At 46.5% G+C, this 71,127-nt stretch overlaps 1 protein-coding gene across 5 annotated transcripts; it reads left to right on the top strand.

Annotated features, from left to right (window-relative positions):
* Positions 1 to 25,252: 25,252 nt before the first annotated feature.
* Positions 25,253 to 61,380, top strand: SMOX (spermine oxidase). Of its 5 annotated transcripts, none has more exons than XM_069548047.1 (8): positions 25,259 to 25,473; positions 48,303 to 48,536; positions 52,145 to 52,371; positions 56,533 to 56,706; positions 57,274 to 57,628; positions 58,302 to 58,462; positions 60,372 to 60,461; positions 60,905 to 61,380. In XM_069548047.1, the coding sequence occupies exons 2-8, from the start codon at positions 48,329 to 48,331 to the stop codon at positions 61,040 to 61,042; spliced, it is 1,353 nt and encodes a 450-aa protein (XP_069404148.1). In that variant the 5' UTR covers positions 25,259 to 25,473; positions 48,303 to 48,328; the 3' UTR covers positions 61,043 to 61,380. The 5 variants fall into 5 exon arrangements, 4 of the variants coding, with proteins under 4 accessions (XP_069404147.1, XP_069404148.1, XP_069404149.1 ...); XR_011248196.1 differs by having other exon boundaries at positions 25,276 to 25,473; positions 56,869 to 57,628; positions 60,208 to 60,461; XM_069548045.1 differs by having other exon boundaries at positions 25,276 to 25,473; positions 56,869 to 57,628.
* The last annotated feature ends 9,747 nt before the right edge of the window (positions 61,381 to 71,127 follow it).

The raw sequence follows: 71,127 nt of genomic DNA, 5'->3' as shown, positions 1-71,127 counted from the left end.
CCTAAAACTATTTTAGACCTATTAATTTTTTAAAAAGTGATGCAGAAGAGTTGAACTTTAGTTGTGAAGTTTTAGGAATAATTAATTTTACTTCACTTGAAATTTATTCAAGTGAATAAATTTCACTTGAATACACATTAAGAAAAAGATACACATTACACATTAAAGATCTGATGAAATATGGTTTGCTAAAACATATATGCCAAAGAATGCTCAAACTACCGCACAGTTGCACTCATCTCACATGCTAGTAAAGTAATGCTCAAAATTCTCCAAGCCAGGCTTCAGCAACACGTGAACTGTGAACTTCCAGATGTTCAAGCTGGTTTTAGAAAAGGCAGAGGAACCAGAGATCAAATTGCCAACATCTGCTGGATAATGGAAAAAGTAAGAGAGTTCCAGAAAAATATCTATTTCTGCTTTATTGACTATGCCAAAGCCTTTGACTGTGTGGATCACAATAAACTGTGGAAAATTCTGAGAGATGGGAATACCAGACCACCTGACCTGCCTCTTGAGAAATCTGTATGCAGGTCAGGTCAGGAAGCAACAGTTAGAACTGGATATGGAATAATGACTGGTTCCAAATAGGAAAAGGAGTATGTCAAGGCTGTATATTGTCACCCTGCTTATTTAACTTCTATGCAGAGTACATCTTGAGAAACGCTGGGCTGGAAGAAGCACAAGCTGGAATCAAGATTGTCGGGAGAAATATCAATAACCGCAGATATGCAGATGACACCACCCCTATGGCAGAAAGTGAAGAGGATCTAAAAAGCCTCTTGATGAAAGTGCAAGTGGAGAGTGAAAAAATTGGCTTAAAGCTCAACATTCAGAAAACAAAGATCATGGCATCCGGTCCCATCACTTCATGGGAAATAGATGGGGAAACAGTGGAAACAGTGTCAGACTTTATTTTTTTGGGCTCCAAAATCACCACATATGGTGACTGCAGCCATGAAATTAAAAGACACTTACTCCTTGGAAGAAAAGTTATGACCAACCTAGACAGCATATTCAAAAGCAGGGACATTACTTTGCCGACTAAGGTCCGTCTAGTCAAGGCTATGGTTTTTCCTGTGGTCATGTATGGATGTGAGAGTTGGACTGTGAAGAAGGCTGAGCATTGAAGAATTGATGCTTTTGAACTGTGGTGTTGGAGAAGACTCTTGAGAGTCCGTTGGACTGCAAGGAGATCCAACCAGTCCATTCTGAAGGAGATCAACCCTGGGATTTCTTTGGAGGGAATGATGCTGAAGCTGAAACTCCAGTACTTTGACCACCTCATGCGAAGAGTTGACTCATTGGAAAAGACTCTGATGCTGGGAGGGATTGAGGGCAGTAGGAGAAAGGGACGACCGAGGATGAGATGGCTGGATGGCATCACGGACTCGATGGACGTGAGTCTGAGTGAACTCCGGGAGATGGTGATGAACAGGGAGGCCTGGCGTGCTGCGATTCATGGGGGTCGCAGAGTCGGACACGACTGAGCAACTTAACTGAACTGAACTGACTGAGTGATTACCAAGGCTGAGGCCAGAGTAGGAAGATAGGGTTGGGGGAAGGGAAGTTTTTACTGAACAGTTTGGGATGATAAAAAGTTCTGGAAATACGTAGTGATGCGGCTGTACAACATAACATATGTATTAATACTTAATGCCACTGAATTGTACACTTGAAGTGGTAAATTTTATGTTATATGTATTTTCACACCCCAAAGCCTCCCCACTGACCACCCCCCACCCCACTCACACACACACTAGTTAGGCAGGGGAAATCAAGAAGTTTATTTTAGGCATTTTGAGTTTGAGATGCTCAAAGGTAGTTAGAGAAAATTCCAGGCACAGGGGAAGTGACCATGGGCTATAGATGCAGATTTAACAGTCAGCCTGTTATAGCCATGGGCTAGAGGGAGTGTAGGGAAGGGAAGATGGTCAATTCCAAGGCTAGAGCCCTTCATTATTCAGGAGGCACATCCAGTGAGGTAGGTGGAGAAGCAGAAGAGGGTGGGACCAAAGAAACCTAGAGTCAAAAATCTTATCAGCAGGACGCTGGGAATGAGGGAGTGGTTGGGGATTCAGCAGAGTGTGAAGGAAGGAAGGCAGACTAAAGTGGATTGAGAAATGTCTATTTAGTTCTTTGGCCCATTTTTTGATTGGGTCGTTTATTTTTCTGGAATTGAGCTGCATAAGTTGCTTGTATATTTTTGAGATTAGTTGTTTGTCAGTTGCTTCATTTGCTATTATTTTCTCCCATTCAGAAGGCTGTCTTTTCACCTTGCTTATAGTTTCCTTTGTTGTGCAGAAGCTTTTAATTTTAATTAGATCCCATTTGTTTATTTTTGCTTTTATTTCCAGAATTCTGGGAGGTGGATCATAGAGGATCCTGCTGTGATTTATGTCTGAGAGTGTTTTGCCTATGTTCTCCTCTAGGAGTTTTATAGTTTCTGATCTTACATTTAGATCTTTAATCCATTTTGAGTTTATTTTTGTGTGCGGTGTTAGAAAGTGATCTAGTTTCATTCTTTTACAAGTGGTTGACCAGTTTATACGGATGGCTAACAAACACATGAAAAGATGCTCAACATCACTCATTATTAGAGAAATGCAAATCAAAACCACAATGAGGTACCACTTCACACCAGTCAGAATGGCTGCGATCCAAAAATCTGCAAGCAATAAATGCTGGAGAGGGTGTGGAGAAAAGGGAACCCTCCTACACTGTTGGTGGGAATGCAAACTAGTACAGCCACTATGGAGAACGGTGTGGAGATTCCTTAAAAAATTGCAAATAGAACTACCTTATGACCCAGCAATCCCACTTCTGGGCATACACACCGAGGAAACCAGAATTGAAAGAGACACCTGTACCCCAATGTTCATTGCAGCACTGTTTATAATAGCCAGGACATGGAAACAACCTAGATGTCCATCAGCAGATGAATGGATAAGAAAGCTGTGGTACATATACACAATGGAGTATTACTCAGCCGTTAAAAAGAATTCATTTGAATCAGTTCTGATGAGATGGATGAAACTGGAGCCGATTATACAGAGTGAAGTAAGCCAGAAAGAAAAACACCAATACAGTATACTAACACATATATATGGAATTTAGGAAGATGGCAATGACGACCCTGTATGCAAGACAGGGAAAGAGACACAGATGTGTATAACGGACTTTTGGACTCAGAGGGAGAGGGAGAGGGTGGGATGATTTGGGAGAATGACATTCTAACATGTATACTATCATGTGAATTGAATCGCCAGTCTATGTCTGACGCAGGATGCAGCATGCTTGGGGCTGGTGCATGGGGATGACCCAGAAAGTTGTTATGGGAAGGGAGGTGGGAGGGGGGCTCATGTTTGGGAATGCATGTAAGAATTAAAGATTTTAAAATTAAAAAAAAAAAATAAATCAATATGTGGCCATCAAGAAAAAAAAAAAATAAAGTGGATTGAGAAGGGAGGAAGTAGTGACGGGAACTGTACATAATACTTTGAAGAAGGTATTTTAAAAAAATTATTTATATTTACTTATTTGGCTGACCCAGGTCTTAGTGGCAGCACATGGAATCTTTGATCTTTATTGCGTCTTGCAGGCTCTTTAGTGGCCTCATGGGAGATCTAGTTTCCTGACCAGGGATTGGATCTAGGCCTTCTGCACTGGGAGCTCAGAGTCTTAGCCCCTGGACCACCAGAGAAGTCCCTTGAAGAAGTTTTGCTTTCAATATTAGGTGAGGAATAGGGTAGTATCTAGAGGCAGTTATGGAGGTCTAGGGAAACTTCACCCTCTCTTTTTTTAAAAAGATGAGAAATGCTGGAGATGTTTGTTTGCTTGTGGTAATGATCCAGTATTCTCATAAGAGAGAAAGTAAGGGAAGAAATAGGGGAAGAGGGAGAATGAAAAGAGGAAGGACATGAGTGACATGAATGGTTTTTGATGGACACAGGTTCTCCTCTGTCTCTGAGCAGGGTGGGCAGAGAGAGTGGGGCCTGAGGAGGAGGGTCTGATGATTTAGTGCTGGGAAGAGGATGGCATCTGTTTCCTCAATAAAGAGTGAAACCGTGGAGAGGATGGTGTCTGTTTCCTCACTAGCTGGGCTGGACACATGAAGAGATTTGAAGACAAAGAAGACGTGAGCCAGTCACGGCAGACAGTGGGAGAGGCAACACCCACAGGAAGTGCAGTGTGCCCAGCAGGCAACACAGACAGCCCTGTAGCCCAGGATGTAAAGAGACCAGTGCTTAGGTGGAGTGACTCTCCCGGAAGCACTAGTTTTCCAAGTTTTCTGGGGTGTGTGCAGAGAGTGCTAGCAGGCGCAGCGAACTCAATCAATTATGCTTAAAGTGTACCTTATCTATCAGCAGAATGAGACTCACCTGGGAACTTGTTGAAAATACAAACAATTGGGTACTACCCCAAACCTATTGAATCAGGAACTCTGAGGTTCAGCCCAGCCACCTCTGTTTTTAACAGGCTTTCCAGTTTATTTGGAAAGTTTGAGAGGCTCTGAACTAGAGTTGGGGCTTCCCAGGTGGTACCAGTGGTAAGGAACCTGCCTGCCAATGCAGGAGACTTAAGAGATGTAAGTTCAATCCCTGGTTCAGAAGATTCCCTGGAGCAGGGCATGGCAATCTACTCCAGTATTCTTACCTGGAGAATCCCATGCACAGAGGACCCTGGCAGGCTACAGTCCATAGGGTCACAGAGTAGGACACGATTGAAGCAACTTAGCAGCAGCAGCAGCGAACTAGAGTTGAGGGTATGAGGGATGATCTGCAACTTACAGGTGAGAATTACCATTCTCTGGGGCAGAAGTTTCTAGTGGTGTGAGCTCTAGAGTGCATGTGTTTCTGCTCAGTCATGTCCAACTCTTTGGGACCCTATGTACTATAGCCCGCCAGGTTCCTCTGTCCATGGGATTCTCCAGGCAAGAATACTGGAGTGGGTTGCCATGCCTCTTCTAGGGGAACTTCCCATCCCAGGGGTAGAAACTGCATCTCCTCTTTTGCCTGCATTGAAGGCAGATTCTTTACCCACTGAGTCACCTGGGAAGCCCAAGCTCCAGGGTGTCTTCTCTCTTAACTAGTGGCAGATCTATAAGCAAACCTTGGAAATTACCAAGATCAGAATGCTATATAAAGTTAAGAGCTCTGATCTTTATGATAAAAGATTATTTCACAAGGCAAATATAGCCTTCAAATACACTTTTTATTTTTCTGAGTCTGAATTTGACTGAGTTTTTATATCTTGATCTTTTGCTCCTGCCATTGTATTTTGAAAGGACCCAGAACTCCTTTCTCTCCCCAGGTCATGTCTTCCAGGGTTGTCACAGGGATGTTCTTGAAGCCTGTGCCATCTTTCCTTATGACTCAAATCCAGCTTTCAAGTCTGTGGAGAAACAATGATGAACTGGCCATTTTCCTTTGTATGAGGACTTTTCCTTCTCCACTGAAATATAAAGACAAGGATGAGTCAGCCTCTGCCAACCTCCAGAATCTCCTAGTCTTCCCAGTGACTCAGTGGATGGTCTGTTTAGGGTAAGTGCTCCTCCCAGGAAGTTGGCAGCTCCAGCCTCCCTCCCCCTACCTGAGTCACCAGCCTTGAATGCTCCTATTAAGACACAGTTACCACTGAGACCCAGGGTTGATGCTGCTTAGTTGCTTCAGTCGTGTCTGACTCTGTGTGACCCCATGGACTGTAGCCCACTAGGCTCCTCTGTCTATGGGGATTCTCCAGGCAAGAATACTGGAATGGGTTGCCATACCCTCTTCCAGGGGATCTTCCCAATCCAGGGATCGAACCCAAGTCTCCCACATTGCAGGTGGATTCTTTTTTTAAAAAATTAATTAATTAATTTTAATTGGAGGATAATTACTTTATAATATTGTGGTGGTTTTTGCCATACATCAACATGAATAAGCCATGGGAGCCCATGTGTCCCCCCATTGTGAACTCCCCTCCCCTTCCCTCTGGGTTGTCCCAGAGCACTGACTTTGAATGTCCTGCTTCATGTAGGCAGATTCTTCACCATCTCACCAGAGGTGCTCCTATTAAGACACAATTACTGCTGAGACCCAGGGAGGCAAGCCAAGAAAGGTCAAGGATAAGTGGAAAAGGATAGATGAGAGATGAAAGGCTAAGATGTAGGAGGCTAAATTTGTTCTGCATTTTCTGGTGACCCTGGATGGACCAATGAAAGGTTCACTGTCCCTATACTGAATACCCTACAATATTAATAGACTCAGTAGAGGGCCCCAAATAAGAGAAGATGAATCTTCCAGGAGTTTATCTGGCTGGAGACAGACACACTTTGGACCTTTCTGTACAAATAAGGGGGAGCCCTGGAGATGGCTTATCCTTGAGGATTTCTAGGACAAGCTATAGCCTGATCAGGGCCTGCAGGAGGATAGGGGGGCCTGCATGGAAGGAGGGTCAGGAGGTATGATGTGGGGAGGCAGGCCCGAGGCAAGGGAGCTTGGCAAGTAGGGGCATCTCTGGGGGCACAGAGCAGCTGGTGAAAACACAGTAGCCCAAGACCTTTGTTTTGGTACTGCCTACAATGCTGGCCCTGGTTTTCTTTTCTCTGTCTCCTTCACTGCTTCCCTGTCCATTTTTGTTTTTCTTTATCCATTTCTTCCCTCTTTCCTACAATACAGAGTTGTGAAGTTTCCCCTCCCAATGGGTTGAGTTCTTCCTGGTTTAGATGGTGACTGGTATTTGCTTACCAAGGTAGCAATAAACCCATCCTGTTTACTTATTGACAAGTGGGTTGTGGTCAGCTAGGCTGTCTGCCAGCGAGGATGGTGTGGGTGGGGGCCAGGATGCTGACACACACAGGTAGACACACACTCAGCCATGACCAGGTCAGCCTGCTCCACCAGAGCTGCGAGGTCCTGGGCTGTCCCACTCTGATGTCTGGGATCTTGTGAGACAGTCAGCTGGTCTGAGCTTGGTGTGGACTCAGAGCTCAGAAAAGATATCCTGACTGAAGTTGAGTGCGTAGTGCACAGCTCCTAGGAGGGCAGTGAAGGTCTCAGAAGCCAGAAGGGCAGCATTCAAAGGGGATAATGTAGTAGGGATCTTGCTCAGAGATCCCACTTCTGCCTCAGTTCAGTTCAGTTGCTCAGTCGTGTCCGACTTTGCGACCCTATGAATCGCTGCACGCCAGGCCTCCCTGTCCATCACCATCTCCCGGAGTTCACTCAGACTCACGTCCATCAAGTCCTTGATGCCATCCAGCCATCTCATCCTCTGTCGTCCCCTTCACCTCCTGCCCCCAACCCCTCCCAGCATCAAAGTCTTTTCCAATGAGTCAACTCTTCACATGAGGTGGTCAGAGTACTGGAGCTTCAGCTTTAGCATCATTCCTTCCAAAGAAATCCCAGGGTTGATCTCCTTCAGAATGGACTGGTTGGATCTCCTTGCAGTCCAACGGACTCTCAAGAGTCTTCTCCAACACCACAGTTCAAAAGCAGCAATTCTTCGGCGCTCAGCCTTCTTCACAGTCCAACTCTCACATCCATACATGACCACAGGAAAAACCATAGCCTTGACTAGACGGACCTTAGTCAGCAAAGTAATGTCTCTGCTTTTGAATATACTATCTAGGTTGGTCATAACTTTTCTTCCAAGGATTAAGAATCTTTTAATTTCATGGCTGCAGTCACCGTCTGCAGTGATTTTGGAGCCCCCAAAAATAAAGTCTGACACTGTTCCCACTGTTTCCCCATCTATTTCCTATGAAGTGATGGGACCAGATGCCTGAGGAGGGCATTAAGACCAGAGGCAAAAGAAAAAAAAAAAGAGACCAGAGACAGCAAAGAGCTTGGAGAATGGATCACCCTAAACCGCGTCCTCTCTATGCTCTGCCTTTCTTGACTAGTTCATGTGATTTGAGATACACATTTTTGTTTTTCTTGGTTTCCCCAAATCCTATGCCATGGCTAATACACAGGGGTAGGCTGGGGATTGACAAGGTCTTCAGGTGTTGGTGGTATGAGTGGGGAAAGGGTGGGAGTAAGGCTAGACACATAGGGGATAAATGTTTTGTGAAGGCATGGAGGAATCCAGGCCAAAAAGATGGTGCTCTGTTTTCAAGATGCTTGCCTGGGAACTGACTTGTAAGCTGTGAATGTGAAAGCCCAAGGAGACAAACACTGTCAAACAAAAAAAGCCAAGGAACAAAAAAAACACACATGTAAACTGAGAGTCTAGGTGGATGCCCTATGATACTTTGAGGGTGTTGTCAGAATTCCTGAAGTCATCTGGAGCTTGCCAGGGTCCGTATCCAGGCCTGATTGCACACCAACTATGATGGTGAAGAACCAGACAGAGGGTTCAGGGGTCCAACTCCAACACTCACTACTGTGTGACTGGGGCCCATGCTTCTACTAAGAAATGACTCATTGTCTGAAACTGAGATTGAACTGGGAGTCTCACTTGATCTGGCAACACTTCCAAACCCTTCAAAAGCCAGCCTCTACCTCCAACCTGAGACAGACCCTGAATTATTTTGAAGTCTGGGATTTCATCAAAAAACTCACATAAATTTAAGTTAATCTCCATGTTTCTATCCTTGTTTTGATATAAAACATGTATTAAACTATTTGGGTTAGAAAGCAAATATATTCCACTTATTTACACCTGGTTGTGGACTAGTTAAGGCCTTGTTTTCTCCTGCACTGGCAGGCAGATTCTTTACAATTTGAGCCACCTAGGAAGCAAAGCCTTATCATCTCAATGACCAATTTTTCAGGTGGACAGAAGGAGGCCCTGGGCTGCAAGGGGGGCCCTGGAATTCTTTGCACCAGGCACCAGTGAACTAGGAAAGGAAGAGCAGGAGAGTGGGACTTTCACAAGGTCATATTAGTTCAGTTTTAAGGACTTCATTTTTGTCTTCCTATTTTACCTTTTTGATAAATGGTTGTCTCTTCTTTCACAAAATGGGAATTATTTTAGTTGAAAAATATTATATTCTCTTACTTGGTAAAATAAAGGATAGTCAGGCAAACTGAGAGCCAGAGCCTCCAGAAAACAGGGAGGAGACAAGAGGGCACAAACCCCCTGGAAACAGCAGAGGGTGCTCTCAAAGCAGTGGCTATACATTGGAATAGCCAGGATGCCCAAGTAGCATCCCAGACCTCCTGCATCAAAATCTTTAGGGGTGGGACCCAGGGGTGGTTAATGTTTTTAAAGCTTCTTAGGTTATTGTGAAGCCAAGATTGTGCAACCAAGGTTGATACCCTTGCTTTGGAGCTTTGCTACTCAAAGTCTGGCCTGAAGATCAGAGGCATCAGTTTCACCCGGTAAATGGTTAGAAATGCAGAATCTCAGGTGCTATCCCAGACCTGCTGAGTCAGAATATGCACTTAACAAAGTTCCTGGGTGCTTTGTATGCAGTCTGAGAGGACCTGCGTTAGTGGATCTGTCAGGAGCCTAGTCTTGATGGGGTGGTCTTGGCGGCAGCTGGCTTCCTTCAATGGGAACCTGAAAGCCATAGGTCCCTCCATCAGTCTGCTCAGAGTCTCCTGTTCTTGGGCATACGAAGTTGGAGACTTAAGTAATGGAACTTATGTTTGTCTGGGTCTGTTAGTGTCTTTTCATTAATGCATCACTATTACATCAGAATAACCATACAGTGACCAAGGATGTTGGCTGAAAATCAGGGAATCCTGTCCTGGAAGAGAAACCTAAGGATTCCAAGTCAGGGTGTGTGGAGAGGACAAGCAAAGTATACAGTTTGGTTTTAACTTCAGACGCAGTGTTCATTTACTCCATGCCTGGTGCTGAGCCAAGTAATCTCTTATTTTCTAACTCTTTCTTCAATCAGGTGGAATGGACATCACTTGGGCTTCCCAGGTGGCACAGTGGTAAAGAATCTGCCTGCCAGTTCAGGAGATACAGGTTTGATCCCTGGGTCGGGAAGATACCCTGGAGTAGGAAACCCACTACAGTATTTTTGCCGGGAAAATTCCATGGACAGAGGAGCCTGGTGGGCTATAATCCATGGGTTTGCAAAGAATAGGACACAACTGAGCACTTACAAAAGGCTAGGGGGAATGAGGATACGCTTTATTTGTCCTTCTGTATCAGCAGCTATTGCCACAATAGTGTTGTGTAACAACCATGAAACCTCAGTGGCATATAAAAACTAGTATTTATTTCTCATGTGTATGTGGGTTGACTGAGATTACTTTGTTGATCTCATGTATCTACAAGTTGTCTGGGTGCTGGGAGATCTAAACTTGCATCAGTCAGGCACTTCAAGACGATGGCCTTAGTGAGCTGGGCTTTAAGTGCTGAGTTGATCTCTGGTCTGCTTCTCTTGTCTTCACTCTGCAGTCCCAGGCTGAAGGGCAGTGATTATCCAGGCAGAATTTCTAGTGGAGATGGTGAAAGCATAAGAAAAGTAGAAACACGCAGAAACTCTTAAGACTGAAGCTCAAAACTGATACACTACCACTTCTACCTGATTTCAGTGACCAGAGAAAGTCATATAGTCAAGTCCAATATCAGTGGCTGGGAAAATATATTGTCCATGGCAATATTATGGGTACACAGTACTACATAGGAAAGTGAAGAATTATGGCCCATACATCAACTCACTGCATCCTCTAATCAGAAACTATACTTCCTTGGGAATATGTGATCCATCCCTTCTAGAATTTTATAAACTCTCCCATGGAAGAGATTACTGGCTGTTCACCAAAAGTCACTTTCCTGCCTTTCCTGGTCTTCTACCTAGAACACATTTCCCAGGCTTCTTTGTAGTTAGGTGACTATGTGACTCATTTTCATCGATGGTATATGAGTTGAAGTAGCGCCATTTGTCAAGCTAAGGCTTTCCTAAGCTGCAGGCTTTGTGCAGATAACTATAAGACTCTAATAGTCGCTGAAGGTACAAGATAGAATGGGCCTAGATCCCTGAATCACTGTGTGGATGAAGACCATTATGAGACGGGAACACTTCTTTGTCATGCGAGTAAGATATACATTTCTATTATGTTTGAACCACTGTATTCTTGGGTCTCTTTGTTATAGAAGGCAGTATTATTGTTACTAATATACTTATTTTTTATTAATATACTTCTTAAAGTCCTTTCTTCGAGGTCTCTGTTCTTTTTAAAAAACTTTGTATTTTGTATTAGGGTATAACTGATTAACAATGTTTTGATAGTTTCAGGTGAACAGCAAAATAACTTGGTCATATACATACATGTATCCATTCTCCCCCAAACTTCCCTCCCATCCAGGCTGCTGCATAACATTGAGCAAAGCTCCATATAGGTCCTTGTTAGTTATCCGTTTTAAATATAGCAGTATGTACATGTCCATCCCAAACTTCCTAACTATCCCTTCTCCCGCATTCTTCCCCCATCCCACCACCAGCGCCCAAAAGTTCATTTTCAGTCTGTGAGTCTCTTTCTGTTTTGTAAGGAAGTTCATTTGTATAATTTCTTTTTAGATTCCACTATAAGGGATGAGGGAGAAGGTGATGGCACCCCACTCCAGTACTCTTGCCTGGAAAATCCCATGGACAGAGGAGCCTGGTGGGCTGCGGTCCATGGGGTCGCAAAGAGTCAGACACGACTGAGCTACTTCCTTTTCACTTTTCACTTTCATGCACTGGAGAAGGAAATGGCAACCCACTCCAGTGTTCTTGCCTGGAGAATCCCAGGGACGGGGGAGCCTGGTGCGCTGTCGTCTATGGGGTCACACAGAGTCGGACACAACTGAAGTGACTTAGCAGCAACAGCAGCATAAGGGATGAGAAACGGAGTATTTCCTGGCATGTCAGCAGTCATCAGTTATTCCAGCCCTTCAATGTGAGTTCCTGAGGGCACTCAGGAAGGAGAAGAATACCTGTGATTTAGCAGCCATCAGGCTGCAGTCACTTCCTGCCATGAGCCCTTAAGAACTCAGGATGTGAAAAATACAGGATAATTGAGATATGTATGAAAGGAATGATTTCTGTGAGCCCAGACCCTTCCATCCTCCCATACATAGAAAATCACTAAATTCCTTAACTTGGGATGTCTGGTTTCCTTTCAGTGACAATAACATTTTGATGTTCAGGCTACCTGACCTTTGTTGCAAAACTTCTATATTACTTGGCTCCTCCCCTCACCTCCTTGGAGGATTTCTCTCAGGTTTACTTGAGATGCTGTCTCCTGGGCTTAAGTCCTAAAAATTCCAAATAAAACATAATTCTCAACTTTTAGGTTGTGACTATTTTTTAAGTCAACAGGGATGTCATACAATATTTCTCTTTCTCTGTCTGACTTGCTTTGCTCAGTGTGACTACCTCTAGGTCCACCTATATTGCTACAAATGGCATTATTTCATTCTTTTTAATGGCTTAGTGATATTCCATTGTATATAGGTACCATATCTTCTTTATCTATTCCTCTGTCAGTGGATATTTAAGTTGTTTCCGTGTCTTGGCTATTGTAAACAGTGCTACAATGAACATTGGGGTGCATGTATTCTTTTGGATCATGTTTTTCTCCAGATATATGAAGGACTCTGTTCTCATAAAACAGAGAGATCTGACTCGCTGTGATGGTGGGTGTGAAAGTGCTTAGTAAACTGTGTAGTTCTCCACACAAATGAAGTCTTACTATGATTAATGCTTTACTAATGTTTCAACTCAAAATGTAGTCTAAGTCAGCTGTATTGATGTGGTAGAGACTGATGCCATTAATTATGGTCATCTAGAAGGCTTCCCTGGAGGAGGCGATGGCACCCCACTACAGTACTCTTGCTTGGAAAATCCCATGGATGGAGGAGCCTGGTGGGCCGCAATCCATGGGGTCGCTAAGAGTCGGACACGACTTCACTTTCACTTTCACTTTTCACTTCATGCATTGGAAAAGGAAATGGCAACCCATTCCAGTGTTCTTGTCTGGAGAATCCCAGGGACGGGGGAGCCTGGTGGGCTGCCGTCTATGGGGTCGCAGAGTTGGACACGACTGAAGCGACTTAGCAGCAGTAGCAGAAGGCTTCCCTGGTGGCTCAGATGGTAAAGAATCTGCCTGCTCTGTGAGAGACTTGGGTTTGACCCCTGAGTTAGAAAAATTCTCTGGAGAAGGGAATGGCTATCCATTCCAGTATTCTTGCCTGGAGAATTCCATGGATAGAGGAGCCTGGAGAGCTACCATCCATAAGGCCGCAAAGAGTTGGACATGACGGAGTGAATAACACACACACACACACACAAATCCTGATAGTTTAGACATTAGTTTTTACATACTTTGTTCTTGTAAATTTTCACCCCCATCCTGAGAGACAGTCTTTTATAACTACTCCCGTTTAAAGAATGGCAAACGGGAATGTGGCAAAGCTGCTCAAAATCTCATAGAGGGTCAGGTGCCTGAACCTGACCTTTTCCTCTTGTAGTTCTGGGAGAAAACAATGAGGGAATGTCTTAGCTCCAGGTCACATTGCACCAATCAGACTCCAAAGTCTCCCTTCAGAGGAGAGAAAAACAGGTTATACCCAAGGCTGATGCGGTGGCTAGATTTGTAAGGAGCATTTGAAGTTCCAGGCATCAGTTAAAATGGCCTACCTGAAGAATCTGTTCTTGAAGATAAGAGAGAGGTATTTCTTGCACCTTCTGCTTTGTGGTAGATATCTGCAATGATGGTTACTAAGGACTCCTGTTCCTGTATTGCATATTTGTTACAAGCTGGTTTTAGAAAAGGCAGAGGAACCAGAGATCAAATTGCCAACATCCGCTGGATCATCGAAAAAGCAAGAGAGTTCCAGAAAAACATCTATTTCTGCTTTATTGACTATGCCAAAGCCTTTGACTGTGTGGATCACAATAAACTGTGGAAAATTCTGAGAGATGGGAATACCAGACCACCTGACCTGCCTCTTGAGAAATCTGTATGCAGGTCAGGTCAGGAAGCAACAGTTAGAACTGGATATGGAATAATGACTGGTTCCAAATAGGAAAAGGAGTATGTCAAGGCTGTATATTGTCACCCTGCTTATTTAACTTCTATGCAGAGTACATCTTGAGAAACGCTGGGCTGGAAGAAACACAAGCTGTAATCAAGATTTCCGGGAGAAATACCAATAACCTCAGATATGCAGATGACACCATCCTTATGGCAGAAAGTGAAGAGGAACTCAAAAGCCTCTTGATGAAAGTAAAAGAGGAGAGTGAAAAAGTTGGCTTAAAGCTGAACATTCAGAAAACGAAGATCATGGCATCTGGTCCCATCACTTCATGGGAAATAGATGGGGAAACAGTGGAAACAGTGTCAGACTTTATTCTGGGGGGCTCCAAAATCACTGCAGATGGTGATTGCAGCCATGAAATTAAAAGACGCTTACTCCATGGAAGGAAAGTTATGACCAACCTAGATAGCATATTCAAAAGCAGAGACATTACTTTGCCGACTAAGGTCCGTCTAGTCAAGGCTATGGTTTTTCCAGTAGTCATGTATGGATGTGAGAGTTGGACTGTGAAGAAGGCTGAGAGCTGAAGAATTGATGCTTTTGAACTGTGGTGTTGGAGAAGACTCCTGAGAGTCCCTTGGACTGCAAGGAGATCCAACCAGCCCATTCTGAAGGAGATCAGCCCTGGGATTTCTTTGGAAGGAATGATGCTAAAGCTGAAACTCCAGTACTTTGTCCACTTCATGTGAAGAGTTGACTCATTGGAAAAGACTCTGATGCTGGGAGGGATTGGGGGCAGGAGGTGAAGGGGACGACCGAGGATGAGATGGCTGGATGGTATCACTGACTCGATGGACGTGAGTCTGAGTGAACTCCGGGAGATGGTGATGGACATGGAGGCCTGGCGTGCTGCGATTCATGGGGTCGCAAAGAATCGGACATGACTGAGAGACTGAACTGAACTGAACTGAACTGATGGGTTGGATTATATCCCTCCTAATAGATAGCTTGGATATGTTGGAGTCCTAATCCACAGGACCTCAGAATGTGACCTTATTTGGAGGCAGTGTCTTTATAGAGGTAATCAAGTTAAAATGAAGTCATCAGGGAAGGCCCTAGTCAACTGGTGTCTTTATAAGGGGGAATTTGTGCACAGAGACAGGCATAGGCACACCGAGAGAATGCATGTGAAGATAAAGGGATGGAGGGTGTAATTGCCAGAAAATAGTCAGAAGCCAGGAGAGAGGAATGAAACATATTCTCTCTGTCTGATGAAAGGAGTCAACCCCTTGACACCTTGATCTCAGACTTTTAACCTCCAGAATTATGAAACTATATATTAATTAAGCCACCCAGTTTGTGTGACTTTGTTCCAGCAGCCCTAGCAAACTAATATAACATCGTAATCCTCCCGTCAAGAGGTAGAATAAACTTATTCTTCCCTTTAATCTGAGTTGGCTTTGTGACTTTCTGTAGCCAATACAATGTGACAGAAATAATGAATTGGCAGTTCTGGGCCTAGGTTTTGTGTTTTTTATCTGCTTTTTCCTGTAGTTGATATCTATCTTATAGCTTTGTCATCAGAAAAGATGCTTGAAATGAGTTCAATTTTTAAAAATTTGCCAGGGATTGACTTATGGCCCAAGAGGTGATCTATCTTGGAGAATGTTCAATGTGCACTTGAGAAAAAAGTGAAATCTATTGTTTTGGGGTGAAATACCTGTATATATCAATTAGGTCCAACTGGTCCAATATATCATTTAGAGCTTGTGTTTCCCTACTTATTTTCTGTCTGGTTGATCTGTCCATTGGTGTGAATATAGGATTGAAGTCCCCTACTACTACTGTGTTACTGTTGATTTCCTCTTTGATAGCTGTTAGCATTTGCCTTACATATTGTGGTGCTTGTATGATGAGTGCATATATATTTAAAATTGTTATATCTTCTTCTTGAATTGATCCCTTGATCATTATGTAGTGTCCTTCATTGTTTCTTGTTAACAGTCTTTAAGTCTATTTTATCTGATGTGAGAATTGCTACTACTTTTCTTTTGAGTTCTGTTTGCATGGATTATCTTTTTCCAGCCCCTCACTTTCAGTCTGCATGTGTCCCTAGGTCTGAGGTGGTTCTTTTGTAGACAGAATATATGTTTTTGCATTCATTCAGCCAATCTGTGTCTTTTGGTTGGAACATTTAGCCCATTTACATTTAAGGTAATTTAATTATTGATATGTATGATCCTGTTACCATTTACTTTGCGTTTTGGGTTTGTTTTATACGCCTTCTCTTTTTGTGTTTCCTGTCTGGAGGTATTCCTTTAGTGTTTGTGTAGATGTGGTTTGGTGTGGTTTGGTGAATTCTCTTAACTTTTGCTTGTCTGTGAAGCTTTTGATTTCCCTTTTGAATATGAATGAGATCCTTGCTCAATAATCTTTGTTGTAGGCTTTTCCCTTTTAATCTCTTTAACTGTATTCTCCCATTCCCTTCTGGCTTGCAGAGTTTTTGTTGAAAGATCAGCTGTTAGCTTTGTTAGCTGTTAGCCTTGTAGCTGTTAGGGATCTGCTTGTATGTTATTTGTTGCTTTTCCTTGCTGCTTTTAATATTTGTTCTTTGTGCTTAATTTTTGTTAGCTTGATTAATACATGTCTTGGCAAGTTTCTCCTCAGGTCTCTCCTGTATGGGATTCTCAGGGCTTTTTAGACTTGGCTGGCTATTTCCTTTCCTGTTTTAGGGAAGTTTTCAACTATAATCTCCTCAAATATTTTCTCATGCCCTTTCATTTGTTTTCTTCTGGGATCCCTATGATTCAAATGTTGGAGCACTTAACATTGTTCCAGAGATCTCTGAGATTGTTCCCATTACTTTTTATTTTTACTGTGTTCGTTTCAGTTATTTCCTCCATTCTATCTTCCAAGCTCACTTATCTGTTCTTTTGCCTCAGTCACTCTTTCGTTGGTTCCCTACAGTGTATTTTTAATACCAGTTATTGTGCTGTTCATTGTTGATTATTTACTCTTTTCTAAGTCCTTGTTAAACATTTCTTGCATCTTTTTGATTCGTGCCTCCAGGCTATTTATCTGTGCCTTCATTTTATTTTCAAGATTTTGGATCATCTTTACTAATATTACTCTGACTTCCATTTCAGGTTGATTGCTTGATTCCTCTTCATTAATTCGGTCTTGTAAGTTTTTAACATATTCCTTCATCCACTGCATTTTTCTCTGCCTTTTCATTTTGTTTAATTTACTGTGTTTTGGGCCTCATTTCTGTAAGCTGGAAGGTCACAGTTCCTCTTATGGAGTCTGTCCCCCTGGCTGGGATTGGGCCAGGGCTTTGTGATGGTTTCCTGGTTGGGAGGACTTGTGCCTGTATTCTGGTAGACGGGGCTGGGTCTTGTTTCTCTGGAGGGCAGTGCTGTGACCAGTAGTGTCTTTTAGGGTGTCTTTGGGTTTGGTATGGTTTTGGGTAGCCTGCCTGCCATATAGCAGGGTTGTGCCCCTGTTTTGCTGAAGGATTGGTGTGGGGCATCCAGCACTGGAGCTTGCTGTCTTTGGGGTATTGCTTGGCCTTAGTGTTGAGATGGAGGCCTTTGGGAGGGCTCGTGCCTATTAATCTTCCATGGGGCAAGAGTTCTCTGGTGGTCCAGATTCCTGGACTCGAATTCCTTACAGTAGCATGAAGACTTCCCAGGTCACACAGCACAGAAAACAAAAATCTCTAGACTAACAGTGAAAAAAACTATAAATAGCCAAGAACTCCCAAGGAGATTCACACACTTATATAGGGAAACAAAGGAGGAAGAAGAAAAAGAAAAAAAGATGGGTAAGAAAAGGAGTCAGAAGACAGCAATCAAGATTATTATCAAACCCCTAAGTGCAAATTAATACTAAAAATTAGACTCTCAAAGACACAAAATCAGAAACAAAAGATCAAAAAACAAAGATCAAAAACATGGGAAAAAATTAGACTCAAAAGTACAAAATCAAAAACAAAACATCAAAATCAAAAATAAAAAGTATGGAATTTATTTTAAAAATAGAGTGTTTTTTAAAAAGGAAGAAGTAGGTCATAAAAAATTAAGGAAGTAATAAAGAAACATATTAGGACAATATGAGAAAAAAGGGAAAGGGGGGCGGAAATATATAGATAGCAATAGTGAGAGAAATATGAATGAGCGTGTTCACTTTCACTTTTCACTTTCATGCATTGGAGAAGGAAATGGCAACCCACTCCAGTGTTCTTGCCTGGAGAATCCCAGGGACCGGAGAACCTGGTGGGCTGCCGTCTATGGGGTCGCACAGAGTCGGACACGACTGAAGCGACTTAGCTGCAGCAGCAGTGAGAGGAATGACCAAGTGATTCTTCCATTTTCCTGGTCCAGTTGATTTGCCTAATTGATTTGGAGGACTCAGAAAGTCCTCCAATATACCTAGGAAGGTCTCTGGATCTGTTGTGGGCAGTGTGGGATAAGTTCAGAATTAGATCTTCCCTTGCTCCAGCTTGTACTTGTTCTCAAAGTCTACAGTTGTCCCTGAAGTACAGTCTTGGGCTAATTGCAGGAATTTAAACCATTGCACCTGCCACTTCCAGGGTGGTTTCCCCTTCTTTCCTTTGCTTACGCAGCCCTTGGTGTTCTGCTTTGGTTTTGGGCCTACCTCTACTTGTAAATCTCTCTCTAGTGTCTGTTCTCTGCCCAGACATGAAGTGGGTGAAGGTAGCTGCTTATTAGGGATCACTTGCTCAGTTGTGCTGGGAAAGGGTAGAAGTACAGCAGATGCTGCTAGGGTATGTGGGGTGTGCTTGCCTCAGTTGGTCCTTGCAGGAGGTTGCCACAGTCTGAGGTGGGTCTTGTGTTTCCCTATGGGAGTTGGTCCTGGGTTGTGACACCCTTGGCAGAGCTGAACCACCTGGGCTCCCAGGAAAAACTGGGTAGCAACCCGAGGCAGCTCACAGCTTGGCGGTAATTGTGATTTCTGGGGTTGGGACCATAGCGCTGCCGGGCCTTCTGCCTCTGGCATTCTCACCAGCTTCTCTGCCTCTGGGGCTGTAGACTATGGCTGGCTCGCCCCTCTTTAGGCATTAGCTAGTACAGGGTTCCTTTGTTCTGTGAGCATGTGGAGTTAGAGTACTGTGTTAAAGCCTTGCTGCAGGAATGATCTTTTGCTCCTCGGGTGGTTTTCCCTGGTCTGCCTCTGCAGTGTCACAGTAGCCCTCTCAGAGTATTTTCATGGCAGTCAACCTTGGTCCTGTCCCTATGGACCGACCCCTGAGGCCTGAGCCTCTGCACTCAGCCCCCACTCGCTGTGGGCAGATGCGAGCATGTAAGCTGCTTCTCAGCTGGGAAGTGCCATTTGGCGTGATCTCTGTGGTGAATTTTCTCTGTTTTGCCTTCAGAGCACCTGTCTCGCTGCGCTTCCCTCTGAGGTTCTGAAGTTCCCCTCTGACCCTGTCTCTGAGTGAGTAGGAAACTAGGAAAGTGTGTGGAAATTTTTCTTCCTTCACAACTCCCTCCCTGGGGTGCAGGTCTCTGTCCCGAACTTCTTTGCCTCCCTTTTTTTGGCTTTATCTTTTGCCCTACCTGATTCTGAGGAGATTGGTTTGTTTTTCTGGAAGTCTGGGGTCCTCTGTCAGTGTTCAGATGTTATATGGGAATTGTTCCACACGCAGATGATTTTTTGATATATTTGTGGGGGAGAAGGTGGTCTCCCTGTCCTATTCCTTCACCATCTTGCAGGTCCTCCTGGGCCTAGGTCTTAAGATGCCTAGCACATTCCATTTTCACCCTCTGGGAAGTCAAGCTGCCAGGTTGTTAGTATATTCTGTAGAGAGAAGCCATTTGGATTGTTTGAGCTCCAGACAAGCTTTAAGTTTTCCCTGGTCAACACTGAACGCAACAGAAAATATTATCTAGCTGAGCCCAGTGAATCCAATGAATTCTGAGGAAGAAATCATTGTTTTTTTAAGCCACTAAGTTTTGGGGTTGGTTTGTTACACAGTGATAGACAATTGCACCAGGGGATTCCCTGGTGGCTCAGATGGGTAAAGAATCCACCTGCAATGTGAGAGACCTTGGTTTGATCCCTGGGTTGGGAAGATTCCTTGGAGGAGGGCAGGGCAACCCACTCCAGTATTCTTGCTTGGAGAATTCCATGGACAGAGGAGCTTAGTGGACTCAGTTCAGGCAGGGCTCAGCTTCCATGGAAGGCTTGACCCCTTGGACTGAGACTCTGTCACTACCAGGAAGCCCTGCAGATGCTCACAGGATTAAATAGAATGAAATTGTCAAAGACACTCCCTCCTTCCCGCCATCAAAGTAGAGCAGTGAAAGACTACCAGGGAGCAGAATCTCAAGTAGAAAATAAATGAACAAATAACCTCAAAATCTTTGGGGGTTTTTGTTTTTTTTTGCTCTTTAAGGAAAAACTGACCCTCACACTTAGAGTTGCTTTGGGTTTTATTAAATCGAGGATGAGGCAGTGGATAAAAGCGAAAAATATTTTCTTACAGAGGCCACTCCCACTCAAGGTCATATACTGTGAAGGGACAGGCTGCAGTGATTTGAATGCTCCCCCTCCCACCCTACTTTCCTCTTCGTGCAGTTAAACGTTCAAGATTGATACTGTGCAGGGTCCTGTGGGGCTTCTGGACACAAGGCCTTTCTGTGTCCCCCATTTCTTTGATTATAGTAAATAATCTTCATGCAGCCTCCATGACCTTCCCTGAGTTCCAATGGGTAAATTCAAACAGTTGATAATTAGGAAAGGGAGGAGGAGTGAGACCAGGGAGAAACAGTCAAGAGCAGCCTTGGGGCAAGGTCTTGTTTCCCCATCAAGGGATTGTTGTTTGGTCACTAAGTTGTGTCCAATTCTTTGTGGCCCCATGGACTTCAGCATGCCAGGTTCCTCTGTCCTCCACCGTCTCCCAGGATTTGCTCAGACTCATGTCCATTGAGTTGGTGATGCTATCTAATCATCTCATCCTGGGCTGCTCCCATTTTCCTTTTGCCTTCAATCTTTCCCAGCATGAGGGTCTTTCCCAATGAGTTGGCCCTTTGCATCATGTGGCCAAAATATTGGAGCTTCAGCTTCAGCATCAGTCTTTCCAATGAATATTCAGGGTTGATTTCCTTTAGGATTGATCTCCTTGCATTCCAAGGGATTGTCAGGAGTCTTCTCCAGCACCACCATTGGAAAGCATCAATTCTTTGGTGCTCAGCCTTCTTTATGATCCAACTCTCACATCTGAACATGACTACTGGAAAAACCATACCCTTAACTGTGTTGCAGGGAAGAGCCAATTCCGACTCCATGATGTATCTGTTTCTTTGACTTTAAACTTTGTTTTTCGTTGTTTTTGCTATTATAATCATACATAATGATCTGCCTTGGGGAACCTTGCCCCTCTGCCTGAAGAGACTAATACATCCCTGGGCTTCCTTTGTGGCTCAGCTGGTAAAGGATCCACCTGCAGTGTGGGAGACCTGGGTTCAATCCGTGGATTGGGAAGATCCCCTGGAGAAGGGAATGGCTACCCACTCCAGTATTCTGGCCTGGAGAATTCCGTGGACTATATAGTCCACGGGATTGCAAAGAGTCAAACATGACTGAGCAACTTTCACTTCCACTTTCCCTGAGGTTGGGGCTTCCCAGGTGGTGCTAGTGGTAAAGAATCGACCTGCCAATGCAGGAGACCAGGTTTGCTCCCTGGGTCAGGAAGATCCCCTGGGGGTGGGCATGGTAACCTACTCCAGTATTCTTGTCTGGATAATCCCATGGACAGAGGAGCCTTGCAGGCTCTTGTAGCTCCATTGAGTTACAAAGAGTCGGACTCAGCTGAAGCAACTGAGCACAGGCACACACTTTCTGAGGTTGGCCATTCCAGCAGATATTTGCAAGATTGGAGAAGGCAATGGCACCCCATTCCAGTACTCTTGCCTGGAGAATCCCATGGACGGAGCAGCCTGGTAGGCTGCAGTCCATGGGGTCACTAAGAGTCGGACACGACTGAGAGACTTCATTTTCGCTTTTCACTTTCATGCATTGGAGAAGGAAATGGCAACCCACTCCAGTGTTCTTGCCTGGAGAATCCCAGAGACGGGGGGAGCCTGGTGGGCTGCCGTCTATGGGGTCGCACAGAGTCGGACACGACTGAAGCAACTTAGCAGCAGTAGCAGCAGCAGTCTTTACTTTAAGTAAGGCTTTCTTATCTCTCCTTACTATTCCTACTATTCTTACTCTTCTTACTATTCTTTGGAACTCTGCATTCAGATGGGATAGCTTTCCTTTGCCCCTTTTCCTTTTGCTTCTCTTTTTTTTCTCAACTATTTGTATATATTGTGTTTCTTTTTCTTGGGGGTGGTTTTGGGCACCGCCTCCTGTACAGTGTTATGAACCTCTGTCCATAGTTCTTTGGAACTCTGTCTATCAGACCTAATTCCTTGAATCTGTTTGTCACTTCCACTGTATAATCACAAAGGATTTGATTTAGGTCATACCTGAATGGCCCAGTGGTTTTTCCCTACTTTCTTCAATTTAAGTCTGAATTTTTCAGTAAGGAGCTCATGATCTGAGCCACAGTCAGCTCCAGGTTTTGTTTTTACTCACTGTATAGAGCTCCTCCATCTTCGGGGCTGCAAATAATGTAATCAATCTGATTTCGGTATTGACCATCTGGTGATGTCCATGTGTAGAGTTATCTCTTGTGTTGTTGGAAAGAGTGTTTGCCATGACCAGTATGTTCTCTAGGCAAAACTCTGTTAGCCTTTGCCCTCCTTCATTTTGTACACCAAGGCCAAACTTGTCTGTTACTCCAGTTATCTCTTGACTTCCTACTTTTGCATTCCAACCTCTTATGATGAAAAGGACATCTTTTTTTGGTGTTAATTCTAGAAGGTCTTGCGGGTCTTCATAGAACTGTTCAACTTCATCTTCTCTGGCATTAGTGGTGGGGGTATAGACTTGGCTTTTACTTCCTCAATTCCTCCCCCATTCTGTCCTATAAAAGCAGCTGGAATCCAGACCCCCAAAAGATGGTTATTTTGAGACATTTGTCAACCATTTTCTTCTGTCAACTGGCTTTCTGAATAAAGTCATATTCCTTGTCTCAATAGCTTGCTGCTGGGTTAACTGGCCTGTCATGCTGCAAACAGACCAAGCTTGAAATTGGAAACAAATATATTGACTTTGTTGGCAAAGTGATATCTCTGCTTTTTAATTCCTGTCTAGGTTTGTCATAGCTTTCCTTCCAAGGAGTAAGGTACCTTTTAATTTCATGACTGCAGTCACATTTGCAGTGATTGTAGAGCCCAAGAAAATAGCATTTGTCATTGCCTCTACCTTCCCTTCTTCTATTTGCCAGGAAGTGATGAGACCAGAGGCTGTGATCTCAGTTTTTTTAATGTTGAGTTTTAAACCAGCTTTTTCAATGTCCTTTTTCACTTTCGTCAAGAAGCTCTTTAGTTTTTCTTCACTTTCTGCCATTAGAGTGGTACCTTTTGCATATTTGAGGTTGTTGATATTTCTCCCAGTCATCTTGATTCCATCTTGTGATTCATCCAGCTTGGCATTTTGCATGATGTACTCTGCATATAAGTTTCATAAGAAGAATGACAATATACAGCCTTATCGTACTTATTTCCCAGTTTTTGAACCAGTCAGTTGTTCCATGTCTGGTTCATCTCAGGAGATAGGCAAGATGGTCTGGTACCCCCATCTCTTTAAGAATTTTCCACAATTTCTTTTGACCCCCACACAGTCAAAGGCTTTAGTGGAGTCAATGAGTAACAGTACATGTTTTTCTGGAAATCCTTTGCTTTCTCCATGATCCAGCAAATGTTGACTATTTGATCTCTGGTTCCTCTGCCTCTTTGAAATCTAGCTTGTACATCTTGCTTCATGTACTGTTGAAGCTTAGCTTGTTGAAGTATTTTGAGCATAATCTTGCTAGCATGTGAAATGAGCACAACTGCCTGGTAATTTGAACATTCTTTGGCATTGATCTTCTTTGGAATTGGAATGAAACTGACCTTTTCCAGTCCTGTGGCCACTGCTGAGATTTCCAAATTTGCTGGCATATTGAGTGCAGCACTTTAGCAGCAGCACCTTTTAGGATTTTAAATAGCTCAGCTAGAATTCTGTCATCTCCATTAGCTTTTTCCGTAGTAATGCTTCTTAAGGCCCACTTCACTTCACACTCCAGGATGTGTGACTCTAGGTGAGTAACCATACTGTCATGGTTATCTGGGTCATTAAGATCTTTCTTATATAGTTCCCTTGTTCTTGCCACCTCTTCTGCTTCTCTTAGGTTCTTTCTGTTTCTGTCCTTTATCGTGCCCATCCTTGCATGGAATGTTCCCTAGATATCTCCAGTTTTCTTGAAGAGATATCTAGTCTTTCCCAGTCTATAGTTTTCCTCTATTTCTTTTCATTTAAGAAGGCCCCTTTACCTCTCCTTGCTATTCAAGACATACACACAACAACATCTTTGAGATATTTCATAGATACTGAAACCTGCTCCAGGTGGGGCAAGTTAATGATTAATGATGGTATGCTGCCCACAAGCAGGTAGACCCCAGACCAGTTGGACCTGAAGGTTAATGATGCTGACTCCTAGTTACCTCACCACCAGCCCAGCAGAAGAATGTCCAGGAGCTGATCACGCCCTCTTTAAACAGTTAACATAAAACTTCTCACTATCTTCCCCAAATTGGGACCCATAGTTTTGAGGGCATGAGCTAGCTGTGGCCTGCTTTGAGGGCAAAGCACTAAAGCTATCCTTTCCTACTTCACCCAAGACTCTGTCTCTGAGATTTGATTGGCACCAGTGTATAGAGATGCTGAGATTTCCGCACCAGTATTAATGTGAGGTGGCATGGGAAGGGGTGGTGGTGGCTGGGTGTGAAGTGGTGTTGCAGACAATCTGAGGCTAGAGGAAGCCCCTTAGGGACCCTCCCTCCCCCCGCCCCCAACTGAGATCCAGTGGATCTGCGAAAGTGAAGGCAGCTCTGGGAGGAGAGAGAGGTTCCTCTTCCTTTCGACGGTAGGGTTTGGAGTTCTGTAGGTAAACTGAGTCCAGGGGCCTAGCTCTGCTTGTTGCTTGGCAGGCTCCACCTTATGCCCAAGCACAGGGCAGGCAGAGCTGGACTAACTGCTTTTCTCTTGGGGGGCAGGTGGGAACGTTAAGTGCCCAGATTGAGGAGGTGACGTTGGAGCTCAGGTGGGGAGCGCTGGGTCCCAGTCCCTCTGCAAGAAGGGACACAGAGGTCCTCTGCCAACGCGGCCTCCAGCCTCCCCGCCCCTGTCCAGTTGAGCCCGGGAGGAGCTCGGCGCGTCCCCGCCTAGAGGCGGAGCGGGGGCTGGGCCTGAACGGATTGGGCGGGGTTGGTCGGGGACGTGAGGCTGAACGGGGCCCCACACAGGCCGCGGCGGCTGGCTCGGGCCCCTAAGGTCCCAGCAGCGGCTGGAGGAGGAAGCCAAGCGGTTGAGGAGAAGGGGAGGCGGAGGAGGCCGAGGTGGAGCGCCACTCGCCGAAAACTCTCTTCCCCGGCTCAGCAGGGAAAGGTACAGCACGAGCCTGCTCCCCGATCCTCGACCCCCGGCCGCCGGCCCCATTCCGGCGCAGGCTGGGGCTGCGCCGACCGCGGGAGGGTGAGGGGCACGCAGCAGCCCCGAGGGCTCGGCCGGTCCGGGGCTCCGGCAGCTAGAGCGGCGGTCGTGCGGGAGGGCGAGGGTGTCCGGTGTTCCCGGAGGCTGGCGGGGGCGGTGGGTGCCGCGCCCCTTTGCTCGTGTTGCGGGAGGCGGCGGTCCGACCCGGTGGCGGTGGTTCCCGGGGCAGGGGCTGCGCTGGGGTGGAGGGCAGGCGGGACCCTGGGGCTGCGTGCGACAGGAGAGCACCCCGTGCGCCCGGCGGGCGTCCTCGGTGGGAGCAGACAAAGCCGGGCGCTGACGCCCCTCGACTGCTCGGGCGACCCAGAGGGTGGGCGCTGGGGAGGGAAGAGAAGGCGCCAGGGCGATGGTCGGGACTCTGGAAGAGGCTGGGCCGTCCTCCCAAAGGGCCTCCAGGCAGTCTCCTCGCGGGGGGTATGGGAGGAGTCCCCCGGACAGGGTGGGGAGCAGCTCTCTCCGAAGAGCCAACTAGGGGCTCACAGGCTGCTGTAGGTTAGGCTCCCTACCTACTCGGAAAGGGGTAGGGAGTGTTGAGTGCTCAATTTGGGGGAGGGGCTTAGAGACAGAGCCGATGAGAGGCCTGGGGACCCCCTCGGAGCTTGCACCAGGAAAAGGCATGGCCTGATAAGACAAGCGCTGTAGCTGGCAACTGTGGTGAGTTGTCCCCACAGGTTGGTTGCAGGATCTGCCGGTGGTGGCACATCCCGTGCTAGACCGCGAAGTAGGTGGGTAACTTGTCTGTGTCTGGAGCAGGCAGCAAAACGGCAGGTGTCTAGAGGGGATCATTGGAATGGGTATGCATGCATCTGAAAGTGTGTAGCGAAGGACCCACATCTGCGTTTTGCATCTTTGCCCCTCCTCCTCTTTCCTCTAGTTAGCTGGGGTCGAAGCATCCCAGTTCCTGCCTCTGGCTAATGCCTCCACTAGGATTCCAACGTAGTCTGCTCCCTGTCCCTCATTCTTCAGTTACCTCTCCTCTTGGATCATTCACAACAGTACCTTCTTAACATGCTTTGGCACCCCCCCCCCCTTCCATTTTATGACCCTCCCCCACCTTTTTTTCTTCATCCCTCATTCTCCCCCGGCTACAGATGACCTCACTTCCCTTCACAGTAATACTTCTCCAGAGAGCTGCCTGTACCTATGGTCTCTCTGTTCTTCAGCTCACTTGACCTGGCTTTGGTCCCACTGCTTCATTGAAACTGCCCTAGTAAAGGTCTCTGGTGGTTTATACTCCCCTATAAGCATATCTTCCTCGACCTCCCTTGGTCTAGATCATTCTTTGTAATGTCCTGTCTTGACTTTTGGTTTTCTTCCTCACAAACCCCCTTTCCTCCTACCAAAGCCCTTCCTTACTTGTTTTTAAGGATGACTTTTTCACACAGTTGTAAATGTTGGAGGATCCTGGGCTCTGTTCTTAGCCCCCTCCTTTCTCCTGAGTCCCTTCTATTTACGTTCCCCTCAAGCTCTCATTTTTTTCTTCTAATTTTTAAAATCATTAATTTCAAACATTAATTTACAAGCACAAATCTTAAATGTATATCATTTTCATTCTCATAATTTTATGTAGCAAATTTTATCTTCAGTTCTAACCTCTCTATCCAGCCACAGTCTAATGATTTATGATGTTATAGGTATGAAAACTTAATATGGATGAAACAGAGTTCTGACTGCAGTCCCCAAGCATGACCCTCCTGTGGCCTTCCCATCTCAGTAAAGGCCCAATAACCCACCTGCCGTCAAAGACAGGAAACTAGGTGGCATCTTTTTCCTTCTCTCCATAGTTGGTATTATAGCAAGTTCCTTTGCCAAATCTATCTCAGGCCTATTCTTCATACTCTGACTCCATGCTACTGCCCTAGGCTACTGCCCCAGGCCAAGCTATCTTTTCTGTCTTGCCTTAATACTGTAGTAGCCTCTGCCTGCTTTCCCCAAGTCTGCAATTGCCTCCTCAAATCTGTTTTAACAGCAACAAGAACAATTTAGAAAAATATTGAGTAGTCTCATTCCTCTAAGAGCCTAAACAGCTCCCTTTTGTACTTGGAGTAAAATTTCAAAGCTTTCCCCTGGCCTTTCAGGTCTCCCATGATCTGGTCACTGCTGACCTCCCCTAGGCTAATCCTGACCACTGTCCCCTTTGCATTTTTCTGACAGCCACACCTGAATCACTTCTGCCGTTTGAACACTTAAGCTTTTTCCTGCCCTGTGGCCTTTGCCTGTGCTGTTTTCTCTGCCTAGAATGTACTTCCAATGTTTTCTACTGGACTGGCTCTGCTCCTTCTTATTTTTCAGGTCTTACCTCAAATATGCCTTCCCATCATTCTTTGTAATTCATCATAGCACGTGGTTTACTTTCTTCATTGTGCTTATCACAGTTCATAACCATTTGTTGCAGCTGTCTGTTTACTTTGTGTAGCGTCCTAAGGACTGGCCCACTGTTGCATCTGGAGCATCTAGCAGAATGCCTGGAATGTAGCCAATATTCAGGAAATCTTCAGCCAGGTGGGAAGGTCAGGCAGTGCAGGAGCCCCCTGTAAATCTCAAGTGATCATAGGACTTTTATTTTCTTTCCTTGAAAGCAGTTGTGCAAATCACTGCTAGAATCTGAGGGGGCCAGTGGGAAAAGGGAAGTAGAGATGGTACAAATGGCTTAAAGGCAGGCCTGTACATGTAGTGGCAGATTGGATGGATTTGGGGGGGGGTGTGGAGTTGATGTGGATTGCTGTGGGTTGGGGATCAATGCTTTCCTTTGCTCCCTTTGGTGGAAATCCAGATTAGATCAACAGAAGGGTATGTACCTGTGTGCTTGTGTATGTTTTCTAACTCAGGAACTAGATGGCCTGGGCAGCCAGAGCTTTATTTCAGGTTACTTTCTTGGGTGACTGCTGGGTACCCAGCCTTGGGGGCAGAGAGTTGAAGGGGAGGAAGAAGCTGAGGTCTGGGGGTCTCTAGTCCTTTATCTTCCCACCCACAGCTCTCCTCTTTGCACAAAGGAGCCCAGCTGAGAAATGAGCTGTTTGGCTAGTGTTCTCAGAATGAAGTCAAGGGTCCTCAGATCTGGGGGCGGGAAGCGCAGCCTTAGTCAGGGAGACTGGTGATGGAGCAAGATAACACTGTGAGGTGAGTGCTAGACCTAGGGGCTTGGGGTTCAGATCACAACTGGGCTGGCATGCCTAGGAAAGGCTTTGGGCTGGGATAGAACGGGGAGAAAAGAGGGTGTCCTGGGTGGGAGAAATTGAGCAGAGGCCAAGAGGCTAGACCAGGGCCCTGGTATACTCACTGAGTGCCAGGCAGTATTCTAAGGACTTTGCAAATATTAGCTCCTTTCATCCTCTTAACAGCTCTATAAGGTAGGTCTTATTCCCATTTTACAGATTGGAAGACCAAGGCATAGTCATCCAGCTCAGTAGTCACAGAGGAAGGATTTGAACTTAGGCAATCTGGCTTCAGAATCCATGCTCTAAGTCACTCTACTCGGTCACTTCTTTCTTACCTCTCAGACATGTGAGCTGAAGTCTTTTCACCAAGTGTTTTTTTTCCTGCTCCCAAAGGTGCTTGGCCTTGGGGCTGGAGAGGTAGGAAAGAAGTCAAACCCTCTAAGGTAGAAGGGGTCCTTACTCAGAGTGGGTGGCTGAGTCTGTCTGTTTCATGCCTCTCCTTTTCTTCTAGGAGGGGCATTGTGCCCAAGCCAAATAGGGTGTCATGCATAATGCGATTTTGGGGAGCTAGGGAGGACATTTTCTTCTGGTACAAAAACAGCTCCCTGCTTGAGATGCCACCATTAGAATGTCACGTCTTTGATTCAGCATTGCCCCATTGCCCTCTTCATCTGCCTGTGGGGACTCCAGAGAGGTCAGATAGGAGCTCTGCAGATAAACTAGCCTATTCTGGATTCAATCTAGGATGTTATGAGGTGGAGGTTCAGACTTGACCTTGGGAAACCTGGATGGGGGTCTAAGTAGAGCTGGGTTGAAGGTGGGAGCAGAGCTGGGGGAACAGAGAAATGGGAACTGAAAAGAGCTTACTCTACTTCAGTATTGGCCCTGTCCTTACTTCTTTCTGTGTCTGTAAAATGAGAGTCCAGAGACTTTTTTTCTTTGATCCCCAGAGGCTGTGGAAGCCAGGAACTCCTTGAGGTCCATGCTTGAATACCTTCTTGAAGACCCAGGGCAAAGGAGCAAGGACTTCTCATGGGATGCCAGCCTGCAGGAACTGGGCCAGAAAGGAGGGGGTGGGCAGGAGGGTGTGGCAGCCCTGTCCTTTGAGGCTTTTCTGTTTGGTCATGAGGATGCCTCGGGGCAGGTGACTTGGCCTTCCAGGGGCCTGGCTAAATAGGCAGAAAAAAGGTTTGTTGACCACACAGGGATGGAGTCTCCTTGTTCCACATTCTAACCCCAGGTTTTAGGGGATCTGCTTATCTATCACAGCAGACCTCCCAGTCCCCCAGGAAAAGAGGGAGATTCGGAGGCATTCTCTTCTGCATTTTCCACATTGTTGCTGGAAGCTAATTAAGCCCATGTTTCTGAGGAGTGCTTCTTCTCTGAAGTATGCAATGGGCTTGTCCACCCTGCCCGAGTCCTTGTCTGCTGAGTTGAGGTGAAGACAGGCTAGAGCTGAGTGTGGACTTCCCAATAACTGGCCCTGGGCCTTGTTACCTGGAACTGGCACCTGACATCTGTGCCCCATCCCGGTGCTTGGAGCCACTGGGAACACAGGACTGGGTCCCCACTCATCAGGATAAGAGTGAGCCAAGCCAGATGTGATATAGTGGAACGTGGTTCAGAACAGCTTCTTGGAGGAGGTGGTGCTTTAAGGGGCCTTTGAAGTCCTGGGTGGCTTTGGCCAACACAGGATGGGATGGTTTTCCTGAGGTGGAGCAGGAGCCCAAGCCTGGACAAGTCAGTTGAAGCACTGATTGCCAAGTCACTGAGTCTAGACTTGATTCACTAGGCCCCCAAGGAGCCGTCGAAGCTTGCCATGAATGCAAGGACTTGATTACATCAGTGGTCTATAAAAGTATTTCTCAAACTCTAGCATACATGTGGGTCATCTCGGCAGCTTGTTAATAATAGTCAGGTTCCATTTCAACAGGTCTGGGATGGGGCCCAAGATTCTGCATTTCTAACAAGCTCCTGGTTGGTGTGGTGCTGCTGGCTTATGGGTTATCTTTGTGTAGTGAGGGTTGAGACTGGGGACTTTGGGCCAGGCAGATGCAGGGATGGGCACAGATCAGGTGAGACCTGAAACAGGTAAGTGAGACTGTCTTGGCTCCTGCGGACTGTGTTGGGGGAGGTGTAGAGACTACTTGTATGAGGGTAGGGCAGAGGGGAGTTATGAAGAGGGTATGGGATGGAGGGGCTACTCTGTTGGGAGGTGGGGCCAAGTGAGGGGCTTCTGGGAACTTGGGTCTCAGACTGGGAACACAAGCCTGATTTCTAGGTTGCCAGACTTTGAGGAGCTCCCGAAACCATGAGAAAGTATCTTAGGTGACTGCCCCAGGGCAAGATGACACGTGGGTAGCATGTTGGGCATCTTATCTCTCCCCACAGCCAAGCTGGCCTATGGTTAGCCAATCTGGGGTGAGCACCCTTCCTCTAGCCAGGGTGTGGCCAAGGAGATTAGGGAAACAGCTGACTCCAGCCCTAGACATGCCATCTTCTCCTCAAAGCCCCGAAAGTCTCCCCAGTTGCTGAGCCATTACCCCCCAGCAAGTAACCCTTATCGCTGCCTGGCCTGTGTGAGTCCTTGAAGCTGCCCTGATGGTTGCATGAGTTGCTGTTGGGCCACGTGGGCGTGGGGAGGCGTGAATGCTTCTCTCTGCTCTGCCCCTGGCTGGGTCACTACAAGCAAGTGACTGCTCTGCCTTGAGGCCTCAGTTTCCTGTCAATTGAGGGATTCAGTCTCCTCCCGGGGGAGCAGTGGGGAGAGTTGCAGGGTTTGTTGAATGGAACACTGCATCTTCCCAGAATGGCAGCTTAATACATTTTAATCCTGATTACTACTGAAACTCATGTGCTAAAGATGGAGTACAGAGAGTGATTTGCCTAGAAGAGCTGTCCAGCTTGATTTGGGGGAGTCTCCCAAGACCCCTTGTTCTCTGGGCTTTGCATAGCCTGAAAGGTAGTATCTGAGGCCCCTGGTCAAGGAGGTCCCTCTAGACCCTAGCAGAAGTGTAGGTAGTCACCCTACCCAAAGGAAGGTAGGAAGTTCAGTTCAGTCGCTCAGTCATGTCTGACTCTTTGCGACCCCATGAATCGCAGCGTGCCAGGCCTCCCTGTCCATCACCAACTCCCAGAGTTTAACCAAACTCATGTCCATCGAGGGACATGAGTTTCCTGTCAATTGAGGGATTCAGTCTCCTCCCTGGGGAGCAGTGGGGAGAGTTGCAGGGTTTGTTGAATGGAACACTGCATCTTCCCAGAATGGCAGCTTAATACATTTTAATCCTGGATTACTACTGAAACTCGTGTGCTAAAGATGGAGTACAGAGAGTGATTTGCCTAGAAGAGCTGTCCAGCTTGATTTGGGGGAGTCTCCCAAGACCCCTTGTTCTCTGGGCTTTGCATAGCCTGAAAGTAGTATCTGAGGCCCCTGGTCAAAGGAGGTTCCTCTAGACCCTAGCAGAAGTGTAGGCAGTCACCCAACCCAAAGGAGGGTAGGAAGTTCAGTTCAGTCGCTCAGTCGTGTCTGACTCTTTGCGACCCCATGAATCGCAGCATGCCAGGCCTCCCTTTCCATCACCAACTCCCAGAGTTTAACCAAACTCATGTCCATCGAGTTGGTGATGCCATCCAGCCATCTCATCCTCCGTCGTCCCCTTCTCCTCCTGCCCCCAGTCCCTCCCAGCATCAGAGTCTTTTCTAGTGAGTCAGCTCTTCACATGAGGTGGCCAAAGTACTGGAGTTTCAGCTTCAGCATCATTCCTTCCAAAGAACACCCAGGACTGATCTCCTTCAGAATGGACTGGTTGGATCTCCTTGCAGTCCAAGGAACTCTCAAGAGTCTTCTCCAACACCACAGTTCAAAAGCAGCAATTCTTTGGCACTCAGCTTTCTTCACAGTCCAACTCTCACATCCATACATGACCACTGGAAAAACCATAGCCTTGACTAGATGGACCTTTGTTGGCAAAGTAGTGTCTCTGCTTTTGAATATGCCATCTAGGTTGGTCATAACTTTCCTTCCAAGGAGTAAGGTAGGAAGAGCAGACACTAAAGACACTGGTTCTGCTGCCCTGGGCAGTGCCAAGAGGGGCTTTCAGGCTGAGCTCCCAAAGTGTCACTCATAACTCCTAAAAGGGGACCCCGTGCTCCCCTCCTTGATTCCTACCCATGGTCTCCCTGCTGTGCAGGCTGTCCTGAAGGGTGGACTGTTGCACTTAGTCGTCGTGTCTAACTCTCTGTGACCCCATGGACTGTAGCCCGCCAGGCTCCTCAGTCCATGGGATTTCCTAGGCAAGAATACTGGAGTGGGTTGCCATTTCCTTCTGCAGCTGGAACCTGCATCTCCTGCTTTGGCAGGCTGATCCTTTACTGCTGAGCCACCAGGGAAGCCTGAGGGGTTGGGAGGAGGAAGTGTTTCTCAAAGACTGTTCTGAGAAGCCTCAAGGTTTCAGGGGACAAACAAGGGTAGAAACTGGAAAAGCCACTCTACAACTCTGTGGGAGATTCAGAATGCATTTAAAAGACTCTGACAAGTCCTGTAGAAAAGAAACTGGTATTTCCTAAACTGATTTGATCATAGAAAGAAAAATTTTTTGAAGACATCCTAATAATGACTAACTGACCAATAAAACACCTGATGGGAGGGGCTGATGTGGGAGGATGTTGTTCCATGAGAGACTGTAAACATGGGTGATAGGTGGGCCCAGAAGTGCCAGGGAGGGGAGGTAGGATGGAGCAATAGCTTCCCGGGAGAGGTGGACTTGGTGGTGTGGGTTCAGTTTGGACAGTCAGTGGAAGAAAAGAGCACTGTAGAGGGAGGGATGGCCAGGAGGGGACTGGGGCCCAGAACCAGTCCTGGGTTCTAGGACTCAGGTTCTAGGAAGCTTTGCTTCACTTGGTGGGTGGGCAAGGGACCCAACAGTAGCCAGGCCTGAGTCTTAGGGATTCTGGGAGGGCCTCCTACCCCATCATACCCTGCTGTCTTCTTGCCCTACAAGTTCTCTCCCATCCTTTAATCTCAGAGAGTGGGATTGTGATTCCTGGGCAACAGGCTAAAACCTCTCTATGCCTCAGTCTCATTGGTACTGTGAGGATAATGCTATCTCCCTTTTAGGGTTGTGTAACACCCAGATTCTTGTTGCCTGCTCTTAGTGTGATTGACAGGGCTGCAGGCAGTGTCTCCAGGAGGATCCAGGGAAGCAGACTGTCAGAGATTTGAAAGGCACAAAGGTCAGGAAAAGACTCTGATGCTGGGAGGGATTGGGGGCAGCAGGAGAAGGGGACGACAGAGGATGAGATGGCTGGATGGCATCACTGACTCAATGGACATGAATCTGAGTGAACTCCGGGAGTTGGTGATGGACAGGGAGGCCTGGTGTGCTGCAATTCATGGGGTCGCAAAGAGTCAGACATGACTGAGCGACTGAACTGAACTGAACTGAAGGTCAGGAGAGAGCGTTGATAGGGCCCACATGGGTTTTTATTGTTGATGGCTCATTATGTTGACCTCGCAAACAAAGAATAAAATCACAGTGATCCTTGAAATGACCAAGTTGCCCAAATGACATTGTTTTCTCACTGGCCTACCTTCTCAAAGCTATGAGACCACCAGATTCCAGACCTCTGGCTACGTGACCACAGGACTCAACTACAGGCTAAAAATTAACCATCCCTTCAGAGAATTTTTCATTGGTGGGGTATAAGAAAGACCCTGTCAGAATTCTCCTTAAGGGCCAGTCACCCTCTCGTTTCACTCTAATAAATTTCCCTTTTCTTGCCTGACAGTCTGGCTTGCTCTCTTTTTCTTTGCACTCACCTTGAGGCTTGGGGTAGGGTCTTGATTAGAACAGAAGAGTGATCTGGAAGGGCGAGAGAAGGAGTGAGTGAGGACTGGCTTTCTAGGGGAGTGGCTAGCAGGGTGGGGATATCTGGGCAGAAGGTGGAGGTTTCACATGCCCTATGGGCCAGGTCTGGGTGTGGGAGTCTTGGGGTCCAGTGGGAGTGTGCAGAAGACAAAGGGCCTGCAGGCAGGGAAGAGGTGTCAGGGACCTGTCTTCATTCATTAGGCCACTGGGAACCATTGAAGGCTTTTGGGCAGTGCAGTGGTTTGATCAGAACAGTGTTTTAGTAAGAAAAGTGGCTGGGTGTGATGGTGGGTGAGGAGTACAGGACTCCCTACTGGGCTTCCTAAGAGAATTGCTGTGCTCTTTCATGTCTCAAGCATGGGGCCAGGGATGAGTGAACTGCTCATAGTCATTTTCAGAGCTCTGAGTCATTTTCCCAAAAGGTTAAGAATCTCACTTTTGTCACTTTCTCGGAAGGGGTGTCTAAAGTGTAAGACAGGGAGAATCCCTGGGCCTGTGCTCCTCCTGCCTCCCCTGTAGCTGGGAGAGGAGGTCAGTGAGGTCACCTTTCCTTGCCCCTTGTCACACCTCATTTCCTCTGAGGTGTGAGGACTCTGTTCAGCAGCTCAGGTGGAGGTGATGGAGGTGATGGTATGGCATTTCAAACAACGATCCAGAAATTGCCATAATAGTGCATGTGGGTAAGAGCCCTACTTGCTGACAACAGCTCTCAGGGAGGCCCTGGGTGCTCAGTGAGCTTTCTTACCCAGTTCAGCTGCACCCTCTTCTTCCTTTGCCCCTGTTTCTTTCTTCTTCAACTAGGCAGGAACCCAAGGTTTCTCCTGCTCTCTCTAAATCAGGAGTCAGTAGGAGGGGATGAAGAAAAACATTTGGATTCAGCCAAACCAGGATGACTTAGCTGTGTTGGGGCAGGTAAATTCAGTACCCCTGCCTCTCAGTCTAGGTTCCATTAAAAAAAATAACTTATTTAGTTTTGGTTGCACTGGGTCTTCACTGCTGCCGTGGCCTTCTCTCTAGTTGTGGTGACTGGGTGCTAGTCTGAAATTGTGGTGCCTGGACTTGTCGTTGTGGTGGCTTCTCTTGTTGGAGCAAGGGCTTTAGGCATGCAGGCTTCAGTAGTTGTAGCTCTTGGGCTCTAGAGCACAGGCTCAGAAGTGGTGGCATTCAGGCTGAGTTGCCCTGTGGCATGTAGGATCTTCCCAGACCAGGGATCGAACCCATGTTTCCTGCATTGGCAGATAGATTCTTTAGCTGCTTCTTGGGGGAGGGTGTTAAGGAAGGTTTGATTTAAGACCAAGAGAAGCAGCACTTGGAAATGAGTTGTAATTTATTAGGAAACAGAACAAAGAACCCAGCCACCTTCTGCAGCCTTGTCTGAGGCCCTGATGGACACATAATTCCTCTCCTTGTGGTGCATGGGGCATGAGCTATTTCCCAAAGATGGGAATGCTGGCAGTGCCAGCAAGTAGCATGATTGGGTCTCAAATCTGGGTTCTAGGACATCTGGTTTGATGCCCTTTTCTCAAGTCACAGACCCCTCAGAGCCTATCTCCACACCTTCAGCCATGCCTTCCTACCCACAACCAGACCTATTCCCCAGGCCAGTCCAGCCCAGCCCCACCCCAAACTACTGACTCCAGGGAGAGAGGGCTGATGGGTGCTCTCAGTGGACAGGCAAATAGCTAGACCTTAAGTCTGCTAAGTAGGAGACACACAGGACCACCAGTGGGCAAATGTTCATAGCAAAGACTTTTTAAGTGAGGTCTTTAAGTGTTGAACGCACATATCTCTTTTACTTTCTTCTGTTTTGGAAAATTAAAAAATCATATACACTTAGTGCAAAACTTTGAGTTAATCTGAGAAAGTAACTCAAGAAAAGATGATGAATTTGATTCATTCTCTGGCTTTAAGAAAGAGTAAAATCTGAGCCTTAATATCTTAGTATATTTTAGATTGCCAGATGACAGGTTGTGGAACCTCTCTGAAACTCACTCAGTTTTGTCCTCTGTAGAAGGGGGATATTGACATGATTAACCTAAACATTCCATGCCAAATGCTTGGCATTGCCCTCTGTACCTCAGACATACTCAGTGAAAAATAGTGGTAACAGCGATGATATAATTATAAGAACAGACTTTTCTTGATTCTAAAAGCTGGTGAGTTTTTAAGTTTGTCTTTGAACTCAACAAAAGAACTTGAAGAATATATTTATTGTCTAAGCTCAGTGTTTAAACTCTGTAGGTGTTTTAGGGATTAAATCATGGGGCCCACATATGCATTTTGAAATGAACACCATTGGCTTTTCTGACTTGGTTCCAGCTCTTTCTGAGGCTGGCAGGTGATAGCAAGGGTGGAGGGTGGTGGTGTTCTGCTTCAGGGTTGAACTTTATGAAGAGCTCTTTATTGGGTGATCCTGTATAAGGAGAGCACAGTTAAACCACCTTGGAGTTACCAGGAGAGGAAAATCTTGGGCCAGAGAGAAGAGGTGACTGTTTAGAGGGAATTATCATTTAGCCGCTCTTAGAACTTTCTTTTGTGCTACCAAAATCACTATCCTTGTCACTATTTATGGAGGGTAAAACCAAGGGCAAAGGGCTGTGGTCTGGCAAGCCTTAAGTCAGTCCCCATGGGACCCACAGCCCACCTGACTAATGCCTTGGCCAGGAGGCGAGTGGCCTCTGGGCAGCAAGTTTTGGCAGTGTAGCTAGCCCTGGGTGCCTGGTACAGTTTGTACAGTGCCACTGTGTGGGGAGGGGTAAGACAGAAGTGCCAGATCGAGGACTGTCCTCAGGCCTGCTGCTCTGGGAGGCTGACCGAGGGCCTGAGAGGTGGGCAAGTGCAGGGTAGAGAGCTGAGCTGGGCATTGACAAGCCTGCTTTGCCCTTCACTCTGTCTGGGTGTCCTCTGTCACACCTGTGAACGTTTCTGAGCCTGTTTCCTCATCTTTTAAATGGGCACCAGGGTGTTTGGGAGGATTAAATGATGCCATGAATGGAAAGTGCCCAGCACAGGGCCCGGCACACGAAGGGCTCAATTAATAGAGATTTGCTCTGGGGTTTATTTAGTAACTGGACGGTGGAGAGATGTTTTCTTCATGATCATGCCTGCCACCTGTGCTCTGTGATAAACCATGTTGAGTTTGGGGGTGATGAGCAGAGAAGAGGGAGCTTTGCAGGAAGGGAGCTTTGCAGGAAGGAGCCTCTTCCTGCAAATGCTGCCTGAACCAGCAAAAGCCTTGGATATCTCAACTATGCCATTAGGAGCCTGAGTCCTGCGCTGAGTAGAATGGGGACCCCACCCGTAGCTTGGGAGCCCCACCTGTGGCTCCAGAGCCTCTCTTAGAGAGGAAAATCTTTCCTTGAGAGAGCCATGAGTGGGGTCCCCACTCTACTTAGAGAGCCCCCCACCCCCTCGGGGCTGGAGCTAAAGCACAGATCGGCTTTGTGCAGAGTCACGAGGGGCAGGCAAGGGGGAACTGCGCCTGGCCGAGCTGCCTCACAAGCCTCAGTTCTTGTCAGTGATTTTGAAAGAGTCATTGGAAACTGCTGACTGTGCTGACTTCCTTCCCTCCAGAACTATGAGGCTGCGGCTCCTGGCAGGGAGAGGGGAGAAGCCCTGCCGGGAGGCTACCTCTTCATCTGCCAGCTCACACCTCCTTGGCCTCAAGTGCCCTGTCTTCTGAATGGGTGGATCTCCATGTGGGCACATTAGCTCAGGTCAGGGGCTGGGTAAGGCCACGCCTGCAGGTGATGCCTTATGCAGTGGGGCTGGGAGAGGGGCCCTCGGCTGTGTGGGGGCAGGCTCAGCCCTGCGATGGGAGGTGGCCCGGAGAAGCATTCCTAACTCTCCTGAAGCCCCAAGGAAAGAACTGGGCTCTGGAATCAGGCCACCAGGGCCCTTCTCTTGCCTGTGGGTCCCTGAACCAATTTTTGTCTTTCTTACTTCACAGGCTTGTTGTGAGGGGGAAAGGAGACGACCAGTTGACAGAGAACTTGTAAGGGTTGGTCCTGGTGTCATGATTGGCCACCCAAGTCATCCTGACCCCATCCTTGCTCTCACTCCCACATCCCTTCACTCAGCAAATCCGTAGGACGTCACCACAGCATTTGTAGGCTCTGGCCCCCTCTTGCCTCTCACTTCCTCTGCTCTGGTGTCACTCTGTCAGAGAGGCTTCCCTGACCTCCCCATACAGAGCAGCTGCCTCTCCCCTTATCTGCTTTGCTCTGTGGCACCTGTCACCCCTGGCGACTCAGACAGTAAAGAATCTGCCTGCCAGTGCAGGCGATGTGGGTTCGATGCCTAGCTTGGGAAGATTCCCTTGGAATGGCAACCCATTCCAGTATTTTTACCTGGGAAATCCCATGGACAGAGGAGCCTGATTGACTACACTCCATGGGGTCGCAAAGAGTTGAACACGACTGAGTGAATAACACAGACACACACAGACACACATACACGCATGCACACACACGCATACACCTGCCACCCCAATCCTTGACGGGGAGGCATCTGGCTGTTTCTCTGCAAGAGCCTGTCACAGAGTAGCACTCACTCAACTTTACTGTTGTTTTTATTGTGGTAAAATACACAAAAAATTTATCACTTTATCCATAACATGCAGCTCAGTGGCTTTTAAATATATTCACCTTGTTGTGCTACCATCACCACTAAAACTGAAATTCTGTACCCTTTAAACACTAACTCTGTTTTCCCCCACTCCCCTGTCCCTGACAACTCCCATTGTACTTTCTGTCTCTCTGAAGTTGACTACTCTTCGTACCTCATATGAGTGGAATCATATAGTACTTGTCCTTTTGTGACTGATTTATTTTACTTAGCATCATGTCTTCAAGGTTCATCCATGTTGTTGTGTGTATTAGAATTTCCTTCCTTTTCAAGGCTGAATAACATTCCATTGTATGCAGTTACCACATTTTGTTTATTCATCCATTGATGGACGCTTGAGTGGATTCCATCTTTTGGCTATTGTGAATAATTCTGCTATGAAGGAGGGGGAAGCTACATCTTGAGGGAAGCAAAACATATATCCCTCCAAAAACTTGAGTGGGAGCCCAAGATCCATTAGAGAACAGATGTGATGACAATACCCATTTTGCAGATGAGAAAACAGAGTCTTCCCTGGGTCACTTAGAGTTAGACCTCATCCCTGCACTCTGGGTCCTCTCTGAGGGTTTTTCCTGTGAACCATGGTTTCCATGAAAACCATGGTGTTAAAGGTAGTCCCAAAGGAGGAAACTATTTAGCAAGCTGAGTCATCAAGGGAAACACAAAAGTGTGTGTGTATATGTGTGTGTGTGTGTGTCGGGGGGTGTTGGGAACAGAAAGACAAAGGAGGATGAGGAGAGAAACAAAAGGTGTCTTCCTGGGGTTCCCCAAGGGCCATGGTGACTTGGGTGCCTCAGAACAGGGCTGGTATGGTCTTGAGGCTGATTTTCTCTCCCCAGATTCAGCCCTTCCCAGGGTAGTGAGTGACTATGAGTACCATGTCCCATCAGCCCTCCCCTGCCCATGGCCTGATTCACGTCACCAAGGGCAGTCTCACACCAGTGTAGTCACTGGCGTAGTAACCAGCTCTGTGGTCTCTTATACTTCTGTAGTTAATGGCTTCCTAGAGGGGTGGTTAGAGTTGGGATGTCAGGTCCTGCTCAGAAGGAGGGAAATTCAGGCCATGAGGTCTCATCCTAAGGGTTGCTAAAGGGAGCCACAGTGAAACCTGTGCCTTTAGGACTTTGCTGGGGACACAGGACATTGGCTAATAGGGTCCGGGGTCCTGGCTGGCCTCATTCAAGGTACGGGTTGTGGATGTTGGCAATTTGATCTCTGGCAGTTCGATGTCAGAGCATGATCCACTCATTTTTGCTGAAGGTGGGCGGGATTTCTAGGATGGATTCCCTGGTTCCACTGCCAGCTGAGCTTTATGCCCATCAAAAAGACCCTATCCCTTCCCTGACTTCTCCCCTTCCTTTTTTCCCCTCCTCCACCCCTTCTCAGGTAGCCTCTGGTTTGTGTTTCTGCAGGCAGCTATAAGCTGGGTTCTTAAAACAATTCACTTAGTCTATCCCACCTTGCAGAGTATCAAGGGAAATATGAACTAGCCAGAGCACTCACCCCCCAGGAATGCCTTCCCGTCCTGCCTACCAGTGCCTTCGTGGGTCATGCCTTTGGCTCTGACAACCCCCCAAACACTGAGTTTAGGGCTGTCTTTTTTCCATGCAGTGCAGGCTCCCCACTTCTCTTCTGAAAAAGGCTTACAAGGCCTTTTAAAATTGTGCTTTTAGGGACTTTACGCATTTGGTTACAGGAAAGAAATGTGGCTAATAAAGACATTATGCTTGGAGAAAAGTCTAAGTGCCAAGAAGGAAGATGTGGCCCCTAGAGCCCCTTCCCCATGTTGGCCTGGGAGGGGCAGAGAACACTGCCGGTGGGAGGGCTCTGCAGAATGCAGCCCACATGCTTTGTCTCTTTCATTGATTGAGCTTACAGTTGGCAAATGGCCACCATATCTGATGCCTACTCCCCACCCACTCCCTGGCAAGACTGGTGGGATAGTCAGGCTGAGTCAAGGTTGGGGGTCGGTCATACACAGGCTGTGGGATAGTCTGGTTGATGCCAAGGCTAAGGTTTACCCTGATATTAGGGTTGGGGTCAAGGTTGAGGCTAAGCTCAGATGAAGACAGGTTCTTCTATACAAGAAATGGAGCTCTGGGCCCTAGAAGAGGTGGCTCCCTCCCTTTCTGTACTAGTCTCTTTGGGGATCATCCTCCCTTTCCCTCCCTCTCTGAGGTGACCTTGGCAGGTGGCCCCACCTTTTTTCTGTGCTATCATTGAATTCTCCCAGCAGTCCCACCAGATAGCTGTATCTATCCCCATTTTACAGAATAGAAACTTAAAGACTGAAGGAGGCAGGCATTTACACATCAGATGGGGCTTAGAAAAATATGTCCAGAAGACGGGGTACAGGTGCTATGCCTTTGGGGTGAGTTCAGAGGTATTTGTACGTGAAACCCAGAGAAGGGAAGACACCAGTCTGAGGTCACTGCCAAGAGAGACTGAGCTGGCGCCTGAATCCAGGTCTCTGGGTTCCCGGGCCAGTGTTCCCTCCATTCCCCCGGTGTCTTCTTGGGTCACAGACTGCTCTTGCCTTGTCCCCACATTGACCCACCCCAGCCTACCTTCCGTGACGGGCCAGGCCTGGCCCAGCAATCCTGCTTTTTTCACTTCCTGGCTGGCTAGCCTGGGTGAGGAGGGCTGGAGAGGGTCTGGCTAGGAGGAGTTCAGGCTCAGTCCTTCCCTGGGGTTGAGGGTGGGAGGAGCCTCATGGGCAGACACAGAGCCCCATTGTCAGGGCCGCTGTGCAAAGCAGCTGGTCTGGGATTTCTGGGCGTTTTTTACATTTGAAGAATAATTGCATTGTCTAGGGGGCCCTTGAGAATCCAAATCCCTCCCCAGACCTGTCAGGCAGTCCAGAGAGATTCCTCAGGACCAGTATCCCAGCTTCCCTCCCACTCCCTCCCTCCTGTGAGGAGCCTGAGGCAGAGAGGGGTTCCTTCAGAGAAACCGAGGTAGGGTTGCTTCTCCAGGGCACTAGGAGTATCTGTTGGGAGGAGACCATTTTAAGTCCCTGAGTTTGCTTAAGGAAGGTACAAGTGGCCCCTAAAGCTCTGGACAGAGCTCACACGAGCAAGCATGTGGCGTACAGAAGCCTGCTTATTGGAAGGGGTAGGCCCATTTTGGAGTGCGTCAGCTGTTGGGAGTCTGGACTCAAGGGTGACTGGAGGTGAGCCAGGTGGGCTAACCGCTTTGGTCATACAGTTGTCTGGGGTATGGTCATTCATCCTGGGATGACCCTGAGAAAAGGACAGGGAGACACACATTTGGGAGCCTGAGCTTGTATTCAGAAGGGAGCCAAGGATAGGCAGGCTTTTGTTTCTTCTGAGAGACAATTCTGGAAGGGTGAGGGGCTCCTGGGAGCCCGGTCCCTTGTGGCACTGTTTTTGTTGCAGTGTTCACTATTAGGGAGGGAATTAGCCTGATAGGCTGAAGTGGGCTCCAATACTGAGGGGGATGGGGCCTCCTGCACCAACCTGGGTCATTGACATTCTTTGTGATTCACTCCCAGGGCTTGAGGAAGGGGTCACCAGTCTAGTCTGGGACCTCAGCCCTGCTCAGTGATTGTGGAACTGCAGTCTCACTTGAGTAATAGGCAGCAGGAGTTCCTGGGGGTGAGATGCTAATGCTTCGGGAACAGGCTGGGGTTGGGTGGTGATGGCTGCAAAGAACTCTCATTTCCAAGATGTCTGTAGCTTCTGGAAACATCAGTGGAGCAGGCCTTGCTGGTGGTTCAGTTAACACAGAGTCGTGCAGTCACACAGTTGCACAAGCTCTGTGTCCTTCATAAGGCTGTACATGTGTTAAGAGAACCCAGAGCCTCCTTCTGTAATGTGTGGGGAGGGATGTTTTCCATAGGCCTTCAGAGAGGCTAGGCTGGGGATACCTGAGTCTTTGGTGAAGCTGGAGTATGTGTATATGTTTGGAGGGGGCAGGGAGTGTGTGTAAAACTGGGCAGGGAGTGAAAACTGGAACCAGAAAGAACAGCTGGGTTCAGAGGGGTCAAGGGTTGACATGCTGAGGCCTTCCACATAGAAGTACCTAGTAAATGTTCATGAATTGTTAGATTTAATCCCTGGCTGTGCTTGTCTTGGTTGGATGGCATCACCGACTCAGTGGAATGAACTTGGGTGAACTCTGGGAGATAGTGAGGGACAAGGATGCCTGGTGTGCTGCTGTCCAATGGGGTCACAAAGAGTTGGACATGACTTAGTGACTGAACGACATGCTGTCTTTAAGGGATGGAACTTGGAATAGGCCCAACAATTCTCCAGGAGTGTGGTTCAGTCGGAGGAGGCAGGCAGGCAGGCACCTGGGAAACAGTGATATGGGGTGTGGGGTTGACAAGATTTGACCTGAGGGGTAAGGGCAGAACTTCTACTTAGGATGTTTTTGAGCCTTGTGAGTGCGCTGGCACTTCAGTGGTTTTACTGTCATTGAGAAAGCATAAGGAGATGCATGGTGTCCCCAGTTCAGTTCTGGGCTCAGCGAAGTGGCTCAGCAAATTTAGATGTTGGAGGCCTGGACTAAAACATGTTTTTAGCATCTGGCAATTAGGAAATTCTTCTTAGAGGGCTGGACAGGACTATCTCTTTTATTCTTTTAATTTCTTGGAGGGTAAATTTCCGAGGGTGACAAAATGAAACTGCTGAGTATGTTGGGAGAAGGTGGGTGGGAAAGTGGCAGTGGACATATGCTCGGTGGCTAGTGCCCATTCCTGGCACCTGGCCTCGTAGTTTTCACTCATCCTTCTTTGGTGACCCTGCCATGGGACAGGGCCTTTCTACCCTTTTCCCTCTCTTCTGTCTGCTTTCCAATTTGGCTACTTGGGTGGGTTCAGCTGGGGCAGTGTTGGCTCTGGCCTGCAGGGGGAGGTGGTGGCCTGCAGGCCAGAGAAATGGGAGTGAGGGTAGGAGGGACTGGGGGGTTGGATGGGGAGGCAGTGGGGCATCTGGATATCTTGAATGGGGGTGGAAGCTACTAGGCATGGCCTGCCTGGGGACATGGGAGCCCTACCCTCCTTCCCCTGTTTTGCCTTGGAAACTGGAGCAAGAAGGCAAGAGTCTTTCACTCTGTCCCTGCTCCTTCCCCCGCCTTCTCCTCCCCCTCCCCCTCCCTGCCTGGCTGAGCCAGCACTTTTTTCTTCTCTCCTTTATCTGCTCGAAAAGTACAGGGTGTTCTGTTTCTCCTGTGCATACAGATCAAGGAAGGGTATGTTATTTATTTATTCATTTACTGAAGGCAAGAGGAGAGGCAAGCATCAAGGAGCATTAAGTGATTTTTCTTCCTCAGGAAGGCATTTTCTCATAAAATCAAAAAAATTTCAAAGGAAGAGATGGCACAAACCAACAGAAAACAAATGTGCTCCCTCCCAATCTGAGATAACAGAGGGTCCAAAAGTCCAGTTCAGCATTTAACTGAGGGCCCAGCACACAGTAGGTGTTTCTAGGTATAGTTTTCTCTCTTCGCTTCAGTTTGGATCCCAGGGTAGATTGACTCTATGGGAAGATGGAGATGCCTCATTTTGCCATCTACGGACAGTGCTTGTGACTTCTCTGGCTTAGGGGCTCCAGGGGTTGATAGGCCCATCTGGGACAAGGCTTGTGGAGACATAGAACTAGGGTTAGCAGTGAGGGCCTGTGGAATAGGTGACTGACATGGCCCCTGTTTACCTGTTTCCATCATGACTTCCCTATAGCTCAGATGGTTAAGAATCTGCCTGTAATGCAGAGGACCTGGGTTTGATTCCTGGGTTGGGAAGCTAGGGAATGGCAATCCACTCTAGTATTCTTGCCTGGAGAATTCCATGGACAGAGGAGCCTGACCATGGGGTCACAAACAGTCAGACACGACTAAGCAACTAACGCACGCACCATGGCACCCTATGGGTGATGTCTCTTTAAGCTGAAGGTCTCCGATATGGTGGGAACGTCCTTTCTGTGTTCATCTTAAAGGCAAACTGCCTGCCCACATTTCCCACACTCCATTCCTGAAGCCTATACCAAAGGCAGTCTAATAAAAATTTAGCTATTATCAATTTTCTAGTTTTTGTATTAGATGATGAGTTCTTAGATGCTTATTTTAAAATAAGTAAATACAGACAATCAAAATAAATAAATAAATAGCTTTAAAAAAATTTAGCTACAGAACTTTACCAATGATTTTCCTGGACAAGGCTCTTAAAAATGCTGACAGTTTCTAGACATCCAAATAAGGCCTTATTTAACTGTCATAATAATGTATGTTAGGACACGCTGGACCACTTGAGAGAGAAAGAAATGGAGATTGGAAAGCCAGGAAGTTTAGGTATCCCCTACCCCAATGTGCTGCCCCAGGCGTTTCTTCCCTTTACAGGCGTCCCAAGGCTGAAGTTATCCTACTCCTGCACGTTTTCAGAGTTGGTGCTCCAGGCAGCAAGGGAGTTCTGCCATGAGACCTTAGCGACTTGAGGGAGTACAGAGATCCCGTTTCATCCCAGTTACACCTTGGTCTCCCCAGGAGCTTTTCGAGAAAGGGTTCCATCTGTAAGGTCTGAGAACCACTGCAGTAATCCCACCCCTTTACAGCGTAAAAGTAGTTGTTTTTGGGGGGCAGCCTCAGGTTGGGGGTGGGGCTGGAGGCCTAGGAGCAACGCCCAGGCAAAGATCCCCAGTCTTGGAGAACTGAGGCGTCGGGGCAGCATAGCAGGGTGCTCAGTGTGGTGCCCATCGGCAGCTGCCTGCGTGTTTACAAACCTGATGTAGATCACACTTCTTGCCTGCGCTGCGGGGCGGACTCTTCCTCTCTGTCTGCGCTGGTACAGGCAGCCACACCCTCACCTCTAATTTTAGTCCTCCCAGGGAGAACCTAGGGAGGAAGCGGAGGGCGGCAGAGGGGGAGGGGAGGAAGGGTAAGGGGGAGGGGAGGAAAGGGCTCGAGCCAGCTCTGACCTCCTCGCTCCCAGGAGGCGGAACCGAACATCACTGCGGTGGGGGTGGGCGAGACCGAAGACGCACGAGGAAGAATGTGGAAGCCGGGATACAGGTTCTCCTAGGAGGAGGGGAGCCCCTGCCTCTGAAGGTCTCCGTGTCTCGGGCGCCACCTTCCGGCCCTCTAGGGAATAGGGCCTCCACCGAATCGGGCAGCATGGGGATGGGAGGTGGGGTGCAGTTTGGAGAGTTTGGGGGCAGGAATGGGGTGACACTCCTGTCCGTGCCCAGGTGTGATATCGGCAGGTAGAGTGGGAAGAGGAGCTCAAGGAGCAGCTTCTCAGCCTGAGCATATTTAGAAAAATAACTCTTTTAAAATCTGTGATAAAAAAATATTAGAGGTGGGATGGAAACGTAAGTGGTCAGACCTTGGAGTGTGGGAAGAAGGTTGTTAGTGCACAGCTTTTATTTTCTACAGTGAGCCAGGAATAGTTATAGAGGTGTTTATGCATACATATGTATACTGGCACTAACCACCATTCATAGAAAGATACATTTCTTTCCAGACCAGAAAGTTCCCTTCTGACCCTTTCACTCATTTCCCTCCTCCCAATCTCTCTTTTGTCATCACAGATTCTTTTTACCGCTTCATGAATTTCACATAAATAGAGTGATACAATATGGTGTTCTTTTGTCTCTGGCTTCTTTTGTCAATGTAATGTTGTTGAGAGTAGTTTGGTTCTATTTATTGCTGAAGAATATTACCTTGTATGAATACACTACAAATAGCACAATATATTTATCTATTCTTCTGTTGATGTGTCTTTGGGATATTTGTTTTTAGCTATCATGAAGAAAGCTGTCATGAACATTCTAGTGTATCTATTTGGTAGAGTATACCCTGTTTCTCTTGGGTGTTTTCTTAGGAGTGGAATTGCTGTGTCATAGGAAGGATTTTTCTTAGCTTTATTAGATTTATATGCCCCCTGTCCATGGCCCAGCAGCTACTTTCCACTCATGAATTCACTTCCCTGTTGTTAGGTCTTGAATACTATGGATAGTATGGTTAACTAGGCAGTATGCAACTTCTGCCTCTGAAACCTTAGCAAAGGCAGCTTGGGTCAGGAAGGAAGTAGGGGCAGGATCAGAGCTGAGTGGCCCCTTGGGATGGCCCAAAGATACCTTCAAGCCCTTGTAGTCACTCTGGGAATAGAAGGGCAACCTCTCCCAGCCCTGGGGCCAGATTCAGGGACCCTTTGGGCCTCTCATCAGCTCCCTAGACTGGCGTCTTTGAGCAAGCTGGCTTAGCGTAACTGTCAATTTGATGTCTGGCCTCTGGTGCCACAGGTCCTCACGGTCCACTGTTTCCTGGGCTCTTTGCTGCTTTGTGGTGACTGAGGGGCTGGGTGGCCTGGGACAAAAAAACCGGAGACCTACCCGGAATAGCAGAGGTTCATCCAATACCAGCCTCGTGGCACTTTCTTGGGGGAAGGTGGGACTGTGTCCTGCCCACCAAATTACCACCTCGTTTAGGCTCTGAAAGACTAACGGAAAGCAAGAGGAGAAGAGAAGACAGCGCAAGGGAGAGCGAGGGCCAGGGAAGGGCCAGGCCAGGGAGGGAGGGCAGAGGGTCTGGTGCAGTGGGTACAAGTATCCTGGGGTTGGTTCCAGCACCCTGAGGTCTGTACAGCATCCTGGGGTCCATGTGAGCATCCTGAGGTTGGTGTGAGCTGGACCACAGCAGTGATGCTGGGCTGTGCTGGGTTGTGCTGGTCCGGGTTCAGCAGCACCAGGGTCAGTTTCTCCTGCTTTTGACCTGCTTGATCATCCTTTCTTGCTGACTCTTGTCTCATCCTTGAGGACGAGGCAGTACCTAGTTGATTTGGGGTGGGATTGATGGATTTCAGGGGTTTGGGATGGGCTCTCAGCTCTCCTGTTTGCTGATGAGGGCCCACAGTACATAACCTCCTTCCTATTTCCTTCCTTATGGCTCCCTCTTTTCCTCTCTCCCCACATCCTTTGGAGATGGCTCTTCTTGTTCAGATCCTCAGAAGAGAATGAGAGGGCTCAAGGTCCCCCCTTGAGGGCAGAGAGTATCTCTTGGGGCAGGTGGGAAGTGAAGGCAGAGCAGGTGAGCTGTGACCCCCTCCCCCCTTCAGGTTCCTAGGAGGCGAGTGTGGACGGTATGCAAAGTTGTGAATCCAGTGGCGACAGTGCGGATGACCCTCTCAGTCGTGGCCTGCGGAGAAGGGGACAGCCTCGTGTGGTGGTGATCGGTGCTGGCTTGGCTGGCCTGGCTGCGGCCAAAGCACTTCTGGAGCAGGGCTTTACAGATGTCACTGTGCTTGAGGCGTCCAGCCGCATCGGGGGCCGTGTACAGAGTGTGAAACTTGGTAAGTGCCTCAGTCACCTCAGTCCATCATCTCCCAAGGCCACCTCTTGTCCCCCTGTGCCCTGGCCTAGCCTGAGATCTTGTTATTTTAGCTTTTTCCCAGGGTTTAGTGTTCTGTCATGCATGCTGCCTGGGCCTTTTCCAGAAACTTCCTTTGCCCCCTCAGCACCCTTCTGAGGTGTGCAGAATGGGGAGTCTGGTCTCTGTTTTTGGAACAAAATCTAGGGTTCACAGTGTTTAGGTGGGAGAGGACACCCAGAACCAAACTGTCTTTGTAGTGGGTAGACTGGTTTCTATTTCACAAGAAGGGGAATTGTGCAAGATTCTATTAGTTGTTAACTTTTGAATATGATTTAGTATACCATTACTAAGAGCTAGCCCTGGGACGATAGGAGCTCAGCGCAGTGGAGGTGGAAGAAGACTTTGGGCCTCCTTGTGAGTGATGGGCAGGTCTTAGGATTATCTGGGAAGAGGATGTGTGTAGGTTTCAGAGTATTAAGGCTTCTGGAGAAAGCAACCAGTTAAGAGACACACCCCAGAAGTGGGCACATTTTGCCAGGGGTCCTAGAAGGTGGGGGATAGCCTGAAATGCAGCCAGAGGTCAGGGTTTCCTAGACATGGGGTCTGACAATGAAAATGGCCCAGTGGGACTACCCATGGTGGCCTGGCGTATGTGGGCTACACTGACCTTCCATAGGATTTTGTGTCTATTGTTACTTGGGCTGCAAGGCCAAGCAGATTCTGTGTATTTACTTTTGATGAATGGGGCAATTGGTTCAGAAAAGTAGGTGGTCAGGCTTAGAACAAGCAGAAGTTGAGGAGACATGGGAAACTTTTCATGTTTAAAAAAACTTTGATCACATTAAAAATCTTCCATAGAGCATTTCCTAGAAGGTATATGTGAAGTTATGTCTGTCTTCCCCGGCAGACACAGGAGTATATGTTGGCAGTGAGGATGAAAGTGCGTCCCAAGACACACAGAAATCTGAGGACAGTCAGCTGGGGGACCTCCTGGGGGAAGCCTGGAGACTCTGCTCAACACCTGATTGGCTGGCTAGGAGCCTTAGGGATTGGCTGGCTAGGAGCGTTAGGGATTGGCTGGCGAGGAGCTTTAGGGAGGAGATGGCTCCATTTGTGGTTCTCAAGTCTTGATGAGATATTCGGGGTCTGACACAAAAGCGGGACGGGAGGACAAGTGGCTCAGTCTCAGTGGCAGTTGCCAACTGAGATGTGCTTTGCAGGGAAGTTGGTAGAGGGAGCGAAGCGGAAGGGATGGGGCTACAGGAGGCTGAGGAGATGCATGTGGCTGGAAGCCTTCCTTGGAGGGGAAGGAGCTTGGGTGGGCCTTGGGTGATGAGGGGAGTTGGATAGGTAGTCAAAAGAAGGAACGGATGATGTCTATGAGGAATCAGATCAAGGCAGACTCTGCTAGAATATGGGAGAGCAAGTCCAGACAAGCGCGTGTGTGTTGTGTGTGCAGACACCTGGGGCTGAAAGCCCAGGCTGCAGTTGGACCTGCGGCAGTGTGACATGTTAGCTGTGAATCCCAGTGGTAACAGCAGCAGTGATGACCAGAAGCCCCAGGGACACTGTTGGGTAGTTGTGGAGATGGTGCCCAGTACCCTGTGGTTACAAGGACGACGGAGGTGAGAGGCCTGTGGGGGACGACAGGAAACATCCTAAGACTAAGGCTGCTCTGGGCCACCCCACCTCCTTGTAAAGCTTGAGGGATAGGGTGGAACTCTGATGTTGCTGACCTTGAGCGGCTCACCTTATTCCTGCTTATGCCTGGATACCCCGTGCCTGGATATTGCTGCCCAGTGACTATGACTTGGAACTCCCTGGTGTACCCTGGGAAGGGTCCATGATGCAAGCCCCTTTTGCTTCTTTTGGAAGCTCAAAAGAAGCAAAACAAAAACAAAAACAAAAAAATACCTTGGGGAACTTGAGGCTGTAAAGGATAATTAGTGATAAATGTCCCCAGTGACCAGCCCCCCTCCTTGAACTCTGTGGAAGAAGGGCACTGGGTTTCCAGCTTTTCCTAACCTCTAGTCTGCCCACTTTTCCTGGACAAAGGGACCCATACATTCCTTCTCTTGATTCCAGATTCACCAGGAAGTTCTGTCTTACTGGCTGTGGTTTGAGGTTGATTGTTTTTTCTCTTGCTCTGTGTTTGGCACATAGATGCATACAGGGCTACAGGGCTTTTTTTGTTTGTTTGTTTGTTTAAACTGATGGTTTAATTAGAAGCAGCCCAGGAAAGAGAAAGCACAAAAAAAGAGGAATGCCCAATTCCTGGGGTGAGGGGTGATTGTTGTCTGTTATGGTTTATAAGAGAGCTATTGCTGCATAACAGACCAGCCTGAAATATTAGTGGCTTAAAACAACATCATTTTATTTGCTGATATTCTGTGGTTCCAAAAATCTGAGTTTCTCTTCATGGTGATCACAGTCTAAGAGGGTGAGGGTAGAAGGCACAAGGTTTCTTGAGGCCTAGCCTCTGAAGCCACAACATTGCTTTCATTGCATTCTATTAATCAAAGCAAGTCACAAGGCAAGCCCAGATTCAAGGGGTAAGGAAAGACTCCATCTCTTGATGGGAGGACTGACAAAGTCAGATTGCAAAGGGCCATGTGGGTAAGGATAGGAGGAATTATTGTGTCCATCTTGGCAAAAAAGTTATCATACATGATGTCTTGAATCAGGCCTCCAAAAACAAAACAAAACACCAAAAAATGTTCCTCTATATTTTCCTTTCTTTGTTTCAACTTTCCTGGGAGCTAGGCAGGGGAGGAGACAACTGTATCACAGGCTCTGCAGCATAAGAAAAGGAAACTGAGCCCCTGAAGAGGAAATAGGCCCAGGCACAGTGGGAACTTGCCTCAGAGTATCTGGTCCCTTGGCTATGGATGGGGTGGTAAAATGAGCCATCAGCCTTGAACCCAGGATTTTCCCTTGCCCTAAACAGTCTCTTAAGGTTTTGCCGCCTGTGCCGTAGGATGAGAAAGCTTAGTTTTCTCTGGAAGTCTCTTTTAGACTGCCCTGGGGAGGAGTCTTCAAAACTGGAATGTTTTCTCTTTCTTCTGCCCTAGACTGAGTTAGGAGTTGGCCATTTTCCATCTGGATGAGTGGCTTAGATTCCTGAACCACTGGATTTTGAGGAATTGGAATAAGGCCAAATGGGGACCTTGGGTCTGGAAGGCTGGGCCTCCTCACTGGGTATTTCAGGTATCTGTACCATGTGGTACCCTCTGGTACCATAGAATTTCTCCTGAGAGGGAGGCATCAATGAGGAGGGAGGGCCTACTGTCTGATGTTATCACAGAAGGAGAATCTTCTCCTTATCCCAGTGAGGTGACTTGGTGTCGTCAGAGTTGCTGAGGGTGGAAGTTACCTCATTTATGAAGTGGAATCCATTTTGTGCTGCATATGGTTTCTTACTGGGAGCTTTTCACTGAAGACTTTGGTTTGTTGCCAGAGGGGGACCTAATCCCCTTCCTTGCCCTGTTGTTGGGGATGGAAGTATCCCCTTGGAGAAGGAAGATGAGGCAGTGTTCTGGCCCTCTTTGAAGAGTCCTTGCTGTGCTAAGAGCCTTTTGTTGCCATCAGGACACGCTACCTTTGAGCTGGGAGCCACGTGGATCCATGGCTCCCACGGGAATCCTGTCTATCATCTAGCAGAAGCCAACGGCCTCCTGGAAGAGACGACGGATGGAGAGCGCAGTGTGGGCCGCATCAGCCTCTACTCCAAGAATGGTGTGGCCTGCTACCTCACCAACCGTGGCTGCAGGATCCCCAAGGATGTGGTTGAGGAATTCAGTGATTTATACAACGAGGTGAGGTATTACGGGAATAGTTGAACACAAAGGTGTGGGAGACAGGGAGCACACTGGCACTGTGTGTGTGTGTGTGTGTGTGTAAGATGGGGGTGGGGGGCTCGGCAACTTGCTAGGGTTTTCTGTGATCCTGGTCATGTCTGTACTTTCTCTGGGCCCCAGTTTGAAGGTAGAAAGAAGACAATGAATGGAGAAGTACTAGGGAAGAGATTACTGATATTTAGGATTAAATATTTCCCCAGGAAGTCCTTAAATATCTGTTAGATTTGTTACTAGGTAAATGTGTATGATCGTTGTTGTTAATGTTCTTAGACACTCTTGTAAATGATAATTAAAAAAAACCCTTATTTTCTAATTGTTCCTGGTATATAAAATTATAACTGATTTTTTAAAGTTGAAGTTTAGTTGATTTACGATATTATACTAGTTTCAAGTGTATAGCATAGTAATTCAACATATTTATACATTATACTCCATTTAAAGTTATTACAAGATAATGGTTATATTTCCCTGTGCTGTACAATATATATTTGTTGCTTATTTGTTTTTTATACATAGTAGTTTTTGTCTCTTAATCCCATACCCCTGTTTTACCCTTCATTTCTTCCTTGTTTCCACTGGTAACCACTAGTTTGTCCTCTATATCTGAGTCTATTTCTGTTTTGTTACATTTGTTTGTTTTATTTTTTAGATTTCACATATAAATGATGATATAGAGTATTTGTCTTTCTCTTTCTCGCTTATCTCAGTAAATATAATACCCTCTAAGTCGATGCATGTTGTTGAAAATTGCAGATTTTCATTCTTTTTTATGGCTGAGTAAAATTCCAATGTGTGTGTGTATATATACATATATATATAACAATATAGTTTATATCTACCTATCTAACATGTATATAAAACATGTGTATGTATACTACATATATAGCTATGTTTTATATCTATATCTATCTAACATCTTCTTTATACATTCATATGTTGATGGGCACTTAGATTGCTCCCATAGGTTGGCTATTATAAATAATGTTGCAGTGAACTTTGGGGTACAAGTATCTCTTCAAATTAATTTTTCTTTTTCTTTGGATATATGCCCAGGAGTGGAATTGCTGGGTCATGTGACAGTTCTATTTTTAATATTTTGAGGAACCTCCATATTTTCCATAGTGGCTGCATCAGTTTACATTCCTGGCAACAGGGTAAAGGGCTCCATTTTCTCCATATGTTCACCAATGTTTGTTACTTGTGTTCTTTTTGATGACAGCTCTTCTGACAGGTGTGATATCTCATTGTCATTTTTAATTTCTCTGATGATTAAGTATGTTGAGCATCTTTTCATATGCCTGTTGACCATCTGTATTTCTTCTTTGGAAAAATGTGTATTCAGGTCTTCTGCCCATTTTTTAATCAAGTTGATAGTTTTTTTTTTTTAAATTGAGTTGTATGAGCAGTTTATATATTTTGGATATTACCCTTTATTGGTCATATTATTTGCAAATATATTCTTCCATTCAGTAGGTTGTCTTTTTGTTTTGTCAGTGATTCCCTTTGCTGTGCAAAAACTTTTAGATTAAATTAAATTTGTTTTTGCTTTTGTTTCTTCTGCCTTAGGAGAAAAAAAGTGCTTCAATTTATGTCAAAGAGTGTTCTGCTGATATTCTCTTCTAGAAGTTTCATTATTTCCATGGTTACATTTAGGTCTTTGGTCCATTAAGTTCCAATTTCAGTCTTTCACATATGGCTGTCCAGTTTCCCCAGCACCACTTGTTGAAGAAACTGTCTTTTTTCCATATATATTCTGCCTCCTTTATCATAGAGTAATTGTGTGTGGGTTTATTTCTGGCTCTCTAGTTTGTTCTATTGATCTGTGTGTCTGTTTTTGTGTCAGTACCATGCTGTTTTGATTACTGTAGCTTTGTAAGTCAGGGAATATGCCCTTGTTTTATTCTGGCTTAAAAAAAAGTTAATATTTTTTAGAAACTTTGCTGTGAACTGCAAAAAACAAGCAAGGTAACTTGTAGATCCTGCCTTCTGATAGCTTCCATTTATAGCGTAATGACCCTTCACTTTAGGTTAGTAAACTGGTCAACACTTACCTAATATACATTTTTATGTCTCTTGTGCATAGGGAAGGAGAAATGACCCTTGCTTTGGGGTTGTCTCTGCTCCATGGAAGGCAGGAACACCCGTTGTCTTATGCGTGTGCACTCATACAGTATGCTGTGTACAATCCTATAGTGTTGCGTGTTCTCACTCAATATTAAGCAAGTAAGAATTAGCATTCTTGAAAGTAGACCTTCTTGGTGTACTGAGAATCAGTCATGTCCTGATTCCTATGTTACTGTGAGTGCTTCAAGCATGGATGCCTCTTGAGAATGATATTCAGGGTCCAGGACTTACTTGTTCTTTTAAACGTTCCTGAAGGTAGATCATCATCAACTTCTGCTTGTGGGTCTGATTTTTGAAAGCCAAGTGTGTGAGTCATGGAAAGTAGGATAGATAAAGGTAGGTTATCATTGGTGAAGGAAATGGCCACCCATTCCAGTGTTTTTGCCTGGAGACTTCCATGGACAAGGAGCCTGGTGGGCTACAGCCATGGAGTCACAAAGAGTCAGACATGACTGAGCGGCTAACATTACATTATTAATATTATCATTCTAAGTGGTGCTGCTTTGAGTCAGAAGGAAAAGGTGTTAATCATGAGGTTAAAAGAGAGATTTCCTTATATAGCTCTTAGTGCTGGAGGCCATTCTGAAGAGGTGTGCTCTAAGCATGTGAAGCCTTGCCTGAGGGTGGCTTCATAACAAATATGTAGTCTCCCTCCCAAGGCAATGACTTTGAAGGGCTACTCATTTGAATGTGTTATATTTGCTAACAAATAGATGAGTTTGTTTGGTAGTTATCATATAAAGCTTAATCTCTGCAGCAAGATTGCCTTGACTCAAGTTCTACCATTCATGGAGAATGGCATATACCTGCATATTCATGAGCTAGTTATTGAGACTCTCTGAGCTTTACTTTCCTCATCTGTAAAACAGACACAGTTATACCTACTTCATATTGTTATGAAGGATAAATGAGATCCCAGTGAAAAGTGCTTAATGGGAAATGGGGTGAATATTGTTAGCTCTTACAGACCCGTCCCATTTCCCTTGGGTCACATTAGGAAGATGTCATTTAACCCAGGACAGGAGACTACCCACGTGACAAATGCGTGTTCAATTATGGCAGTCCTAGTCAGTGGTTGACACAAAGAATCATGTGAATCTGTTAGTCCTCAGCTGGGCATTTGGGCCTTTAGTTAACATAAACTGACTGGCTGGCTACTCGGTTGCTTATCGCCAAGGGGAAAAATCTAAGGGGGAGGAGGCAAGTTGAAAGCCTGACTCCTTGGCAATGGTACTAGGTGAGGAATTTGCTGAGGACTTCAGTTAAAGCCAAAAACCCAGCATCTTGTGACTGTTGGGAGAAGAAAAAGGAATAATTGAACTTGCTTTCTTCTTTATATTCAGAGAAATGTTTAATTTATGTTTCTGTCTTAAGTAGAGGCTTTTCCCTTGAGGGAGTAGTGGGGGTTGGGCCGTACCACCTTTCTTCCTCAGCAGTCCTAGAGCTGGGTTGCAGGGTAGACACATTGCTGTCAATGTATGGGCCCCTTTTGCTCTTTCCCCTGCAAAACACCAGCCAGGACACAGCTCTATGTTGCCCTCCTGGGAGAGGGTGAAGCAGATACACTTGGACAGGAATGTCAAGGGAGAGTCTGTGCATTTGGTTCTTGAAAAAGGGTTATCTGTGTAGACATTGGTTCTTTAGTGGGCGGTACGCTTGGCTATGTAGACCACTTGAAAGGGCAGTTCCCTTCCCACACACTGTACAGGCACCAGACATTTCACTTTGTTCTAAGCAGGGGTTCAGTAAGAGTTTCTGGGGCCCATCCCACCTCCTGTGTCTGGAGGCAAGGAAGCTGACTGCACAGGTTCAGGTTGCCATCCCCAAACCTCCATTTTGTTGGTGCAGCCTCAGTACAAAACTGAGTACCACATTAATTCACCAAGGAAGAGGTGCCATGTGCCCAGCATATCCGGGAACACTTTGGAGATGGTGAGCCTGAGATGGAGGTGGGATGAGTGAATGTGTTTTCAGTCTCCTGGGATCTCTTTGCAGGTCTATAACTTGACCCAGGAGTTCTTCCGGCATGGTAAACCAGTTAACGCTGAGAGTCAGAACAGCGTGGGGGTGTTCACCCGAGAGGAGGTGCGCAACCGCATCAGGGATGACCCTGATGATCCAGAGGCCACCAAGCGCCTGAAACTCGCCATGATCCAACAGTACCTGAAGGTATCTTTGCCATCTCGGAGCTCTGTTGAGTACAAATGCCAGAATGAGAAAGACTGACCCTGGGGAAGTTGGGTCCGAGGAGGGCAGCACTGCCCTAAAGTCCTGCTTCTATCCCTGCCCAGCCTTGGCGGTCACCTGGCTCCCCTCTGGCTCTTCCCACAGGTGGAAAGCTGTGAGAGTAGCTCGCACAGCATGGATGAGGTGTCCCTGAGCGCCTTTGGGGAATGGACTGAGATTCCTGGTGCCCACCACGTCATCCCCTCGGGCTTCATGCGGGTTGTGGAGCTGCTGGCTGAGGGCCTCCCAGCCCACGTCATCCAGCTGGGGAAACCCGTCCGTTGTGTTCACTGGGACCAGGCCTCATCCCGCCCGCGGGGCCCTGAGATTGAGCCCCGGGATGAGGGTGACCATAATCATGATGCCGGGGAGGGCAGTCAGGGTGGAGAGGAGCCCCGGGAGGAAAGGCAGGATGAGGATGAGCAGTGGCCAGTGGTGGTGGAGTGCGAGGACTGCGAGGTGATCCCGGCAGACCATGTGATCGTGACCGTGTCACTGGGCGTGCTCAAGAGGCAGCATGCCAGCTTCTTTCGGCCAGGCCTGCCCGCCGAGAAGGTGGCTGCCATCCACCGACTGGGCATCGGCACCACTGACAAGATCTTTCTAGAATTCGAGGAGCCCTTCTGGGGCCCTGAGTGCAACAGCCTACGGTTTGTGTGGGAGGACGAGGCGGAGAGCTGCACGCTCACCTACCCGCCTGAGCTTTGGTACCGCAAGATCTGTGGCTTTGATGTCCTCTACCCTCCTGAGCGCTATGGCCATGTGCTGAGTGGCTGGATCTGTGGGGAGGAGGCCCTTGTCATGGAGAAGTGTGATGACGAGGCAGTGGCCGAGATCTGCACAGAGATGCTGCGGCAGTTCACAGGTGCGTCCCTGTCCTTGTCCCGCCGCCGGCTCAACAGGTCTCGCTCTGTCTGTCCTCCTCCTCTAGACCCTCTGAGTCTTCTGAACCAGTACTAGCATTCTCATCCCCAGGTTGTGAAACTGAGGTGGTGCACCCCTTGGGAGAGATACTGTAGGGCACTGTGTCTTGGCTTTGGCCTCCTAAATTGCAAGCTCTCTCCATTTGGAATTTGAGACACTCAAGATCACAGGGTCTGTGTTTCTTCTCTGTTTCTAAGGCTGATGGTGAAAAACTTAGATATCACCCCAAAACCTCAGATTCCCCACTTCCTACTCATGTTGTCTTGCTAAGAGATGGATTTGTGGTGGTTTTGTCTGATTTTTAGTCTAACATGTTTCCTGCACTATCCCAGAAGAGCCCCACAGGAACGCCTGAAGTTGGAAGGGGGAACGTGATTATCTGGGATGTTTTTCAGATAGGAAAATTAAGGCCCACAGAGAGGAGGTGTTTTCTGGGGATTACAAGGAGACATTGAGGGGTATATACCTTGAACCCCAGCCTCCCTCCCTCCCTTCTTCATGCCTGGCCTTCCTGGAGCCCCCTAAGTACAATGGGAGTTGTCTGCTCAGGAGTGTCTTCTGTGTGCAGCCATTTCTTATCTTCCTTCCCCTTGGCTCTTCTCACTCCCCAACAGGGAACCCCAATATCCCAAAGCCTCGGCGAATCCTGCGCTCGGCCTGGGGCAGCAACCCTTACTTCCGGGGATCCTATTCATACACACAGGTGGGCTCAAGTGGGGCAGATGTGGAGAAGCTGGCCAAGCCCCTGCCGTACACGGAGAGCTCCAAGACAGCGGTGAGTGTGGGTGTGCTGGGTACGTGAGGGGCTGCGGGGTGAGGGTTCTTTGAGGGTTGGATGTTTTGTATGTGTCTTTGGTCCAGGGGAGGAGTGCCAAGGTAAGATAGGTGGAGTAGCTCCTGTAATGATGGAGAAAACAAGAAAAAGTACACTTAACACCTGGAAGAGCAAACAGAGTCAAACTAGGATATCTTAAATGCTTTCTTACAGTTATCAAAATAACAGACTTTTAATTCTGTGCTGTCCACTATGGTAGCCGTTAGCCACATTTAATTTAATTCAAATCCAAAGTAATAAATACAACATTTTGTTCCTCAGTTGCATTAGCCAGGTTTCAAGTTTGAGAGCCACCTGTTGTTGCTCATCAGAGTGGCCACGTTAGCGGCCACGTTAGTAGCCTCATTAGGTTGCCACGTTAGAGTGTGTCACTATGGAGCATTTCTGTCATTGTGGAAAGGTCTGTTGGGCAGCGCTGACCCGGTATGTTTTGCTTATTTCCCCCAATTTGTTTTAGGAAATAAAACAAAATACTGACCTTCCCCCAAATTATAGTAACTATATAGTAAAACACATAGAAAAATAATAAATTGAAATTATCTATATATATTTCTGCTCCTGTAAAGAAGATTTTGAGTTCCCCCCACCAAGCATACCCATACAATAAATGTTAAAACCCCCACAAAATTATATTTAAAATAATTCTCTGGTGTAATTGATGAGGAAGATTGCAGAGCAATGTGTTGTGCCTGTCCTGGCTGTGCTTAGGAAGGGCTACTGCTATAGCCATCCTCCTTCTCTTGTCCCCTGCATCAGTTAGGATTAGCGCATATAACAAAAAGCAAAACAAACTGTGATTTAAACAAGAAAGAAATTTACTTAGGTCACACAAAAGGAAATCTGGAGGTAGATGTTGGGGCCCAGTATCAGTAGATCCTGGCTCCATCTTCCAGGCCACCTTGTGATCCAAGAGGGCTGTGGAGGCTGTTGCTCTCGTTCTCCTGTCTGTGACAGGCTGATGAGTGAAAGAAGGGAACCCTTGGGAAGAGTCAGTGTCCCTAAGCAACAGTGCACTTGAAGTTGATTGGCTAGAATGTAGTCACGTGATTCTACCAGCTGCTAGAGAGACTGGGATACATCTTTTTTTTTCCCTCCTGGATGGCAGTGGTGGTGGTGGCTTGGTTGCTAAGTCATGTCCAACTCTTGCGACCCCATGGACTGTATGTAGTCTGCCAGGCTCTTCTGTCCATGGACCCAGTTAAATGTCAGGATTTTTGTTACTGAGGAGAAAGAGAAAGGATGTGGAGCAGGCGGCTTGCCCTCTGCCACATTATGTGCCTCCCTTTCAGCTTAACCACCTCTGCAGGCTCTTTATTGGTGGGTTAAAACCTCACTACTCAAGATGGGTGGTCCATGGACCAGCAGCACTGGCACCATGTGGGAGCATATTAGACATGCAGACTTGCAGCTCACCCCAGACCTGATGAATGAAAACCTCATTCTACAAGGTCCCCAACTGGTACCTGACACATTCAGCTTGAGGTATATTGGAATAAAATCCAAATGCAAGCTTGGAATGCAAGCATTTGTTCTATGCTTGGACCCCACCTAAACAGCCTGCTTTCTTGATGTTAAGCTTGGCTCTGCCAAAATTTTCACCATCTCCTAGACAAGGCCTAGGAGATGCATTTTTGCCCCCATTTTTCCTTCTTCCTGAAACATCCTTTGCCTGTTTATTTATCCAGCATCTTCTGAGACGAAGCCCAAAGGTCCTGTCCTCTGGGAAGCTTTGTGTGATCTCCCTGACAGAGGGCCTCTTTTCTGGGCTCTCAGCACCTCGCCCAAACACCCATCACGTCACGTATGATGCCATTTAGTAATTGGGTTTCGTGTCTGGCTTCCCCACCAGCAAGGAAGCTCCTCAAAGCAGCTGCCTGGTCACCTTTTATCTTCCAAGTGCCCAGAACAGTCCCTGGAACCTAATAGGGGCTCCATAAAGGTTTGTTAAATTACTGCCTAACTTTATTGAGTTCTTATATTCTTTCAGGTTCTGAGTCCTTTAGATACATCATTTCCCTTAATCCTCACAGTCACCCTCAGAAGTAGATGGTATAAACTCATTTTGGAGATGAAGAAATCAAATCTTAGGGAGGTTAAATCATTCCCCAAGTTCACTAGTAAGAGGCAGTGTGAATTTCTGAAACTGTAGAGCCAGGACTCACAAAAACCTCAGAGGAAAAAGGACTGAGGCTGGATGTTTGGGGAAGAAGCAGGGGAAGATGGGCAGGTGGGATGGACAGCTCCTCATCCTGTGGAAATAGCAATACCTGCATCTCAGATGCCCACCTATTCCTTTCTAACTTGTAGTATGGATGGGGATTCTGGGGCAGACAGGTAGCTTTTCTTGCTCCTCCATCTTCACTTCCCTGTCCCCCTGCCCAGCCTATGCAGGTGCTGTTCTCAGGTGAGGCCACGCATCGCAAGTACTATTCCACCACCCATGGTGCTCTGCTCTCTGGCCAGCGTGAGGCTGCCCGTCTCATTGAGATGTACCGAGACCTCTTCCAGCAGGGGACCTGAGTGCCTCATTGCTGCCGAGCGTGTTCCTTAAAGAACCACTAACTCGTGACTGCCAGCCCTGCCCCTCGCTGCTGTGTACTCCTGATTTCTGAATCCTCTGTAGAATGGATTTGTATCTTTTGTAGAGCTAGACATCTGACTGGCTTCAGACCTGGCCCTGTAGCTTCTTCTTTTCTCCTTCCTGGGTGGCGACCAGGGTGGGGTCCATTGATTTACCTCTGTGCTCTGATCTCTGACCTCCCTATGCTTCCCCTCATCTCTAACCTTGTTATTGTAAGTGCCTTCAATACTTTGCATTTTGGGATAATAAAAGAGGCTTGCCCTTCCTGTGCTCCTCAGCTTCTCTCTTCCATTTTTCTTAGCCTCGTGTGTGTGCGTGTGTGTGCATGTGTGTGCATGTGTGTGTATGTATGTCTTTGTGTGTTTGTCATTTCTTCTTCGAGGGGATAATGGGGCCAGCTGTGGTCTGGTTATACCCCCAGAAAGGAAGATGCCTGCCTTTAGTGGAAGGGGCATCCTCTCACCCCAATCTGTTTGTGATTGTTTCCCTTCCTGCCAGTGAGACTCCTTAGGAGTAAGAGCCCCTCATTACCCAGCCCAACTCCTTCAAGATAGGCCTGGGTCTGCCTGCTGGCCTTTTGTTGGACTTCTCAGAGCCTGACTGGGTAACATAGCCACATGGAGTGAAGGTGAGTTTTATGGGAGGGGACACCTGTTGTGGCTCCATGCCTAGCTCAGATGTGTTAATTATTAATCAATGTCATCTGGCCAGAAGGCCCTGGTTCTGCCCTTGGGATGCTCCAGTTGACTTCTGGGAAGCTTTTTCCCAGAAAAAGTTCTGGGAAGTACAGAAGTACAGCCATTTTGGTGGGTGAAAACACACACACACATATACACCCCTTATATATCCACACACACATATATCACTCCTACACAGATACACTACCCTACACCCTTACACCTATACACAAGTACAACTATACACACGTGCATAAAACCTTAAAGAACATTTAGTCATTTTCTTACTCCAGATTTCTAGTGACAGAATTTGAATTCTACAGAGTTGAGGGGTTGGGTGGTGGAGGATGTGATGAAAAGCCAGGTGTACCCCCTGGTTTAACTGTGTGAATTTAGGTTGGGTTAGCTCTTCAGAAGCTTAGGGCACTGCCTTTCATATGACTCTATATCCTTTACTCCCTTATCTTAGGCTGTGATGAAGATGTCCAACACATGGATATGCCTCTACACTCCTCCCTGTACCTGTCTGCACACCCCTACATGCACACCCACCTACATGCACATACACGCTGCCACCACCCCCCACCCCACCACACACACCTACATGCACATGTCAGAGAGGCATCCTTGTTTTGTGAAGGTTGACCTACCTGACATCCCTCATGGAGTTTATGTTAGGGATTCATATTCACCTCATGGGTAACTTGAAAAATTGTAAGTATATGTATTAAACTATTTTTTGAATAGAGGATCTGTCACTGTAGTTCATGCTCAAAAGTCATAAAAGGATACACTGAACAACCTCCTCCCACAGCTGTCCCCAGTACCACTGCCAATCCCAATGGCAGGATTATTATATCGTATATATTAGTATATTGTGTATCTATTTCTAGATATGTTATTATAAATATGTACCCTTCTCTCTTTTTATGTGAAAGTGACAAAGTATCCATCCTGTTCTGCATTTTGCTTGTTTTAGTTAACATAATGTGTCTTGGAGATCTTACCATAATGGTACTTAAGTGGACAATGTAAATTTGGATCTTACTTTGGTCAAAGAGTGTCTGTCTCCTTCCTGGCTAGAGTTGTGTTGCAGGAAGCACCTCCTATTAACTTCACGTTTGGAGGCACTGATCCAGTCTTGACCCCTCCCCATGTCCTGGATTTTCCCCACTAACTGTGCTGGGATGGACAGAAGTGGCCCATCACATAAGTATGAAGGATGAAAATAATATGTAGAATTTCCAGGTCACAACTGTAGGAATTTAAAGAACTCTAGGAGGGTGAAGTTTATTTGGTGATTGCAAGTTGGAGAGCTTCAGATGTGGGCAAGTCAGGAAGGTAGTCTGACTTGCCCACACTTAAGGGCTAGACATAGAGTCTCTTAATTTAACATGGATGCCACCTCAGACTAGGGAGGGTGATTCATCCCAGTGAGGAAACAAAACCTCCAGAGGGTTATGTAATGCAAGTAAAGCACCTAAGTTCACTCAGATTGGTGGTGTGAGACTTAACCCAAGGTCTGTTTGGTGCTACGTGCATGCTAAGTCACTTCAGTCATGTCTGACTCTTTGCAACCCTACGGACTGTAGCCCGCCAGGCTTCTCTGTCCATGAAATTCTCCAGGCAAGAATACTGGAATGGGTTGCCATTTCTTCTCCAGAAGATCTTCCCAACTTAGGGATTGAACCCGCGTCTCACTGGCAGGCAGGTTCTTTACCACTAACTCTACCTGGGAAGCCCTGATGCTACAGTGAAGGATTATTCTAGTTATTGTGTGATAAAAAGAAGAGGCTGGTGCCATTAAAAAAAAAAAATCTCAGGCCTTTATAGACAGGATGGAACTGAGCGCAAGCACTCTAGGAGACTCTGTGGCTGATTCTACTAAAACTGGCCTTGTGCCTGGCAGCATTTCCACTCTTGGCTATACACCCAAGAGAAATGAGTGGATATGCCTTCCTGAAATATGTACCAGAGAGATATACATAGGATAAATTCCTTGCTCTGACTAGGTTTCTTAAATAGCTGTGGCATTGACTGATACTCAAACGACTCTATTAGGGGTGTCTAGTATGGCATGCTCAGGCCAACACCCTGTGCCAAAATTGCTACACAATTCTTGTCACTTGTGGGAGGTCACTTGAGGGGGAAGTTCTTTCCTGGCACTGGATTCTGTGTGGAACTGGTTGCATGGTTTCTTGTGGGCATCAGTGAGTCCACGACCAGGGTGTTTGGTTTGTGGCTTTGTGGAAGCCTCTGAAATGTTCCTTCAGGTTCCCTGGGGTACTCGGCAAGTACTCTTTCTACTTTTGCTGCTCTGGAACAGGTATTCCTCTTCATGGGAGCCACCTGGAATGTCTACCCTACCTACGCACAAAGGTAGGAGTGAAGTGCCTCTGGTTTGAGTCACTCTGAGTTTGCTTGGGCCTGTCAAAATGAGCCCATGGTTGATCCCAAGGTGCAAGAATGAAGTGGGCTGTTGGTTCTGTTCTAGAGAACTGCCTGTCTAACTAATGGTCTGCCAAACGTAATGGTGGATTCACATGAAGTGTGTTTTCTCATACTGACCAGCGGGTGTCCCTTCTTCCATGCTTGGCCCTTTTAGCCTGTTCTCCACACAGGAGCCTGTATGATCCTTTTACCAACATGAATCCGGTTATGTGCTTCCCTAGTCCAGTGACTCCCGTTATACTGAGCATAAAACGTGATTTCCAGCATCCTGTGTGACCTGTTCTTTGGCTCCTCTTCCCTTCCATGGCCCCCTTCTGTTGGCCCTGGCTGTCCTGTTTATCTGGAATGCTTGCCCCCAGTAATGCAGGTCTCATTCCCTTGCTGCATTCAGCCCTCTAATCAGCTGTCACTTCCCTAGGAAGATTTCCCTAACCACCCCATTGACAGCACTCTCAGCACTCCCTATCCTTCCCTTTGCCTGTTTCTTCATAGTCCTTTTCTTTCCATGATGTCATATTTTTTTTATTTATATGTCTCTTTATTTGTCTATCTACTGCCCTTGCCCCTTCCCCCAGGTTGTAGCTTGCATTGTCCAAAATAGTGCCTGGTATAGTGGGTTATCCGGAGAAGGCAATGGCACCCCACTCCAGTACTCTTGCCTGGAAAATCCCATGGACGGAGGAACCTGGTAGGCTGCAGCCCATGGGGTCTCGAAGAGTCGGACACGACTGAGCGACTTCCCTTTCACTTTTCACTTTCATGCACTGGAGAAGGAAATGGCAAGCCACTCCAGTGTTCTTGCCTGGAGAATCCCAGGGATGGGAGAGCCTGGTGGGCTGCCGTCTATGGGGTCACACAGAGTCGGACACGACTGAAGCGACTTAGCAATAGTGGGTTATCAATGAAAATTTGCAGAATGAATGAGCAAGTGAATGAAGAAGCTGAGCTGAATAGTGTTATCCCCCAGACCCATCTTTGGTGCTGGCCAGCAGTCCTTATGGGCTTCCCTTGTCAGCACCCCTTCAACGCTGACACCTCCCCTCCCCTACCAACCGGCAACAGGCAGAATGGTCTCCTGCTTCACAGACAAAATAGAAGCCACCTGGAGCCAACTTCCTTGACAGATCTACAGACTGCTAGCCTACACACCCATCCTTATAGACCTTTCCCAGACACAATGGAAGTGTGTGATCCATCACTTGTGTATTCCATGCCCCAGACTCAGAGACTTTACTTATCATTTCCTATCCCATTCTGTCTACTCTATCCTTCCCACTTGAATTTCAGTTTCCCCATGTCTTTCCCATCCCCAGCCCTCATCTTACTCCCACTTTTCCTTGCCTTTTTTTCTGGTCAAGCATCACACTAGCATTTTCTACACTTGCTCTCTCTGCATCCTCACTATCCTCACTCTAGCAGTGGTTGGTGGGGGTCCTCACGCCACAGAGGGAAGGACTAGGCTGGCTCTCCTTTCCATGGCTGGGAGAGGTAAGGAGGACTCCTAAGGTTTATGAAAGGCCAACCTCATGGGCTGAACCACATCCTCTGGTGCCATCTGCTGGCCATGTCAGAATGCAGCCCTCTTGCTGCACAGAGAACATCTGTGTCTGGGAGTCTGTGACCTTTTCTGAATTACAAAAATTTTTCAATAAATCATAGAAAACACCTTAAGTTAATACTGAATAAAGTTAATAAAATAATATTGCAACTTATTCCAGAGCATCATTTATTTTTCATTCTTAACCTTTTGTAAAAAGAGGCTTTGTTGGCCTCCAGGATGAGACCACCTTACCTGCCTCCTAAGAAACCTATATGCAAGTCAAGAAGCAACAGTTAGAACTGGACATGGAACAATGGACTGGTTTAAAATTGGGAAAGGAGTCTGTCAAGGCTCTATAAATTGTCACCTTGCTTATTTAACTTCTATGCAGAGAACATCATGAGAAATGCCAAACTGGAGGAATCACAAGCTAGAATCAAGATTGCCAGGAGAAATATCAATAACCTTAGATGTGCAGATGATACCATTCTAATGGGAGAAAGAGAAGAGGAACTAAAGAGCCTCCTGATGAAGGTGAAAGAAGAGAGTTAAGAAGCTGGCTTAAAACTCAACATTGAAAAAGTAAGATAATGAAAAACAACCCCCAGAATGGGAGAAAATAATAGCAAATGAAATAAGTGGCAAAAGATTAATTTCTAAAATACGTAAGCAGCTCATACAAGTCTATATCAGAAAAACAAGCAACCCAATCAAAAAGTGGGAAAAGACCTAAACAGACATTTCTTCAAAGAAGACATACAGATGGCTAACAAACACATGAAAAGATGCTCAACATCGCTCATTATTAGAGAAATGCAAATCAAAATTACAATGAGATATCACCTCACACCAGTCAGAATGGGCGTTGTCAAAAAGTCTATAAACAATAAATGCTGGAGAGCGTATGGAGAAAAGGGAACCCTCCTGCACTTTGGTGGGAATGTAAATCGATACAGCCGCTATGGAAGACAGTATGGAAATTCCTTTAAAAACTAAGATTACAACCACCATATGAACCAGATATTTCACTACTAGGCACATACCCTGAGGAAACCAAAATTGAAAAAGACACATGTAACCCAATGTTTGTGGCAGCCCTATTTATGATAGCTAGAACGTGGAAGCAACCTACATATGCATTGACAGATAAATGGATAAAGAAGCTGTGGTACATATAGACAATGGAATATTACTCAGCCATAAAAAGGAACACCTTTGAGTCAGTTCTAATAAGGTTGATGAACCTAGAGCCTATTATACAGAGTGAAGTAAGTCAGAGAAAAACAAATATCATATACTAACACATATACATGGAATCTAGAAAGATGGCACTGATGAACTATTTGCAGGGCAGCAGTGGAGACACAGACTTATGGGCACAGTGGTGGGGGCAGGAGGGGAGGAGGTGGGAAAGGAGAGGAGAGGATAGGATGTATGGAGAGAGTAACATGGAAACTTACATTCAGTTCAGTTCAGTTCAGTCACTCAGTCATGTCTGACTCTTTGCGACCCCATGAATCGCAGCACGCCAGGCCTCCCTGTCCATCATCAACTCCCAGAGTTCACTCAGACTCACGTCCATCGAGTCAGTAATGCCATCCAGCCATCTCATCCTCTGTCGTCCCCTTCTCCTCCTGCCCTCAATCCCTCCCAGCATCAGAGTCTTTTCCAATGAGTCAACTCTTCACATGAGGTGGCCAAAGTATTGGAGTTTCAGCTTTAACATCATTCCTTCCAAAGAACACCCAGGGCTGATCTCCTTCAGAATGGACTGGTTGGATCTCCTTACAGTCCAAGGGACTCTCAAGAGTCTTTTCTAATGCCACAGTTCAAAAACATCAATTCTTCGGCGCTCAGCTTTCTTCACAGTCCAACTCTCACATCCATACATGACCACCAGAAAAACCATAGCCTTGACTAGACGGACCTTTGTTGGCAAAGTAATGTCTCTGCTTTTCAATATGCTATCTGAGTTGGTCATACCTTACCATATGTAAAATAGATAGCCAATGGGAATTTGCTGTATGACTCAGGGGTGCGATGGGGGAGGGAGGTTCAAGAAGGAGGGGACATGTGTATACCTATGGCTGATTCATGTTGATGTTTGGCAGAAACCAACAAAATTCTGTAAAGCAATTATCCTTCAATTAAGAAAAAAAAAAAGCTAAGATCATGACATCTGGTCCCATCACTTCATGGCAAATAGGTGGGGGAAAAATGGAAACAGTGACAGAATTATTTTCCTGGGCTCCAAAATCACTGCAGAAGGTGACTGCAGCCATGAAATTAAAAGATTCTTGCTCCCTGGAAGAAAAGCTATGACAAACCTAGTGTATTAAAAAGGAGAGACATTACTTTGTAGACAAAGGTCCATATAGTCAAAGCTATGGTTTTTCCACTAGTCATGTACAGGTGTGGGAGTTGGATGATAAAGAAAGCTGAGCACCAAAAAATTGATGCTTTTGAACTGTGGTACTGTAGAAGACTCTTGAGAGTCGCTTGGACAGCAAGGAGATCAAACCAGTCAATCCTAAAGGAGTCTTGAATATTCATCGGAAGGACTAATGCTGAAGCTCCAATACTTTGGTCACCTGATGGGAAAAGCCAATTCATTGGAAAAGACCCTAATGCTAGGAAAGATTGAGGGCAGGAGGAGAAAGGGGCGACAGAGGATAAGATGGTTGGATGGCATCACCAACTCAATGGACATGAATTTGAGCAAACTCTGGGAGTTAGTCAAGGACAGGGAAGCCTGGTATGCTGTAGTCCATGGAGTTGCAAAGAGTTGAATGCAACTTAGTAACTGAACAAGATATTTTCTTTTTTGTTCCTTCATTCCATCATTCATTGATTGTTTCGTTCATTCATCAGACTTTTTTATGCCAGCTTCTGTGCTAGGGAGATTTAATTATGTTTCAGTAAGTAAGTTTACTAAATAAATAAATAGGAACTATGAACTTATTTTATTCCCCAAGTGAAGATGAACTGTATGATTTCAATTCTTTTAAATTTGTTGAGGTTTATAGAGGGATAGGAGGTGGGAGGTGGGAGGAAGGTTCAAGGTTCTCCTCCTGCCCTCAATCTTTCCTAGCATTAGGATCTTTTCCAATGAATTAGCTCTTCCCATCAGGTGGCCAAAGTATTGGAGCTTCAGCATTATTCCTTCCGATGAATATTCAAGACTGATCTCCTTTAGGATTGACTGGTTTGATCATTGCATACCTAAGACTGATTGATATTGATGTATTTCAGAAACCAACACATTGTAAAGCAATTATCCTTTAATTAAAAAGAAATAAAAAATTTTGTTCAGGTTTGTTTTATGGCTCAGGATATGGTCTGTCTTAGAATATAATCTATGGTGCTTGAAAATGATGTGTTTCTGCTATTGTTGGGTGCAGTATCCTACAGATATTGATTAGATCCTATTGGCTGATAGTGTTGTTGATTTCCTCTATATCTGCTAATTTTCTGTCTAGTTCTTTTGATTGTTGAGAGAATAGTTTAAGTGTCTAAATATAATTATGTATCTGTTTATCTGTTCAACTCTATCATTTTTTGTATTAATAGCTTTTTAAAGAACAGTTTTAGACTTATAGAAAAAGTGAGTATTTAGCCTCTACCCCCATTTTCCCTATTAACATCTTACATTAATATAGTATATTTGTCATAACCAGTGAACCAATGTTTTAACCAGTGAACCAAAGTTCATAGGTTAAACTAAGGAAAGATGAATAAACTAATGTCTTTTTCTGTTCCAGAATTCTGTCCAGAATGCCACGTTACATTTAGCCATCATGTTTTGTTAGATTCTTCTTGGTTGTGATGTTTTCTCAGACTCTGCTTATCTTCAGTGATCGTAACCATTTTGAGTTGTATAGTCAGGTATATTGTAGGATGCCCCCTATTGGAATTTGTCTGATGTGTTTTTCATGACTAGACTGGGATTATAGGTTTTTAGGAGGGAAACCACAGAGTTAAAGTGCCATTTTCATCTCATCATAGGACCTTGATCACTTTGCTGAGATAGACTTTGTCAGGTTTCTGCACTGTGAAGTCATTCTCCCCCATCCCCCTGCCACCATACTGTCCTCTTTGGAAGGAAGTCACTTTGCAGCCCACACACATAGGGAGTGGGGAGTTATGTTCCCCTCCTTTAGAGAATAGTATCTATATAATTTATTTGGAATTCTTCTGCACAGGAAAATTGTCCCTTCTCTTCCTTTCCCCCTTTCATTTGTTAACTTGTTCAGTCATTTATTTATATCAGAATGGACTTGTGCATATTTATTTTATATTTTGGATTATAATCTAATACTACTTTATTTTGTTGTTAAATTATTCCAACTTGGGTTGTTGGGAGCTCTTTCAGTTGGCTCCTATGTCTCTGACCTGCTGCCATCAATGTGTGGATTTTTTTTTTCTTTCCTTTTTGAACACTTCCTGACTTTCTGGCACTATAAGGTGCTCTAGGCGTATCTTGTATATTTCCTGTCTCTGTCATTGAAACAGCCATTTCTTCAAAGAACCCTGATTCCTTTTGATAGAGCTTGGTCTAGCTTGGGGCAAAAGCTAGATTGGTGTTGCCACTTGGGGTTGGTAATGGCAAAAGTGATCTCAGTTCTTTATTTCTGCTTGCTTTGCTATGTGAACTTGCATCTCCTCTCACTAAAGAGGTTGTTATTGGCTGAATTGTGTCCCCTCAAATTCATGTGTTGAAGTCCTAACCTAACTCCCTGTGATGGATTAAAGATTATCAGCAAATATTGATATTGATACTCATTGAAATTGATATTCAGCAAATACCAATCACTTTTCTTCCTCTGGGAATAGAGTATATATTCCTCCCTTCTGACTTTGGGGTTAGCCATCTGACTTGTTTTGGCTAACAGAATGTGAACAGACATATTGTGGTGTGAGCTGAAGCTCCCAACATGTTTGCACAGTTGGGTTTCTGCCTCTCATGTACTTGCAATTTGTCATAAGAATAGGTCCCTGATAGCTGATGTTTCAAAGAGAATATGGAGAAAGGGGGAATAGATCTGAGCTTATAGAAGCCTGGAATCAAACCTAGGGCCTGTAGACAGACACATAAACAAGAAAGACAAATGCTTGCTCTTATAACCTATGACTTTAGGGGTGGCTTGTTTTGCAGCATTTTCATGGCGGCAGCTAACTTTTCTCTCTGGGAGAGTCATCTAACCCAAGAGGGATATTTGTTGGCACTAGTGATAGAATGATCAATGGCCCATGCGATGGGAAGCCACCCAGGGTACAAAGGTGGCACAGTTCCAGCAAAAGGGCCTGGCAGGAATGGGCCAAGGGATTCAGATTCCTGGAGGATTCATTTCATGGC

Source organism: Ovis canadensis, chromosome 13 (genome assembly GCF_042477335.2).
Source record: "Ovis canadensis isolate MfBH-ARS-UI-01 breed Bighorn chromosome 13, ARS-UI_OviCan_v2, whole genome shotgun sequence".
In the NCBI taxonomy this organism is placed as follows: domain Eukaryota; kingdom Metazoa; phylum Chordata; class Mammalia; order Artiodactyla; family Bovidae; genus Ovis; species Ovis canadensis.
Note: the sequence above shows the minus strand (reverse complement) of the source record. Positions and strands in the feature narration are given on the sequence as shown.

Coding starts and splice junctions, on each gene's coding strand:
- SMOX (XM_069548045.1), top strand. CDS start 48,329: ATGCAAAGTTGTGAATCCAGTGGCGACAGTGCGGATGACCCTCTCAGT. Junction 57,629..58,301: donor GATGCTGCGGCAGTTCACAG/GTGCGTCCCTGT, acceptor ACTCCCCAACAG/GGAACCCCAATATCCCAAAG. Junction 58,463..60,371: donor CGGAGAGCTCCAAGACAGCG/GTGAGTGTGGGT, acceptor CTTCCCCACCAG/CAAGGAAGCTCCTCAAAGCA.